This window comes from Oryx dammah, unplaced genomic scaffold, assembly GCF_014754425.2.
Source record: "Oryx dammah isolate SB20612 unplaced genomic scaffold, SCBI_Odam_1.1 HiC_scaffold_19, whole genome shotgun sequence".
Taxonomy (NCBI): Eukaryota; Metazoa; Chordata; class Mammalia; order Artiodactyla; family Bovidae; genus Oryx; species Oryx dammah.
The window spans coordinates 35,091,113-35,163,043 of NW_024070203.1; the positions used below are offsets into that span (position 1 = coordinate 35,091,113).

The following is a 71,931-nucleotide window of genomic DNA, read 5'->3' on the forward strand; positions in this document are numbered from 1 at the left end:
AAAAATGTATTTTAAAAATAGTAATCATATATACAAAACACACCCAACTTATCCCCGTAAACATCTATTATTTCAATGGTTCATAAATGTCATTAACTTCAGAGGGTCTCATATTTAGATCTATTATTATCATGCAATAATGTTAGCAATAGTAGTATTACTTGTCTATATTTCGTCACATTCCTTCAATCTTCTAGTGAAAGTGACAGTTCAGTTGTGCCTCTGCAATCCCACAGAATGTAGCTCACCAGACTCCTCTGCCCATGAGCTTCTCCAGGCAAGAATACTGGAGTCGGGAGCCATTCCCTTCTCTAGGGCATCTCCCTGACTCAGAGATCGGACTTGGGTCTCCTGTATTGCAAGCGGATTCTTTACCACCAGGGTAGCCACCAGGGAAGCCCCCTCATTCTTCTAAATGGCACTTAAATTCAAATAGCATAGATAAAGACTTTGTATTAAATGAGACAGCCTTCTTGTTAATACTTCTCTGAGTATCAATTCAGTTCAGTCGCTCAGTCGTGTCCGACTCTTTGCGACCCCATGAATAGCAACACGCCAGGCCTCCCTGTCCATCACCATCTCCCAGAGTTCACTCAGACTCACGTCCATCGAGTCCGTGATGCCATCCAGCCATCTCATCCTCGGTCGTCCCCTTCTTCTCCTGCCCCCAATCCTTCCCAGCATCAGAGTCTTTTCCAATGAGTCAACTCTTTGCATGAGGTGGCCAAAGTACTGGAGCTTCAGCATCATTCCTTCCAAAGAAATCCCAGGGCTGATCTCCTTCAGAATGGACTGGTTGGATCTCCTTGCAGTCCAAGGGACTCTCAAGAGGCTTCTCCAACACCACACTTCAAAAGCATCAATTCTTTGGCGCTCAGCCTTCTTCACAGTCCAACTCTCACATCCACACATGACCACAGGAAAAACCATAGCCTTGACTAGACGGACCTTAGTCAGCAAAGTAACGTCTCCACTTTTGAATATGCTATCTAGGTTGGTCATAACTTTTCTTCCAAGGAGTAAGCATCTTTTAATTTCATGGCTGCAGTCACCATCTGCAGTGATTTTGGAGCCCCCAAATATAAAGTCTGACACTGTTTCCACTGTTTCCCCGTCTATTTGCCATGAAGTGATGGGACCAGATGCCATGATCTTCGTTTTCTGAATGTTGAGCTTTAAGCCAACTTTTTCACTCTCCTCTTTCACTTTCATCAAGAGGCTTTTTAGCTCCTCTTCACTTTCTGCCATAAGGGTGGTGTCATCTGCATATCTGAGGTTATTGATATTTCTCCCGGCAATCTTGATTCCAGCTTGTGTTTCTTCCAGTCCAGCGTTTCTCATGATGTACTCTGCATATAAGTATCAGAGAAGAAAAAAGTTTTAAGGCAGTAAAACTTTAATACTGTAAAAAAAAAAAATGGCTTTTGCTACATTAGCAATGAATGTTGTTCTTTCTTCAGTTTTTAAAACCCAATAGTTGCCAAAAAACCATTATTCTCATTCATATTATTACCCTTTATTCCTTTATTCTGGAAATATTGATGAATTTTTTAAAAGACACTGCTCACTACTCGAGAGGGGAAAAAAGCTGCAAATTAGTTGATATTTTTCACTGAAATTAAAATATACTTATTACATGGAAAAGTCAGTTTTATTCATTATGGCTGAAATTGATGAAGATGACTATAGGTGAGAAAAGCATAAATAGTAAAACAAAAAATCAGTTTAAATTTAAAAAAATGTCACATATGTAATCTCACAAGAACAGGAACTGCATTTCAGCTTTACTTATTTTTATTTTTCTTAATTTTACATACATTACACATATCATACATACATACTTGTTATACAAAAGTTTATACAAAAATCCAAGTAATTTAATATCTTAAAAAGGGAGAGGGACATACTGCATTTGATTCCTAGTAGTATTCTGTTTAAATACTTTTAAATTCAGATTTCAAAGAGACAACAAATCAAAACCCATTAATTTTTCAGAAAGCCCTATGTTCACATAAATTCATCATTCAAGTATATTTTTATTGAAACAGTAAACCATCCGTCTGGATGCAGAGTCAAGCTGAATGAGCCAGGATGTTGAGAAAAGCAGAGCTTTCTCCCGGGGCTGTCATCAGCCTAGAATCAGCTTCTAAAGTACAAGATGCAGGGCATGACTGTGATTTCTAACCTGACACTATTAGATGCCATATTACAGGGCGGACAACGCAGAGCATACCTTTTATGGCTTGTCTACAGATTCTCATTAAAAATATAATACTAAAAAGAATAATCACAATGATTAGAAATTTTACTTTCCCTAATTTCTGTTTTACTCAGTTTGAAAAACAATACAACTTTTTCATTGTTGCTTGGCAACTTGACATCATACCTGAAGGAATAATTTAAACATCCTATGGACAAAATAAATACACAAACTTCTAAAAGATCTTGGTATTGTTTAGTTTATACAGTCATAATTTCCATTCTATGGATATCAATCACAGCAAATATAAAGAGTTAAAACAATATTCCTCACCAAAGGATTAACATGTTTTTAAAAAGTGAATTGTTGAGGCACAAAAATATGTGATTTGCTGAAGGTCATGAAAGGAATGAGAGGCAGAGGAAAGAGCTTGTTTTTCTCTAACTTAAGCATCTGTACTAAAACCCTAGGTTATGCCATCTTGCAAAACTAGCTCAATGCAAGAGATGCAGAAACTTAGATGCATTATTTAGGAATGTTTGTTTAACCTCCACTGCTATTATTGATAAACTTAACTTTAAGGATTTATGTGTAGGATACATGATTAGGCAACTATAAAAAGAACCATGATCATTTTCCAAATTATGAGGCATGTAGTGGGTAGCCATTCCCCTCTCCAGGGGATCTTCCCGACCCAGGGATCAAACCTGGTTTGATCTCCTGCATTACAGGCAAATTCTTTAGCAGATGAGCTACCAGGGAAGCCCATAGATTTAAGGATCTATGTTTATAATACATGATTAGAAAATTATAAAAAGAACCATGATCATTTTCTGAATTATGATGCATGTAGTGAGTTATTGTTTAAATTTGACACAACTGATTGCAGAAACAAAAGTGACAACAGAATTTCAAGCAAACAAGTTCAATGAAAGATGCTTCTTCACGTGATTTAAAAAAAAAAATACTAACTATAAACCTACAAAATTCAGAATACAGTCCTATAGATACAAACAGATTAATATAAATGTATTAAAGAGTCTTCTGGTTGATCTTTTGTTTGTTACGAAAACGTTCTAGCAAAGCACTCATTATGTTTCCAGGTATTCTTTGGTGCTTATCAATCAGAGCTTGAACAGCATCCTTCGTCTATCAAGAAAGCAAAAGAAAAGCCGTTATTCTTTTAGTTTTCAATGTAGATATTTAGTTTGTAAGGATATATACTAGTGCTTTAATATAGTATACTTTAATATAATACTTTATTTATTATTATTATTTAATAATAAATAATTATTTATTATTCATTATATTTATACTTTAATATATTTTTTAATACACTAGTACTTTAAAGAAGTCTTCCCAAACTTAGCATCTATCAATCCTCAGAATGAATGACTTCTTAGTTTTATTTTTTAATGTAATACTGTTAATTTAGCTTCAAAAGCCTTTCAGCATTCTAAGCATACAAAAAATAACAAAATGTTGCAAATTGTGTTTAATACAGAAGGTTCTTGAACTTTCATTCATGCAGTGACTCTTCAAGGTGCATAGCATTTCTTTAATTTTTATTTTATTTTATTTTGGACTATCATTGCTTTACAATGCTGTTTTAGTTTCTGGCTGTATAACAAAGTGAATCACCTATATGTGTACATATAACCCCTCCCTCTCCTCCCCCATGTGACCCAGCAGTCCTACTACTGGGTATATACCCTGAGAAAATCATAAGTCAAAAGGACACATGTACCCCAGTGTTCATTGCAGCACCGTTTTTAATAGCCAGGACATGTGAATAACCTAAATGTCAAACAACAGATGAACGGATAAAGAAGCTGTGGTACATATATATAATGGTATATATTACTCAGCCATATTTCCTACATTCACTTCATTACAGTGGAATTACAGATACTGTCCTCATGGCAACTTTCTATACCTTAAGATACACCTTAGCATTTTTCTAGCATTGTGCACCGCAATGCCCTACACACAGTAAACACTAAAAAGAACCGAAGGGGGGGAAAATCAGAAGGAAAAAAGTAGTAGGAAGTTTTCTGGCGAGCTCATTGAAGTTTCACCCCTTTCTAGCTGCCCACAACAAAATGTCAGTGGTGCTCAGGTTGAGAAGTCAAGCCACACGCACAGCATTGTGCTAACGTGCTCACGCGCATGCTCAGATGCTCAGTCGTGTCCAACTCTGTGTGACCCCATGGACTGTGGCCCACCAGGCTCCTCTGTTATGGGATGTCCCAGGCAAGAATACTAGAGAGGCTTGCCATTTCCTTCTCCAGGGGATCTTCCCAACCCTGGGATTGAACTCATGTCTCCTGCATTGACAGGTGTATTCTTTTACCATTGAACCGCCTGGGAAGCCCCCTTGTGGTAACAAATCACCTTAAAAACATCAATTTAGTTACTTCTACATGGGGCTGTATGTTCCTAGGATAACAACAGTAGCCAGCATCCACGGAGCACTTACTGGGTGGCAGACAGTTTTCAACAATGAACGTGATCAGTCACCTGTGACCCTCTGGGTACATGTGAGTGGGCTCTGTTTCTCTCCCCTAGACTAGAGGAGGGTGGTGGGGCCTGCCTGAGTCACAGAGCACACAAACAGCAGCACTGGGACAACCTGACGTGGAAACTCACAAACAAGGTTCCGTTTTCCTCCCAAGGTACTTCTACCAGACAAAGGCAATTTCTTTCTTTTCATGGAGGTCAAAGCTTTCTTCTTCTAAACATCACTTACAAAACTTTTTAATTATCAGGGCCAAGAACTTCAACCTCAACAGTACTGACATTTTAAAAAGAACAGCTCTTTGCTGTGGGGACTGCCCTGCCCACCACAGAATATCTACCAACGTCCTTGACCTCTACCCACGGGACACCAAGGGCACCACCACCTCCTGAGTTCTGTCCACTGTGACAGTAAAAATGTCCCCAGACACAGGCAGATGTCCCTTGGGGGAAAAGTCACCACTGATCCAGAACACATTTGTGGAATTAATGAGTTCATCTTCAGTAAAAGTAAAAATATGTCCTAAAACTAAAGAAGAAATAATTTACCTTTTCAGCTAGTTCTTCTGCTGTGATCTTTGGGTCGTATGGAATGGGATCACCCAAGTAGGTGCGCAACTTCACAGGAAAACCTCCGTACATGGGGGCAAATGGATAGCGGAATTTTTCATAAAGCCACCTAAACAGCCCTGTTTTAAAGGAAATGAAATCATTTTAATTGTTACATATTCTAAGCATATAATTGTAATCTTTCAAATGAATTATGTAAGACTTCAAGGAAGGTGGCAACCAGTATCATCTCCTGGCAATTAACACAACAATTTTTTTAAAGGGGAGCTTTTCACTGATGGTAACAAATGTGCCACATTAATGCAAGATGCCAGTAACAGAAGAAACTGGGGGGTGGTGAGGTGTGTGGGCCCCTCTGTGCCTTCTGCTCTATTTTTCTGTCAACCTAAAAATGCTCAATAAATAAGGTCTATTAATGAGGGGTAGGAGTGGAGATGAGCTTTCAAAAAATAAGAATTTTAAAAGACAAACCAATTACTATTATTGCAAAATAGGATAAAGACTGCAACAAAACGTTAGAGGCTAAACAGTCCAGAAGCTCAGAAATACGTGACTTACATGAATAAAAGCAAAAATGGAGCCATAAAATAAATTCAAATAAACATGAGACCAAAATACACTGAAAACCTAAGACTAAAAATACTATAAATTAGGCAAAAGAATTATTAGTGCTAAGGACCAAGTGTGAAATTTAGCAAGATTAAAAGTGGTAGTAATGTAAAATAAACTGATGGGCTAAGACTACAAAACAATTCACAAAAGGCAAGGAACATGGACTATACAATTATGAATTGTACTGAAAGTTTAAAACACTGTTTATATGTGGAAACACAGAATATACCATAAGACCCAGAGTAGTACTCAAAATAATACATTACTACACATCAATTTTTGAGATATTCAACTTTTAAGTAAAAAAGGCAGTCAAAAAATTTTAAAACCACTTTATAGTTAAAGGAACAAAATTAGGAATGATTTCTGGTATGCAAAGTTAGGAATGATTTCTGGTATGTAACTTAAATTTTAAAGAAATGACCTGAAAGAAAATTAGAAGGAACAATTATACAACAAAGGTTAAACATCACATCAACCTGCCTTCCTATTTCACATTTGAAAAAAAAAAGACCTAAGAAAACATGATATAATATCAACTATACACCAACATTAGACATAAAAGCGACAACAGAAGTTCAGGGTTTTCAGGATGAGATTTATATATGGATAGGAACTAACAATACAGTGCTAAGGGTACAAAACATAATCAAATACAGAAACCACAGGGTACAAAACAAACCATAAAAATTTCATAAAAATAAATAAGCCAACAACAAACTCCAAACAGAAAGCACATCTAATTGCTACCCTTCCTATGCTGCTGCTGCTGCTGCTGCTAAGTCGCTTCAGTCGTGTCCGACTCTGTGAGACCCCACAGACGGCAGCCCACTAGGCTCCCCTGTCCCTGGGATTCCTCAGTCAAGAACACTGGAGTGGGTTGCCATTTCCTTCTCCAATGCATGAAAGTGAAAAGGGAAAGTGAAGTCACTCAGTCTTAGTGACCTCATGGACTGCAGCCTACCAGGCTCCTCTGTCCATGGGATTTTCCAGGCAAGAGTACTGGAGTGGGATGCCATTGCCTTCTCCGATCCTTCCTATAGCTAGGTTCAAAGCTATTTTTATCAAAAATTAAAGGTAGGCAAAAAGAACTCTTTGAGGTAAGTTTATCATGGTTCAAAAAAATAAAAAGAACAAGAAGTAACAGCAATAAATGAAAGCAAATGGTATCTCCTTAGGCTGCTAATCTTAATTCAGTATTTTGTTGTCATCCATTTTTAAAGCTGTAACTTCTTCAGGAATGAGTTAGGAAGGTAGTCTGGGTAATACATAAGTCTGTTCTAAACCTCAACAATATGGTTTAACACAGAATTAGAAAATTCACTGTAAAATTTTTAAAGCCCATGATAAATAATCTTCAGTATATATGAGACTCAACAAAAATTTAACACCTAGAACTGCTATCACTTAGAACCAGTTATCACTTAGATTTAAAAAAGAAAAACACCTAAATAGCATATGCATTTTCTAAAATAAATTCAAAAGGTTTCTTTATAGTTTAAAAGTCCAAATATTTAAAATATTACATTCTAAATATTACAGTTATACTTAAAAAACCATATGAATCAGAACTTACTTGTTCCTCCAAGTGATCTAAATCCTTCTCGAATATTTTGTGTAAACATAGGAATAATGGGCTAAAGAGAGAATTTGAATTAAAAAGTAAATACATTAATCCATTTGATGTCTCTATTAAGTCACTATTGTAAAATTTTAAGGGCCTGTTTAAGTCACAAAACTAAGGTATTTTAAAAAATAAAAACATACTGTTATCACTAGTGTGATTTATAGACTAAAATTAACGTGGTATTTCTAAATATATATATATGCACATATTATATATATGCACATATATATATATATATATATAGGAAACACTACCCTCTAGTGGTAATATGCAATATTTCATTTGCCAACTTTGCTATCATTCTCAAGAACTCCTGAAACTCAAGGATTAAAGTAATCATCAATGTCATTGAGTAAAATGAATGATAATTAAACTGGTTTTAGTGGGGTACTGAATAGTATGCTCACTGAAGAAAAAGTTACAAGACAGAAATCCTCTCTATGGGGAAATTTCTATAATTTTCAATAACAAGTTTTGGCAAGATGCTTTCCTGAAATTAGTGAAACACCATTTTTGGGGGGTGAGCTTATCAAATCTGAAAATGTTCAATATCAACAAAAACTACATAAATTGTTGTTAAGTCGCTAAGCTGTGTCTGACTCTTTTTGCGACCTCATAGACTATAGCCCATCAGGCTCCCCATCCATGGGTTTCTCCAGGTAAGAATACTGGAGTGGGTTGCCATTTCCTTCTCCAGGTGATGTTTCAGACCAGGGATCGAACCCCCGTCTCCTGCACTGGCAGGCATATTCTTTACTGCTGAGCCACCAGGGAAACCCATGTATAAGACTCAACACCAAAAAAACAGGAAAAGCGTATGTATGTATGTGTGTGTGTGTATATAAACTCTTCATGTCATTAATTTTGGAGGATATCTGTTCACAAGTTCATGGTTTTTATTTTTCCGTGAATATCAATGATTAAATATGATTCTCTGGTGGCTCAGATGATAAACAGTCTGCCTGCAACGTGGGAGACCCAGGTTTGATCCCTGGGTCAGGAAGATCCCCTGGAAAAGGAAATGGCAACCCACTCCAGTATTCTTGTCCGGAAAATCCCATGGATGGAGGAGCCTGGCAGGCTACAGTCCACAGGGTTGCAAAGAGCCAGACATGACTGAATGACTTCACTCACTTAAAATGGAGGCCTTATCTAATCATAAAATAATGGATTAAGTAGCAAAGGACCATGTAAGGAGATTATGCCATAGTGAAACTGAAGTAGATAAAAAATTGAATAAAATACTTTAAAATGTACACAAAACATACTGAATTAAATGATGTTTAGAACAGATAAAATTGGTGGGGAAGGGCGAGTGTCACTTCACTTACAGTGTACCATCAGCATTTGCTAAATCAGAGTGACCTGCCTTAGTGAGCAGGGCTTGAAACATTTACATAAGCTGACATTTAAAAAGCTGTTCCTTTTCAGCTTTGGAAAGCAGTAAAAAGTGGTGGGCTGAAGGAAAGAGACTGCAGGCACAGCTTTCTTCATAAAACTTACTCCCTCACATATACCTAACTGATCACTTATTTATTATCTCTGTAACCGACAGCAGAGACTTTGTTTCGTTCACAGTTGGATCCCCAGCACCTGGAACACTGCCCAGAAAAAGTAGGTGCTAACAGACAGTATAATGGACAAACCACAGAAGGAATGAATCGACAGAACAGAAAGAAAATTCTGAGGAATTCGCTTGTGTTCTCTGAAAACAAAGGGTAGGAAACAGACAAGCAGGCATTTTAAAAACCAGTTAGGATAGAGAGAAGTCATGTAAAGAAAAGCAGTCAGACGAAGAATTTAAAATCTGATGGAGTTCATTCACAAAACTAACACCTAAGACAAAGTAGACTGACTCTTCTATAAAAAAAATCCAGATTATGATTTTTCTAAAACCACCACTAGTTTTGTAGAATAAAGCAACAGCTGGAATACTAATGTTTTAAATAGTTGCATAATGTCTTCAGAGTTGAGAAGATAAGATGCCCAAAAAGGAACAGAAAACTTCCAGCTCACTTATATACCACTTTGCCTTCTCCAACCAGTTCTGCCAGATTTACATCTACTGACTGGCATTAACCCCAAAGTTTGTATTGAAGGGTGTACTTTACAAAGATTCTTCAGGATGCATTTGTAGTTGTTCAGTCACTAAGTCATGCCTGACTCTTTGTGACCTCATAGACTACAGCACACCAGACTTCTCTGTCCTCCACTATCTCCTGGAGTTTGCTCAAATTCTCATCCATTGAGTTGGTGAAGCTATCCAACCATCTCATCCTCTGTCGCTCCCTTCTCCTCCTATCCTCAATATTTCCCAGCATCAGGGTCTTCTCCAATGAGTGGGCTTTTCGCATCAGGCGGCCAAAGTATTGGAGCTTCAGCTTCAGCATCTGCCCTTCCAAGGAATATTCAGGGTTACTTTCCTTTAGGATGGACTGGTCGGATCTCCTTGCAGTCCAAGGGACTCTCAAGAGTCTTCTCCAGCAACACAATTCAAAATCATCAATTCTTCAGTGTTCACCCATCTTTATGGTCCAAGTCTCACGCTGTACTTGACTACTAGAAAAACCACAGCTTTGACTATACAGACCCTTGTTGGCAAAATGATGTCTCTGCTTCTTAATATACTGTCTATGCTTGTCATGGGGCTTCCCAAATGGTGCTAGTGGTAAAGAACCCATCTGCCAATGCAGGAGACATAAGAGACCTGGATGCAATCCATGTGCCAGAAGATCCCCTGGAGAAGGGAATGGCAACCCACTCCAGTACCCTTGCCTGGAGAATCCCATGGACAGAGGAGGCTTGTGAGGTGCAGTCCATAGGGTCACAAAGAGTCAGACACGACTGAGGCAACTTAGAACACATGCACTAGGCTCGCCATAGCTTTCCTTTCAAGGAACAGGCATCTTTTAATTTCATGGCTGCAGTCACCGTCCGTCATGATTTCAGAGCCAAGAAAATAAAATATGTCACTGCTTCCACTTTTTTCCCTTCTATGAAGTGATGGGACCAGATGCTATGATCTTTGTTTTTTCACGTTGAGTTTCAAGCCAGCATTTTCTCTCTCCTCTTTCACCCTCATCAAAAGGCTCTTTAAGTTGCATTATCATCCTTTAATGGCTAACTCTCCAGAGGCTGGGCATTTCTAGAAGACACTAAACAGGAAAAAGCTTACCCTACAAACTTAGTACTCCAGGCTGTACCCTGGGTCTGTGGTTTCTAAATTCATGGTCAAGCTTGCTGCCTTACAGCTACAAGCATTACCGTTATTACAACTATGTACTGTAGTTCATTCCTTGCTTTGTGACGCTTTGTACAACAAGGTAGTTGCATCAGTAACCTAGAATCAAATTGTTAATGTATGTTAACAATTTGTACATGTATGTGAGAGGGAGAGACTGTGTATTCAGAATACAGTGGTCTTGGAGTCTTTGCCACAAAAATGTAACTGGGCAAGTCACTCACTACACCTCAGTTTCTTCATGTATGAAACAGGGACAATAATAAGAATTATCCCATCTCAAGGTTTTTTATAGATTAAGATAATACACATAAATAATATTACTGAAACAAATGCTATCTTCTTTTACGTCTGTTACCTGTTTTCCAATTAGAGTACACAGCCTCATTTTTATCCCAACTTATTTGGTATAATGTTACCTAAAAATTCTCAACAAAGTCGGAATTCTCAGGAATTCAGAAAATAAGAGTGATTTAGATTATACCAAAAAGCCTATAATTTTCACATGAACCTTAAATACTTGCTATCAATATTCTGTGGACCTCCATTGACAATCTAGATTTTTTTCATTTGAATTTCCATTACTTTGTTATTATACAATTTAAATGCAGCTAACCCTGCAACAACTGTCTTAAATTCTGACTCAAAGTTTATGGTAATTCTGTGAGACCAAGCAAAGGCTTTTCTAAATAAGTTACTGGTGCCATTTACAGCTATGTCCACATGCGACTGAAAGGCTTCCCTCTTGGACCTGGAAGGACCTCTAAGCTCAGGGTGGGTGGACTCACTGTGAAGTGCACTGGCTGCCTGCCGTCCTGAACTGCAAGCTCTGCTTCGGTCCCTCCGTCTCTCTGTGCCTGAGTTTCCTCATCTGCAACACTGGAATAATCACATACGTCACCTACTTACTGTGCAGAGCACCAATGCACAGCCTTTAAAAGTGCTAAGAAAGGTTGGGGGTGATGCAAGACTTATCAACAATACAGTGCTATGATGTAAGCCAGCAACGTTAAAGATTTTTATTGATTAACTTGTAAAGGACTGTTCATTAAATTTTCTCAAGTTTTGTACCAAATCCTTAAATGATCTAGGTTATCTTATTTATCTAGAAACTCAAGGATTGATGAAAGGGTTTCTTTCTCCATGTAATTTCTTTCTATCAAGCCTTCTTCCAGGCAAAGGTCCTTAAAACTGTTACTTAAGGATGAGGAATTAGAGTCCCGTGATCAATGTGGGTGATTCCAAATCTATTTTTGTCAATAGATTTACAGCTGGATTTTGAAGTGTAAAATAAAGCTTTTCTAGCTTTTATCTTATACCTTGGAAGAAATAATTCTCTCAAAATATAAACCTGAAAATTGAGCTAGGCTTTTAGCTTTTATCATTGGCTCAATGTACATTTATACTGATTTGCCTTAATTTCTAAATAACTGTGCATATATCATCTTGTATCCACAGTATTCATAAAGTCTAAAGTTTTGTTTTCTATCTTAATACATAAGATTTTTTGGAAAATAGGCTATAAATTAATTTTCTGTATCAGTAATACTATTAACCTAGACTTAAATTCAAAAGGCTCCTTTCTTACTGTGTTTAATATTGTGTTTACAAAATCAATTCAACAAATACACAGAGTGCTAATCATTGTACTCAGAGCTCAGACTATAAAAAGATGGCTTTGTCCTAAGGAAGTGTATAACCTACTGTAGGACAATAGTGTTTAAATTTTTATGTGGTCCATTATAGAACACTTGGCCAAGTACATTAACTCGCACCAAGATCACACTGATAGAGCACTATCTTCTAGGAGTTACATATACAAATATGTACAGTAGAGAATAGCACACAATGTATTTTATCGTAACTCTGCGATTTAAAAAATAAAGGAAAAATGTCTATTCTTCCTTAAGTGTTGCTTTTGGGTTAGAAGGAGACATCCATAATCCTTTCTTTTTGAATCAAAGGTCTGTATTTGCAAAATAAACAGTCAAGTTAAGGGTCTAAACTGGTGTCTACATGACAGCAATGGAAACACACACACAAAAACAAAAACGTGAAAGTATAGGTAGCAGTCTCTAACTAACTGGCCTGGAAAAAGAAAACCACCTTGGCAAGTGCCACGATTTCTTTTTCTGATAGACAATCTAAAATGAAAATAAAGAAAAAACAAAGAAGAAACATCCCGTAAGTAGCAAGTGTTTCATAGGACAAAGCACAATAAGGAGACCAAAAAGCTGAGAAATACTTTCCAAAGCAAAAGAAAAGGACAAGATGACATTCTGATTCTCCAGTTTACTAAGAACAATTACAGTGACTCCCAGAGGAACCGTCACTTTATTGACAAATTCATTCTTTTCTAAAAGCTCTAAATTATACCAATATCTATTTTCATCTTTATTCCTACTATTAGAGAGCTGATCACATTTGCTGATGAAAATGGTAGGAGTCATGTATTATTTGAGTTCTATTGTTATAAATTGGTCACAGACACAAGGATTATAATGAAACCAACTAACAGCCATCACCGAAATATGTCAACAGAACTGGACTAATTAGACTCATGAAAAAGTATAACTGAAGGAATACAAAAATTTCATAAATCTGAATACAAGAAGCTGGATTTTGAAGTGTAAAATAAAGCTTTTCTAGGTATTCGCAAATTCTCAGACTGAATTTTTGTAAAGATGGCTTCCCATGCACAAGGACTATTTCTCTATTGTTATGAGTTACATACACTACTTTTTAAAGTAGTACAAAGACAAGATTTAAATTCTGATATACTTTGGCAACTTAAGCATTTATTTTAAAGTTGACCTAGCTTTCCTTTAATAATCAGTTTTATACAACTCACCACTTTTGCATCGATTGCAACCTGAGCGAAGCCTTTCCGATTACCCCACACAATGTTGTAGGTCTCGTCACTCATCAGTGCTTCCCGAACGCCACCTGGTGAGATAGCTAGCAAGTGACCACTCCGCAGGATTTCAACACATTTTTCTCTTGGTCCATGAATAGCACAAAATACATCAAGTAATAAGCTAAACCCTGTAAGATATAGTAACATGAAGATACATCTTAAGCACTTCTTGTCCAATTTTTTGAGAACAAAAGTTTTCACAATCTACATAATGTAGTCTCTATACTTAAATCAGTACATTATTTTTTTACTTTTTTTAAACCAACAGGAACTCTTAAGATCAACATTGCTGGTAAATTAATAGCAATGTCTTATTGATCACCTCCTTCATGATCACCTATAACTCTGGCTGCATATTCAAATTCTCAATTAAAACCCCCAAGGACCTAGGAAAATAGGGATTTTTATCCCCATTTTGCAGAGGAGGAACATTGGCTCAGAGGATTGAGAGGCTTGCTCAAAGGCACACATCTGGCAAAGTGCAGGGCAGAGATTCCAGTCCAGGTGTGTCTAGTCTAAAGCTCTTCCAGTGTGTGTCATAGGCAAACACTGTTCACAGTATTTATGAGAGGGGTCAGCAACCACCCATCTAACCTTCCATTAACACCATGAAAGAGTCACTGAGGAGAACATGAATCTAACTGACCTGGACCTACCGAAACTGGCAGGCCGCAGTTAAATCTATCCAAACTAAAAGCAACCCCATGGACTGTAGCCTTCTAGGCTTCTCCGACCATGGAATTTTCCAGGCAAGAGTACTGGAATTGTTTGCCATTTCCTTCTCCAGGGGATCTTCCTAACCTAGGGATCGAAGCTGGGTTTCCTGCGTTGCAGGCAGACACTTTACCATCTGAGCCACCATGGAAGCCCCCAAAATTAAGTTACATACAGCTAATTTCACAGTAAGATTTTTTAAATCAACAATAATAGCAATATCACCAAGAGCTTTTAATAATGTTACTGTTTGACTTGGGAACAATTCATTCCAGTCTTAATATGGTACAGTCTTTCAAATTACAACTACTTATGGATGAAAGAAACAATCCTATCAGTAATTAAATATTTTAACCAACCTAAACTGAAAATTTAGAGGACTGATGTTCATAACATAGTCCTGCGAGACTGGGACATGTGTGGATGGAGAGTGAAAACTGTGCAGAATAGCCAAACTGCTCATAGGTTTAAGGGTCTGAGGCAAGATTATCAGTATTACTGAGAATAAATAATTTTTATCTTCTATTAAAAGCTCACTGATTTCACTCAATGCACTCTCAAGGTAAATGAATAAATAAGGAAGGTTTAATAAAATATTATAAGATCATAAAGATTATAAAGGGGGAAAACTTTAGAGTCAAATGCTAAATAAAAATATTCACATTCTATTGCATGCATGCTAAGTCGCTTTAGTCGTGTCTGACTCTTTGCAGCCCTATGGACTGCAAAGAATACTGGAGTGGGTTGCCATTTCCTCCTCCAGGGGATCTTCCTGACCCAGGGATCAAACCCACAATTTATGCAGCTCCTGTATTGCAGGCGGATTCTTTACTGCTGAGCCACCAGGGAAGCCCCTCACATTCTATTGTATATTTAAAAAAATGGAAGCAATCTAATGTTTCATAAGAGAAAACAAGTAAATATTTTAGTCATATATTAAAAATGTTCTTTATAAAACATGGAAAAATGTTAATGTTGCATTCATTTTTTTTAAAAGAACACAAAATAGTTTACATAAAATGAAAAAGTACAAATTAAAAATGAAGCAAAATACATAAAAATGATAACTGGGTACATGTTAGCATGATAAGACCATGTAATGATGTTATTTCCTCTAGTTTCCAAGTCTATTATAAAGTGATCACGTTACTTTCTAAAGAAATATCTTTTATAGCCAACTTACTTTACACACAAAGTGCTTTGTGTATAAAAAAAGATGGCTTTTTTAGTGACACAGGGATACTGGAAGCATTAACCACGTCTGTGAAAGGCAGTAAGTGAACTGTTATTTCATGCACTGCCTGGGGCTTAGCTGGTTGAGGGCTGGCTTTTGCTTTTATTAATCCAGAAAACATGCTATAAATTTTCTTGGCTTGTTCCCAATAATTTAGTGACAGAAGAAAATCTCAGTGAGTTTACTTTAGAATGATTCTTTTAAAATTCTTATCATGTTTGAAACCATTCAGTTTACTAATTTTTTTTTTCTTTTTTGGCTGTACCATATGGCCTGTGGGTTAGTTCCCCAACCAGGTTTGAACCTATGCCCTCAACAGTGAAAACAGAGTCCTAACTGGTGGACCACCAGGGAATTTCCTATTAATCTTTTTATTTTTATTTTATTGTGTTTTGGGGGGCCACACCACACAGCATGCAAGGTCTTAGTTTCCTGACCAGGGATCAAACCTGTTCCCCCTGCAGTGGAAGCATGGAGTCTTAACCACTGGACCACTAGACAAGTCTCCCTATTAATCTTTTCTAAAAGGCACAAAGCATTTAGGAAGATGAATATTAAAAAGAATGTAGTCCTCAAGCTCAAGAGTTTTAATTCTACCACACAAGTCAAATATGATAAGAGACATAATAGGCTATATAGATTAGGATTTTTGAGACAATATTATGTTACTATGGAAAAACAAAATATATCCTGGCTAGCTTATTTCACTAATTTTCATTTGCTATCCAACTGACAGTAATCAAACCCTGATTACTGTAGAAGTAAACTCTCAAATCAATAGCTCACGGAAAAATTCACCATATGAAAAGTTAACTACGCTCTATACCAAAATATATATTAATTGTTTGGCAAAAGTTATAATTTATTTTAGGATTTAACTTTGAAAAATAATGACTAAATACTTGTTAATAAAGAAAGAAATTAGATAATATTTTTGGCCATAATGTTTTTATATTTAGATATATTACCTAAAACAGATACTCCCAAACTGGAGTTCCAAGTGTGCTACCCTAAAAAGGCAAAAAGATTTTCCATGTAATACTATTAATAGAGAACTCAAAGATACACAGACTGTCACATAATTGGTCGTGTTCATTAAATATTCTTCTATCACCAGCTACAGTGAAAGTTTACCTGGAATTTTAAAGACAAAGTGATCCGCTACTACTCGGCAAGTTCTGCCTTTATGGATAAAAATTTTAGCCATGAAGTAGTAAAAGTCTATGGGAATAGCTCCGTGATAAAAAATGATCAGTGCTGGTCCTTCTTCTGGTATTTTTTCCATCCCATGAACTTCATAACCTGTTAGAAAAACAAAGCACAGACAATTGAAATGTATTTAACATTAGTCTATTTATACTAAGTCTTCCCTGGCGGCTCTGATGGTAAAGAATCTGCTTACAATGCAGGAGACCCAGGTTTGATCCATGAATCAGGAAGATCCCCTGGAGAAGGGCATGGCAACCCACTCCAGTATTCTTACATGGAGAATCCCATGGACAGAGGAGCCTGGCGGGCTACAGTCCATGGGGTCACAAAGTCGGACACAACTTAGTGACTAAACAACAACAAATATATACATATACATCATTCTTCAAAATTCTTCCCATTCTATTCATTCAAAACAAAGATGACTCTATAGGATCTAACTACTGCATGTGGAGAAAAAAAATGTGATGAGAGATTTGAACTGAATGTCAAGAAAATCTCTCTCCTGTAGTATGAGTGGGACTAAAGACATGCCAGCCCTCACCTCTCCTCCCACAATTCTGTGCTGGGAGTGGACTGTGGGAAACACATATAAAAGGTTGAGATAAGCTCCACACATATGTCAGTAAAAACTACCCTGCATGTTTCATCCCAGGAGGTGGGAAATGGCACTGTGCAGGAGAAGGCATGTGATCCCAGCCCTGGTCTAAGACCTGCTTTTGCCTCCCTTCTCCCCACCAGGGGTGGTTGTTATAGACCAGAGCCTCAGCTGGACCTGGCAAAGAGAAAATGGGAGCATCCAGAGGCCAAAGCCAAGGGCAATGAGGCCCAAAGAAAAAGGAAGGAAGTCTTCAGTGACTAAAGGGGAGAAGGAAAAGCAAGTTCCTGTGGCCAGATTCTCCCACACAGAGTTGCTGACCCAAGGTTGCAACTCACACAGGAAAGACACTGTGTCCAGAATACAGAAATCTGAAACTGCCAGTGTGCTTCTTTCCTTCAGTTCATCCCTTATTAGATTTGCTAAGAAACAAACATTTAAACTCTAAATATTTAGGTATAAATTTTAACAGATTCATTTTTAAAGTAGTTTATAATATCTTTGGGCTTCCCAGGTAACTGAGTGGTAAAAAATCCTCCTGCCAATGCAGGAGACTCAGGTTTGATCCTTGAGTCAGGAAGATCCCCTGGAGAAGGGCATGGCAACCCACTCCAATATTCTTGCCTGGGAAATCCCATGGACAGAGGAGCCTGGCAGACAGTCCACGGGATCGCAAAAGAGTCGCACATGACTTAGTGGCTAAACAACAACATAATATCTTCACCAAACAGATTAAGTGTGGCAACTGATTCTAGTATTGAAGAAATAAATTATTTGGTAATATATCAAATAAACTCAACAGAATGGTTTTAAAAATTAAATTTAATGATATTTCAAAATTGTGTTTCTGTACTTTTAACATTTCTTCCCAATTGCCTAATTTTAGTTCAAATAATTCAATTTACTTAGAATCAGTCACTGAAGTTGCCTGTAGTTATCAAAAGGATAGATTGTCCCAGCAGACATTCTAAGAAATAAAGAATACTTCTTTAAGGGAATCTATACAGACTATTCCTTAGCTTCCCCTTTGTTTTCCAGAATAATTTTCTTTTAAAAGAATTGACAATTAATTGAACTGCTTGCATATTACCAAATCACCGGGTTGAAAGCAGAAAAATTCAGTTTACCAGCTTTCCACTAAACCTTAAGCCCCAATATTCAACCGCATTGATCGTGAAGCATGGATGTCGTCATACCGCCCCTGGCTCAGAAAGCACCAGCGGATGGTCACACTGGTCAAACACTGTCAAGGCCTTTCAGACCCCAAAAAGGCCCATCAAGTGATGTCACATTCTTTCCTGTGTCACATGGACCAGGGCGCGTCCCACCTCCACGCTGCCCACGTGACAGCCTCTAATGGAGCACTTTCAGTCCCGCCTTCATAGAAATGCTGGGGCGCTTTACCTGCTCCTCCCTCCCTCGGACTCTATTTTCTGGTCACCACATTCTGTGTGTTTTAGAGAAAGGTAACTCTCCAAGACGGCTGTTGCCACCGTCCATCCCTCCGCTGTTCAGGGAGGAGGCCTGGACATATGCACGTTTGTGCACATTTCCAGTGGTCTGGGTCCCTTCCCCAAGAACAGCCCTGCTCTGTGACGAACGTGGCTCTCTTGTTTTATGCCGTGAAATGCATACTTATTTACCTCTCCTACTCTGCGCCTTGATCTTAAGAACTTCCCAGATTCTTTGGTTTCCCCCAGACCTTCACTCGCAGGGATTTATTTATTATGTAATAAATAACTGCCTACCACCTTGCTTCCCAGGTGGCCTAGTGGTAAAGAATCCCCCTTTCAACGTAAAGACACAGGTTCAATCCCTGGGTGGGGAAGATCCCCTGGAGAAGGAAATGGTAACCGACTCCAACATTCTTGCCTGGAGAATCCCATGGACAGAGGAGCCTGGCGGGCTACTGTCCATGGGGTTGAAAAGAGTGGGACACGACTGAAGCAACTGAGCAGGCAAGCATGCACCATAATTTCAGGTAGGGCTAATCTCCTAAGAGATGATCCCTTCCAAATGTGACACCAAAAACCTGTTTTTAAGGCTGTACACCTACACACTATGGTAAAATGACAATACCATCCTTTTGGGTCTTCCTCAGGAAAGCAAATGGACCTAAAAAGTACCTACAAAATAAAGGCAAACTCCTGGCTGGGCACAGCATTCAACTGCCTCACAACTTAATTTCAGTCTACCTTTCCAGGTTCATCCTTCCACATACTTCTCACCCAACAACAATGACCCCTTTTTGGTCCTGAATACACCCTGCATTTTACTCAGTACCAGGGTGTCTGCATGTTTGAACACAGGTGGTTTTCCTACTGTGATTATAATAATGAATCTTAGTTCTTTTCCCACAACAATGCATCTTGGACATCTACTTGATAAACACATGTAGTGATTTCTTATTGATGATGTTTTAATGGCTATAAAGTATTCCATAATGAATTCCTATCACAGTTCATTGAGCCATTTCCCTATTTAGGGAAACTGGACTGTTTCCAGTTTTTCACAAATAATTGCTGCAATGAACATTCATTTATATGCATCCTGTACACTGTGTGAGTTTACCACTAGACTGGATACTGAGACAACTGGATAGTAAGGGCAACTGACCATATGATACACCCATTTTAAATTATAACAGAAGCTACCGAATAGTCCTCCTGACTGGCTGCACTACAGTACTTTCTTAAAGGCACTGAGAGTCCCTGTCTCTACATTCTTACTCTTTAATTAAAGTCAACAAACTAATTTTTGCCAATATTTTGAGTAAAAATGATATCTTAGCATAAGTTTTAATTTGCACTTTCATAATTACTAGGGGCCTTGTGAATCTGTCATAGTTGTTGACATTTATGTTTAGGTCATTTTCAGACCACATGCTTAGACCATTTAAATTGGATTTTTTAATTTACTATTACTTTGCCAACAAAGGTCCATCTAGTCAAGGCTATGGTTTTTCCAGTGGTCATATATGGATATGAGAGTTGGATTGTAAAGAAAGCTGAGTGCCAAAGAATTGATGCTTTTGAACTGTGGTGTTGGAGAAGACTCTTGAGAGTCCCTTGGACTGCAAGGAGATCCAACCAGTCCATCCTAAAGGAGATCAGTCCTGAATATTCATTGGAAGGACTGATGTTGAAGCTGATACTTTGGCCACCTGACGCGAAGAGCTGACTCACTGGAAAAGACCCTGATGCTGGGAAAGATTGAGGGCAGGAGGAGAAGGGGATGGCAGGGGATGAGATGGTTGGATGACATCACCGACTCAATGGGCATGGGTTTGGGTAGACTCCGGGAGTTGGTGATGGACAGGGAGGCCTGGCGTGCTGTGGTTCATGGGGTCGCAAAGAGTCGGACATGACTGAGCGACTGAACTGAACTGATGTTATGCTGTAAATGACCTACCCTGATCTGCCCCATCTTTTGACACAGTTTGCAGTTATTCTCAATAGCTTTTGTTTTGCATCTTCTTTAAGATCTTCCATACTTGAAGGTCATCAAGTATTTTCCTGTCTTTTCACGCTGACCTCAAACACCACTTTTATCACTTACTACATTCATGCTTTTAACTGTTTAATGTTTGATCTACTTGTGATAATCCCTGTACCAACACTGTAATTTTAATCATGATAAATGTTGATGCTTTTGATATGATAGAGGGAAATGCCCTCTTTTATTTCCAATTTGCCTTGGTTATCCTTTACTTTTCTATATGAATTTTAGAAGTTGATGAAAAATCAGTTATATTGAATTAGTAAATGAACTGGGAGTATGGGCTGTAGAAGGGACATCTATATTACACTGAGACCTTGTATCCACTTCAACGTTTTTGAATTCCATTTGTAAAGCATATAGTTTCTCCTTAAAGTTCTTACATGTTAGATTTAGTCTCAAATAGAATGTTTTATTTCCATTTTAAAAATGATTATTGGTATTATGTGATTTTGTGTTTAAGCAAACTTATCAGTACTAGTAAGTGGATTCGCTTAGTTCTTTCAGGCCTCTTATCTCTTTACTTATTTCCAGGAGCTCCTAGAGAATGTTAAATAGTAAAAGTTGAGAGCAGCCTTGTCCTATTTCCTTCTTATGGGAGTTGCTTTTACCACTTCTCTAATGTGGATCAGTTTTGTTGAATATTTCTGGAACTTTATTAAAGTAGTACCTTTAGTCTTCACCTACTAAGTTTTTTTTTTACCATAAGTACTGAATTTTATAAAATTACTTTGAGACTGACCTACAAATCTCCCTTTTGTGTTCTCCTTAGTTTTGATAGCAAAGTTCTGCTATCCTTGTAAAATAAACTGTTTAACTCCACTTTTTCCTACACTCTCACTTTAAGAGGGGCATTATCTGTTCCTTAAAAGTTTAGTGTAACTTGTGGGCTCTCAGCCCTTTGTGAAGAGAGGAGGGTATAGACTTTGATCACTGTTTCAATATTTATTGTATGATTATTGGTCTGCTCTGTTTCTCTCTCCTTCTTGAACCAATTTTGATCATTTCTCTTTCCCTTCAAAAAAAACTATGTATTTAATTTTTAAATATAATGGTGTGAAGTGAAGTGAGGTGAAGTGAAAGTCGCTCAGTCATGTCTGACTCTTTGCAACCTCATGGACTATACAGTCCACAGAATTCTCCAGGCCAGAATACTGGAGTGGGTAACCTTTCCCTTCTTCAGGGAATCTTCCCAACCCAGGGATCAAACCCAGATCTCCCGCATTGCAGGCAGATTCTTCACCAACTGAGTCACCAGGGAAGCCCAAGAACACTGGAGTGGGTAGCCTATCCCTTCTCCAGTGGATCTTCCCGACCCAGGAATCAAACCAGGGTCTCCTGCATTGCAGGTGGATTCTGTGAAATAGTTACTCAGTTATTTCCCCACTCATTCTTCAAAACCTTGTTTAAGAACTACTTCCTCCATGAATAGTGCTTTCACTTTTGTCTCATAGAAACAGGAATGGACACTTATTGAGTATTCATCTGCCAGGCACTGTATTGGACCCATAGTAATTATGTCATATGGTCCTCACAGAATTCCTGCACTGATGAGGAAACCCAAGGAAGCAAAACCCACATAACCAACTACTCAAGGTCACACAGTAGCGGGGAGGGGAGCAGGGGAGGGCGGCTGTGTCCCTGCCCCTCACCACACCTCCTACCAGAGGTGTGCCCAGGCTAACCTGCACCTGAGATTGTCAAATGCTTGTGGCCATCCACTCACTGAGTTGTGCAATCACTTTAGTGAGTTACTGTCAGCATTTTCTTTTTAAATAAGACAGAGCAGGACAGAAAACAGAGCAGATCATATGAAGACAGTCTCTACACACTTGATGAAGTAGATATACCTGTGTGTAGACACTGGATGGCAGAATGCATTTCTTGCTAGCAACAAGAGTCAAAACCTTGACAGCCTAAAAATGTGCCTTGAAAATACTAGGAATCTTGAACACAGTAGGTGTGTGACGTTGAACTTAATAATGACCAAGAGGCAAGTGATGTATTTTAGTGCTTTCCAAATTATTGGAACAAGATGCTCTATAATTATGACAGCTAACATTTGTTGAATTTTTATTACATAATAGAAATTATTCTAAGTATTTTATATCAAGATTCAATGAATCCTTACACAACCCATTTTATAGAAGAGGAAAATGAAGTTCAGAAAAGTTTAGTATCTTGTTTGAAGAGAAAGGTTATTTACATAGCTTTAAAGGAGCTCTTCCAAGACATTTATCAATTAAAAAGTAAAAACTAGCAACTCTGTGGTGGAGAAACCTAGCAGACACCTCCTCAACCAAGTGATCAAAGTCACCATCACCAGTAATAACACGTGTTAATATCAGGCACCTTGGATACAATGTACTGAGAATGCACCATCAGTGAGAGTCTGGTCAAAAATGCACAACTTCAAATTAATTATGAAAAACATCATACCTAAATTAAGAGACAGTCCACAAAATCACTGAGCAGTACTCTGCAAAAGTGTGAAGGTTGTAAAGACAAAAAATCTGTTTTAAATTGGAGAAGATATGACAACTAAAAGCAGGATGGGATCCTGGTAAAAGGACTCTGGCAGGGAACCTGGTAAGATTTGAATAACACCTGTAGTTTGGTTGATAATGTTGTACCACCGTCAATCTGATAACTGTACAAACGGTTATGTAAGATGCTAACATTAGGGGAAGCTGAGTGAAAAGCAGCAGGAACTCTGGACTATTTTTGCAACTTTTCTGTAATTCTAAAAATTTTTTTAAATGAAGTTTTAAAAAGTCCTAATTGTTGAAAAGAAAGGGAGGAGGAAGAGGGAGAAGGGAGAAACGGCAAAGGAAGCGAGGTAACCTGCCCGAGGTCATCCAGCTGTGACTGGGGAGAGGCTGGTTTGAGCTCCAGCTGGTGGACCCAGGCGTCCTTCCCTGTGTGAGACACAGGAAGTGAAAGGAAACTCTAACCCACCTGAAGGCCACCTGAAGGAGAGTGGGAATGTTCTCTTGAAACCCCAATTTAATTTTCCATTAAAAAAACTCTTCTACAATTCTATAAAGCAGTTATCCTTCAATTTAAAAATAAATTTAAATATATATATATATATGCAAAAAAAAAAGGAAAAAAAACCCTACTACCTGTGGTTTAACTTGGAGGACCCTTTTAGTGAATAAAATATGTCCATGTTTTTAAAAATTATAATAAATGTGAAGTAAAAAAAAGTCAAAATTGCTATAATTTAAAGGCTGTAAACAACTTGAAGGTGGGGACCTCATTGACAGACTACCTAAAAATGCAGGTATTTAAAGAAATATCAGATTCATGTTCCTTGATGTAGTAGAATCAGAGAATGGTTTGCAAAATGCCAGAACACTTACATAATATACAGTAGAGGGTAAAATTTAAGTTCAAAACAGGAAACACTGGATAGATTCTTGTATAAAAATACTTATAGTAAACCAATTACAAACAAACAACAGTGTAACAGGTAACTAACTAAATTAGCTATAGGATTTACAGAGTCTATACAGTTATTACAACTCCTGTAAGAAGGCTTAGTGACATGAAGATACTAGTCTGCCACACAAATAGAAAGCAATAAACACACCAGAATTCAATGGCATGGCAAATTTTAGGTAACTGTTATTTTCTTCTCCATATTTATTTTTACTTTCCACATTTTCTACAGTGAACATTTTTATTAGTTAAAAACTTCTCTGAAGATTCTTTACAAAGCATAAATTAGAACTGATTTGACATCAATACAAAATCTGAATGTGCATACAAATGCCTATTGTGTATGTCACTAAAAGAGTGGAGAAAACCGTTTTAAAAAGCATCACCTATCATAACAGAACATTAAAACAGGGTAGTAATTTATATTTTTACTTCCTCTGAGCCATAGGGGCATATTTAGAATACATCAGAAAAATAAATACTTCAAGATTATATACTCGCTTACAAAATAAGTTCAACACTTGAATTTATAGAAATTAAATGTCTCCTGAAATATAAATAAATTCAAATTCCTTACTATATGCATTATCCTGAAATATGGGGGGTTACAAGTGGGAGGGGGACATAGACTCCCAAGCCCTATAAACCAGGCCACTGCCTCTCTGTCTCACTGCTGTACAGACAATGAACAATAGCCGTCTACACAGATGCTCTGGTCATGGAATGTGGAGACACCATCCCACGGTGGGTGAACAGCACCAGAGGGTGTGAGGGCTGTGCTGACTGGCAAGGGCATTGGTATTAGCAGGTAAATAGTAAATTCCCTGCATCCGTAGCATGTGTTTCCTGTCTGCGTACCCTCTGACGACCACTGCTGGGAGTCTGAGCCCCCAGCCAGGGACAGACCTGCTGCACAGCATGCCTCAGAGATGCACAGGCCGAGACCCGGAAACCAGGGGCTGCGTCCTGGCTCTTCTCCCTGGTGTCCTAGCGGCCTTGCGCAAATGACCACCTCTCTGTTCTTCAGTTTCCTTATGAGAAAACTGTAAAATGGAGATAAGACATGGGCTCCATCTACTGTGTTATAAGAACTGATGCATGTTAAGCATTTGACACCGGATGGCATGGTCAAGTGCTCAAAATGACTTGCAGGCATATGTAAAGTGACAACACATTAGCTGAGTAAGTCACACAGTGACTTTGAAATGAGGCAAACAGAAAATGGGTAAATTCTGGTATATAGATTATATTTACTTTTAAAATATTACTACTTAATATTTCAGTGTTTAAAAATCTCGACACTGGGAAAGTCAAACTTATTTTGAACAAAATGGAAGTAAACATTAAATAATTAAAGCACTTTCAAAACAGTTTTCTATACTGTTTTAATTCATCTCTTACTCTTTTAGATGTTAAATATTCATTTTTTAATTTTAGCTTATTGTCATATTCTACACAGCTATATGGTTCTTTGTTTAATGGAAACAAATGTTTTTAGAAGAAAATCACTTTAATAAAGATATACATGTGCACCACACATGCAAACAGAGAACAGAAAGCAGTAACTCTCCCCTCCATCATATTTTTCAACATCTCTTCAATCAACCACAGGGACGATGACAGGGTATCAGTGCACCCACACCAGCAGGAGCTCAGAGCACAGAGCGATCTGCTTACCATGCCAGACAGCCGCATGTCCGTCCCACAGGGTCGCCACCGTCTTCCTCGCGCCATCCCACAGATTATGGGAGTAGGCTTCTTTTAGCACATTCTTCCTCTTATAAATGTGTAAAAAAATGATAGTAAGGTAGAGCAGAAAGATAGTGAAGTAAGGGAGTATTAAAAGGAGGAGTGGTGTGAAAACCCACAAGAGGTAGTTTGCAAAATTCCAGTAGTCCTCCAAATGCTCCACACCCAGCCACGCTTCAAGTACATGGATGAGACAAGTCATGGAGGGCATGGAGTCCTGTCCCACACCACAACTTTGGTTCTTGTTGGTCATTTTTCTTTAGGTGGAAAAGGCAAACGCGGTCTCTTTCTTCATCGTCATGGCAGGTCTTCAACTTAGCCACTAGAAGGAAGAAATAATCCAGTGTGATTCTCTTCGCAGCTGAGAGGTTAACTGTTTTGGTCTACGTAAAAATATGGTGCAGAGTCATTTCTTAATACCAAAAATGAGTCAGTTGTTAACTGTTAACTTCGTTGAAGATTTACATGTGAAAATGGGTATCCTCTGTCCACTTGTGAAGCGTGCTGGACTTAGCTTCTGAAAATAACTCACAAGCTATGGTTACGAGAGGAAAACAAAGCCGATGAATGAAACTGCAGCTTGATCTGAATAATTTGACTATATCTTAAGTGAATCATACTGAGCATTTGTATCTTAAACTAACTTATGTTGAGATAACTATTCTTCACAGAAGAAAACATCAATATCTGATGCAATAAAAGTAACCCAATTCTTTAGGAAATGACAACATATGTTTTGGGGTATTATCTTTTACAAGCAGGTTTACAGAAAAGCTCTCTGATCCTTTTAAGTTATACAATAATAAAAATTTACCAACATAGTTTTTATCTTATATGTCACTAAAATTTCTCTTGTATCTTAAATGACTGAAGAAACAGAGCATACAATTATTTTATGTCACTCCCTAAAGCATTCACTTAACTTACCAGAAATTAGATAAATATTTTGTCCCAAGTTTCAATGTCTGTATTCTGGAAAACACCATATACAAATCGAAGAAAAATATGATTTTAAAAAAGATAACCATTAATACCTAGAGACAGAATTTCCATAAAATAAATGGCAAGAGACATAAACACAACGTGTGACAAACATGTTTCCTGCCCTACACCAGCGTATCATAATTCAAAATTATACTCATGCTACCAAAGCTTTTAGTGAGGACCTCTATGTACTGTTTTAGCTATTAAACGGTTCCTCTATTCACGGGCTTTCCCAGGCAAGAATACTGGAGTAGGTTGCCATTTCCTCCTCCAGGGGATCTTCCTGAACCAGGGATCAACCCACATCCCCTGCATTGCAGGCAGATTCTTTACCACTGAGCCACCTAGGAAGCCCCTGTACTCTAAACACCCCCACCTAAGACGTTTTTTAATTCATAGTTACAGAAAACTGTGCTTCTTTAGAGAAAAAATATGAAGTTAGGATGTGTAACAGGCAATGTGTCTTTTTAGTAACTGCTGGATAAGCTGATGGTCAAACATGATATTCGATGACACAACTGTATTAGCCCTCATGATTACAATGTCCTACATAAGATATCCTTCTTCCATTCCTATGTTATCTGCTTCTGATTCTATTCTTAGAGATATTTTATCATTATTCCATACCATATAACCTTAATGAAAATCATCTCAAATCCTTTGTGGATGAGATGGGAAAGGAAAAAAATGATAGAGATTGAGGGAGAGGGAGACAAGATGTATAAAAGAGCAATCATGTGATGTCTTGAAGCCAAGATTATCTTGCTAATAAACTAGCGTGTTGGCAGCACACAGAATCGACTTATTCTTCCAGGGATGGAGGTGTGTCCAATTTCCTGGTAACCCATAGCACTTATCTGTGAGAAATCTGGGCCCGTGGTGGTAACAGCAGGTAGACACAGCACACACTGAGCCCACAATCTGTGTTTTATTTACATCACATTTTAAACAACCCATCAAAAGAGTCAACCAGAAGGAAATGGCAACCCACTCCAGTATTCTTGCCTGGATAATTCCACGGACAGAGGAACCTAGCGTGCTACAGTCCATGGGGTCACAGAGAGTTGGACACAGCTGAGTGACTAAACATAAACATACACAGAGTTAAACCACTAAAATTTATCAGTGTTTGAGCATTCAGAGTAAAACAACACAGTAAAACTTCCTACTTTTTAAAATAAGAACTTTCCTCACTGGGTGGCTATCATCAAAAAAAAAAAAAAGAGGAAAATAACAAGTGATATTGATGATATAGCAAAATGAGAACCTTTGTACATTGCCAGTGGGAATATAAAATAGTGCAGTCACTGTGGAAACCAGTTTGGCAGGGCTCAAAAAGTTAGCATAGAGTTACCCCTGGACCCAGTAATTCTTATCCTAGGTATACACCCGAGAGAACTGAAAACAAATTCACAGAAAAATCTGCATGCAGTTGTTGACAGCAGCATTTAGTCATGATAGCCAAAAAAAATGGAAACAACTCAAATGTACATCAGTTGATGGATAAAAATATGCTATAGCCAGAAAAAAGATTACTCAGGCACAAAAAGAAATGAAGTACCAGTTCATACCACAATATAAGTGAACCCTGAAAACATTATACTAGGTAGAAAAAAAAAAAGTCAGATACTGAAGGCCACATCTTACATGATTTCATTTCTATGAAACACCCAGAACAGGTTAATCCACCCAGACACAAAGGTTAGTGGCTGCCAGGGGCTGGCGGCAGGGCAATGACAAGCGACTGCCAATGGAAACAGAGGTGTCTTTGAGAGACAATAAAAACGTCCTGGAACTAGATGGTAGTGATAGCTGTACGACCTTGTGAATATACTAAAAACCACCGACTGGCACATTTTTAAAATGGTGAATATTGTGATGAATTATATCTCAACAGAGAGAGCTTTTGAAAATTGTTAATACATTAAAATTTATGATAGCCTCTCTAATATGTTAAAAGCTTTTCCCAGGCCTGAAAACCAATCATTTTGGTGAGCTGACCCTTACTGCTTAATAGAACTGTCCCAGTAATCTAGTCTCATTTCCAATTTTTAATAGGATTCTAAAATCTCATGATTTTAAAACCTTTAGTACCTCCCTCCACCCAAATTGGTAACAGAACTCTATCTCTTACCCCGGCCACATTCTGATCTATTACACATGCTTCACACACACAGTAGAGTGGAGAGGGACAGTGCACAGGTTGACTCCCAGGGACAGAGGCTGCGAGGACCCATCACAAGATCCAGCCACCTGGTAACAGCACCCCATGTACCACACACAAGAACCTCCTCCACAAATGGTCAACCCTTCGATTTAAAACATTCCAGAACAGAAAACTCAAAAGGTGTCCATTCCACCTTCAAAGGTCTGTGTCTGTGCTCAGTCATGTCCAGCTCTTTGTGAACCCATGAACTGCAGCCCTCCAGGCAAGAATACTGGAGTGGGTTGCCATTTCCTACTCCAAGGAATATTCCTGACCCAGGGATTGAACTGAACCTGTGTCTCCTATATCTCCTGCATTAGCAGGCAGGTTCTTTACCATTGTGTCACCTGTTTGAGCAAAGACCTGAGGATGTGAGGAATCAAACCACGTGCGCCTTTGGAAGAGAATTCCTGGCTGAAAGAATGGTAAGCACAAGCGATGTGTACTTTGGGGTGGAGTGAGGAGCAGAAAAGCAGGCAGGCGGAGGAAGAGGGGTGGGGTGGGCAGTTGGAAACAGAGACTACTGTAGAATTTTGTGGGCTAGCTTTTACCTAAGTGAGAGGGAAGAGGTGTCAGAAGGATGAGATTCCCAACTTCAGTTCTCAATGACGGCTGTGTCGAGAATACGCTGTACAGGGGGCAATAGGAAGTTACTGTGGTCACCAAGATGAGTCATGAAGGTGGCAGGACAAGTGTGCAGAGGGAAGGCTATAAGAGACGGTAAACTTCTGGATATATTTTGAGGATAAAGCCAACAGGATGCACTGGTAAATGAATGTAGAACATGAATAAGAGGAGAAGTCTGGATGGCCACATGTTTTCAGGCAACATGGGTGGGTACACGGCAGAGTTTGCCCCTTATTGTGGAACCCAAGACAAGTTACAGAATATCTCTTTGCCTCAGTTTCTGCATCTACAAATGAGGATAACAGTATCAACCGAATAAAACTGTCTTGAAGTCCAAGACGGCAGAGTAGAACGTGCACGCATCTTCTCATTCTTCAGTGCAAAGAAATAGAGGAAAAGAACAGAATGGGAAAGACTAGAGATTGCTTTAAGAAAATTAGAGCTACCAAGAGAACATTTCATGCAAAGATGGGCTTGATAAAGGACAGAAATGGTATGGACCTAACAGAAACAGAAGACATTAAGAAGAGGTGGCAAGGATACACAGAACTATACAAAAAAGATCTTAATGACCCAGATAACCACGATAGTATGATCACACTCAGGTAGAGCCAGATATCCTGGAATGCAACGTCAACTGGGCCTTAGGAAGCATGACTATGAACAAAGCCAGTGGGGGTGATGGAATTCCAGCTAAGCTATTTCAAATCCTAAAAGGATGACAGTGTGTAAGTGCTGCACTCAATATGCCAGCAAATTTGGGAAACTCAGCAGTGGCCACATGATTGGAAAAGGTCAGTTTTCATTCCAATCCCAAAGAAAAGCAATTCCAAAGAATGTTCAAACTATAGCACAATTGCAGTCATCTCACATGCTAGGAAAATAATGCTCAAAATTCTCCACACTAGGCTTCAACAGTATGTGAACAGAGAACTTCCAGATGTTCAAGCTAGATTTAGAAAAGGCAGAGGAAACAGACCAAATTGCCAACATCCACTGGACCAAGAGAGTGCCAGAAAAACATCTACTTCTGCTTTGACTATGCCAAAGCCTTTGACTGTGCGGATCACAATAAACTGTGGAAAATTTTTCAAGAGAGGGGAATACCAGACCACCTTACCTGCCTCCAGAGAAATCTATACGCAAATCAAGAAGCAACAGTTAGAACCTGACATGGAACAAAGGACTGGTTCGAAATCAGGAAAGGAGTACGTCAAGGATATATATTGTCACCCTACTTATTTAACTTATATGCAGAGTACATCATGCAAAATGCAGGGCTGGATGAATCACAAGCTGGAATCAAAATTGCCAGGAGAAATATCAATAACCTCAGATATGCAGATGACACCACCCTTATGGCAGAAAGCAAAAAGGAAGCCTCTTGATGAAAGTGAAAGAGGAGAGTGGAAAAGTTGGCTTAAAACTCAATATTCATGGGAGCCAGTCCCATCACTTCATGGCAAACAGATGGGGAAACAATGGAAACAGGAACAGACTTTTATTTTCTTGGGCTCCAAAATCACTGCATGGTGACTACAACAATGAAATTAAAAGATGCTTGCTCCTTGGAAGAAAAGCTATTACAAACCTAGAGAGCAGAGACATTACTTTGTGACAAAGGTCCTTCCAGTCAAATCTATGGTTTATCCAGTAGTCATGTATAGATATGAGAGTTGGACCATAAAGAAAGCTGACCACCGAAGAATTGATTCTTTTGAATTGTGACGTTGGAGAAGACTCTTGAGAGTTCCTTGGACTGCAAGGAGATCCAACCAGTCCATCCTAAAGGAAATCAGTCCTGAATATTAACTGGAAGGACTGATGCTGAAACTGATGCTCCAATACTTTGGCCACCTGATGAGAAGAACTGACTTACTGGAAAAGACCCTGATGCTGGGAAAGATTGAAGGCAGGAGGAGAAGGGGACGACAGAGGATGAGAAGGTTCGATGGCATCACTGACTCAATGGACATAAGTCTGAGCAAGCTCCAGGAGCTGGCAATGGACAGGGAAGCCTGGCATGCTGCAGTCTGTGGGGTCCAAAGAGTCAGACACGACTGAGCAACTGAACAGAATAAGACTGTGTGAACAAAGCTTAGAAGAGTGCCTTCCATCAGAAAAGCACTAAACAAGCATGACCATCATCAGCTTGCTTGTAAAAAGAGGGAGCTGCTGGAAGAACAGGTTTAGGCATCCCAGGAAATCCTGGCCATCAGGAATTCAGGTTTGAACAAACACATCCAGGTTGTACTGGAAATCCAAGTGAAGATGTTCAACAGACAGCTAGACATAGCAGAGTTTCACAGGAAGGTCAGAGCTAGAGTAATACATCTGGGAGTCAACAACATACAGCCCAGTACTGAAAACTGGAAAACTAAAGAATATCCTTCTAGGGAGTGAACATAAAATAAAAAAGCTTCCATGACTGAGCCTTGCGGCCCTGAATATTTTAGAAGCTGGGAAGCCAATGAGCAACTAACACCCTCCTTCCAGAAGTGGCATCGTGGACATCAGAGTAAGAAAGGAGGAGTCCTCAATGGTGCTGGGAGGTCTAGTAAGATGAGGAATGATAAGTGATCCTTGGATTTCAGAGGCACTGGCCAGCCCTGCAACAACAGTTTTGATTCAGTGGGAGATAAAAGGTGAAGTAGGTTCAAGAAAGAATGGGAGGGAATGAACTGGAAATAGCAAATATTCAGTGGAATGTTGTTGCATAAAGGCACAGAAAAACAGGTTGGTGGGGAATGTGGGTCAAGTTTGTTGTTGTCTCACCATGAACGAAACTAGTGCAGTTTTTAATACCAATGATGATGTGTCAATGGGTGAATGAGAAACGGATGATCAAGAGAGAAGATAATTGCCAGGGCCCGGGCCAGAGGGGATAGAATACAGCGTACAAGAAAGAGGATGGCACGAAGAAGACTTACATCACTGATTATGAATTCATGTATTCAATAGTCATCAAGCAAGTATGCAGTTTGTGCTGGGCACTATTCTAAACACAGGAATGTATCAGTAAACAAAATAGATGGTTATATGTGAAAACATGCAAAAGTACTTAGGATAATATGCCCAGGACATGTTAGTCACCTAAGCAATGTTGGCTAACTAAATACAGATAGAGGTGAATTTGTTCATCCAAATCTTCGACAAAAATATGGGCCAAGATAGAGTCCTAAAACCTTTCACAAGAGAACTATCCAAGGAATTTAAATAACAAGCTTTTGAGTTGATAGAATACTCATAAGAAAATGAGAAAATAGCTTTAGATCTCAGTGAATACCACCTCTTAATTGTGCAGAAAAGTTAAAAACAGAAAGCCAAGTAGACTTACCCAGTTACTAAATTAATTTAGGGAAAAACTGAGTCAAAATTAAAACCCAGTCCTACTTTCTACTTTGATTTTCATTATACTTTTTAAGTCTCACTCCCTCTCTGAAAGAAAGGCTAAAAATATTAACATTGCAATTTCTCTTCCCTCTACTTCTGCCTGGCCCTTTGCCCCCTCCAATTTACCACAGGCTGTACATGACTCCCTACCACTTTATTTTCATCCAGTAAAAACTATCACTGTTTAAAAGATGTTCTGGAGGAGATTTATTTTAGTTATTAAGATTCCAGAGTATTTCCTAAGCCCCACCCCCCAAAAAAACTCTCCAATGACACACAGTTCTATGCATCATATACTTTCCCATCTGGAATTCACGTAACTTGTGAGGAAAAGCTGCCAAGTTGAAATATCAGCATGTCGATGCTGCTGCTGAGGAACATTTACAGTAACTGACTTTGTAGATGTTAAAATGAGAATATTTTAAAAACCAGTAAAACAGAGGGCTATTTTGTTTTCTATAAAACCTTGAGGAAATAAATCTATTCTTTTTTTTAATCATTACCAGTATTTTCACCACCATGGATGGTAGCAGATTCATTTCTTATTTTTAGTATAGGAGCCAAATTGCAGATATGTTGAAAATGCCAGTTACAAGAACTACTCACTGAAACACTAATTAATTTTTCCTTTTTCTTTTTGTGTATTTCATAATGGTTTAACAGGGTTCTTATACTCAGTTTCAGTGAATAAGCATTCTACTTCAAACCATTAATAAAGCAGAAGTTTGTTTATCTAATATTTCAGTTATGCTATCTGACAAAATCAACCATCTTATCTTTTGGCTTTCAAGCTTCAGACTCTTAAGTTCTGATCCGAATTCCCTTTCAAGATGTTTTTTCTTTTTCAATCCTAGAATGTCCCTCGATTCCTAGTTAAAATCTTCCACTCTGTTTGATAATTGCTGTTCTACCCTTATTTTTTTAACTGACCTTTTCCCCCAAATGTTACACATCCGTACTAGTGTATCTATAATTGTGCAGCACTCTTATCTTCTTGAGTCACTAACATGAGTAAGAAAGCAGTAAGGAAGCATGGGCATGAATTTGAGCAAACTCGGGGAGACACTGGAGGACAGAGGTGCCTGGCATTCTGCAACCATGGGGTCGCAAAGAGGCGGACTCAACTGAACCACAACAAACGATCCGGGAATAAACACTTCATTTGAATATTAAACTTCTATTTCCACCGACCAGTAAAAGCGGCCAGAACATGAGGGGCCATTCTAAACCTCTGGATTTTATTTCAGCTGTTACTTATTCTGGGCTTCCCTGGTGGCTCAGTGATAAAGAATTCGCTTACCAATGCAGGAGACTCAAGAGATGGGGGGTCGATACCTGGGTTGGGAAGATCCCCTGGAGTAGGAAGGAATACCAAACGAACTTCAGGACCCACAGCACAAACCAAGTCCTAAGTGCTCCACAAGCTTCAAGTATGAAAGTGTTTCCTGGAGGAAGTTGTCTGGGCGATCTCAACCAATGCCAAGCACTGCTTTTTTCAAATCCAGCAGAGCTGATCCAGTTTTCCACATCCTGGTTTGGACAGACGTATCTTTAAGTACTGATCAGCAGTCCTGTTTTACAGGCTGCAAAACTCGGAGACCGAGACAGACCCAGGCGCCTCCAGAGTAGGTACCCATCCAGACTATTAACAGCACTGGTGAGAAGTCTGATGCTCATGGTTCTCTTCCATCCTTCCCAGCCGCCCTACGAAGCAGGTGCTACTCATCACCCTTATTTACAGACTCTTACAGCCAGGTTCGGGGGGTCAAGTGGCCAGCCCTGGTCACGAAGGTGGTATGAAGGGCATCGACCAGGACTCCCTCCGAGCCGGACGCGGCCCCCTCCCCAACACCACACAAGGGGGTGCCACTCGCATCCCCATCAGAGCGGCCCCGGAGGCAGGCAGGGAGCGGAGACACCTCGCCCCCAACCCAAGTGGAGGCCACACCCGCCGAACTGCAGCGTTGGGGCGCAGTGGGGAGATGCAGGCCAAGGTGAACTGGCTCGTTGTCCCCCAGGCAGGGCCTCCCCTGCCGGCCACTCCGGGGCCCGAGCCGAACCCCGAGTCCAGGGGGAGCCTGGGGACTCCGCGGGGCCCCGATGAGACCAGACGCGCGGCCTTGGAGCCGCGGCCCGGGAGACTGGCCGGGGGCCGAGGAGCGCAGGGTTCGAGGAAGCCTAGACGGGGACGACGCACCTAGAGCGAAAAGCAGAGGCAGCTCTGCTCGCTCTCACCCTGGAGCAGCGGCGGGAGCTCCTCAGTGGCTCACCCGGGGAAGCGGAGACACTCGAGCAGCCGTTCTCCCCGAGCGACGCGGGAGGGAAAAGCCAAGCGCCGGCTGCATCCCGGACAGTGTTGTGTGCTACACTGCTCGTCGTCCCGCCCCTTCCTGTACCGCCCTCCAGAACCACTTCCGGCGGCAGCTACTGGTTTGCCTCCCGCTTGAGCCGTCCCGGGCCGGTTCGTACCCTGCAGCCAGGGGTTTTTCCTCCGTCCGCCCCTCGGCCCCCGGCAGCCGAACCGCGGCGGGGTGGCTGGCCGGCGCTGTTTGCAGCGTGGCCGCCTCCTCTGAGGCGCTGTGATGTACTGCGAGAAGTGGAGGCCTGTGGCGGAGATGTGTCTCTTCCTCGAAGACCTGCGGGAGGGCTCGCGCATCCTCTGCCTCTGCTCGCGGGCGTTTGTGGAGTAAGTCGGACACGGGCCGCTCGGTCCCCGACCTGTGGGGGCTGCAAACCAGTGGTGATGGAGCCCTAGAACCGCGGCCAGCGCGTCCGACCCTCGGGTACCGTAATGCTTACGAAAAAGGGGAAAACGTCCTCGGGCTTCAGGGGGTGGTCGCCTGCGGCCCTGAAGTGAAGGAGGAAATCTGCTTTGTGCGCTGTTAGGGGAAAACGTGGTGGCCGGTGGGTGTTATTTTACACTCGCCATCTGAGAGGACGGTTACAAGCAAGGGAAGTGAATTGCGAATGAGATGGATCTGGGATGTGACATCACACGGTGAAGGTTTGAAGATGACTGACTTTGGGTTACCATCTTTTTTAAAAATGTTGGGCTTCCCTGGTGGCTCGTATGGTAAAGGATCCGCCTACAATGCAGGTAGCCCGGGTTCGATCCCTGGGTCTGGAACATCCCCTGGAGAAGGAAATGGCAACCCACTCCAGAATTCCATGGGTGGAGGAGTCTGGCGGGCTACAGTCTGTGAGGTCGCAGAGTCAGACACGACTGAGCGACTAACACTTTCACTGGAAACTGAAGAAAGTGAAATATACTTTCTGGTATTACAGTCATGTGATGTTGTCTAGTGGTGACTTCTAAGATTTCATACAAAGCATAACAAACTCATTGCCCGTGGGCATTTTTCCCCCACAACACATTCTCAAGCCAGAATTTAAGAGCATTGTCCTGAGAGACAGAATATCTGGTTTCACATCCCAGCTCTGCGGTAGATGAGCTGTGTGGGCAGTGGGCGAGTCAAAACATCTCCGTGCTCCCCTTTCAGCCGTTTCAGAAAGGATTCCCTTTCCTTTTGACTGCTTTCATGAATGCATGGTCCCTTTACAGTAGAGAAATGGCTACTTCCACTTCAGAGATTTCCAAGAGTCATTTACTCAGCGTGTATTTTGACCACCACCTGTCTGGTGCTGTGAGAAAAAGCCGACTTAGAAACGGTAGTGATGGTAGTTGCATTCAAGGTATGATGATGAACTGCTTGGCCAGGCCTCATAGAGGGCGGTGTCTTCGTGGTGTCCCTCCACTCCAGGTCTGGTCTCCAGCCTTACAGTTCAGTTCAGCGGTTCCAGGTCAGTTGGTCTTTATCATGTCCCAGGTCCAGCTGTACGTGTGTATGTGCTTACTTGCTCAGTCGTGTCCCATTGTGATCCTATGGACTACAGCCCGCCAGGCTCCTCTGTCCATGGGATTCTCCAGGCAAGAATACTGGAGTGGGTTGCCGTTCTCTTCTCCAGGGGATCTTCCCGACCCAGGGATCAACCCTGCCTCTCCTGCATGGCAGGCGGATTCTTTACCAGCTGGGTCACCAGGGAAGCCCACCAGGTCCAGATAACACATTCCAAATCACTCTGTTTTGTGAACTGAGTTACACTTAGCAAACTCAAAGATTGCTCTATAGAGATCTCTTAGCAGGTGTAACAGGAAATTCTTCGAATACTCAGCATCAGAAATGCACCTTCCTTGGTGATGAGTGCTCTTAGAGATGTTTGAAAGTTGCTCTAAGTGGGAAAAAGAATTTCCATAGAAATGTGCATGGGTGTTGGCGGGCACACCACTGATGCCCTTTTGTGGCTGCCCTCCCACCCACTGGGGCACCAAGTTGTTGGGGGTCAGAGGGCATATTGCCAATTGCATTTCATCCCCTCCCCATTCACTGTCCTTCTAAGTCACCATCTACATTATATTTCATGAAGTACAAAAAATAAATAAACGGGGAATATGAAATACATCAAGTGTACAGAAAAGTTGTATTAGCTCTTCTTGCAGATGGCCTTGTCATGGCAGATACAATGGAATGTATTACAGCTTAATTTGCTGGTAGAAAGATAATAATAAAATAATAAAATCCCCCCCTTTATTTTAAGTATCCTGCTAGGTTTATTTTGGTTATGAAATTCTTCTCTTAGTAAAGAAAAAATTTAAAAGGAGATATGTAAAGAAAAGTTTTATCTATTCACTGTTTTTAAAACTCACTGAGACCAAATTGTTTAATCTTGATTTATGTTTCAGTTTAGTAAGAACTTCATTTTAAGTTAGTCTCCAAAACAAGCTCAGACCATGACTGTCTTGTCTACTAGTCCTATTTGCAAATGGAGTAGTGTCTGCACATGGATTTGTAAATCTGTAAGATAAATCTTCTGACATTTATGCTGACTTCTTACTGCAAATTTATAGAATATTTCCCTGTTTGTATATCACAAGGAGGATCAGATTCCTCCCCCAATATCCAGAGCTGCCACTTTAATAATTAGTAGTTATCATTATAGTGTGCCTTGTATAGGATTATACCAAGTGTTTTGCACGTACAGTCAATCCTTGTTAAAACCCTATAGCTATGTGTTATCACCTCTGTATTACAGATAAGAATAATGTGTTAGCAGAGGGCTTTTCTGTTTTTTAACCTTTTTATTAATCTGTGCTGCCTAAACCTTGTTTTTTCTCTAGTTTAATTTTGTCAGTATTGACTCTTTAATTTGCTTCACAGAGATCGGAAATTGTACAATTTGGGACTAAAAGGCTACTACGTTAAAGACGATGACAGCAGTGCAGGTAATACGGTATGAAGCTGAATAGCCCCCTTTTTTTTTTTTACTAAAATTAGCCATAATACTGTATAGAGAAGATGCAGAAGTGAAGCAGGGAGGTTATTTGACTGGTCATAGTTTAAGCACTTGCCTTATTTGGGAAAGCTTACTTGGCTGCTCATTCATGGTGTGCTTAATTTTCATGTTCTCGGATCCCAGTGTCCTGGCTCTGGCTTGGGTTTTGGTTTGCTGGATTAGGCTACCCAGGCACTGGAGCCTCCTCACTCTCACGGCCTCCTTGTTTCAGTCCTTTAGGAGTTTTATAGGTAAATGGTTCGGGGTCAACTCCAAGTGAACGTCCAGTCTAGCCTGAAGTAAGGGACCTACCATCTGTATTAACTCTCCCACATAACAAATAGAATCTCGTCTACACTTTGAGCCTTACCTGAAAACCACCTGGGTCTCCGTCAGACTTCCCTGTCAGGACCCCATTTGTCCCTTCCATGTGGATCTTTATGTTCCTCCAGACACAGAGGGAAGACTGCAGCCCAAGGTGTAGGTAAAACCAGCACAAGTGGCGTGTCATGTGACCTGAGAAATTCCCCAGCTCTCACGTGACGGAGCCATCATTGCATCATCACTTACCCACACGGTAGAATGTTTGGTTGTGTTTCAGTTTGACGCCATGCAAGTAAGATTCCTCTAGAGCCTAGGGTCCTACTGAACATGAGGGAATGTGCATAGCCCGAGGGGAGCATACGGCATATGTAGCTGATCCATCCTCCCTGTTTGCTCTCCTGAGCCTCCATGAGTTCATTACGTGGGCTGGCGAGTGGAGTCTGCTTTATTACCTAAATTGGTATCTTTCCCCCTTTGGCTTTTAGTAGAATTTCTGCCCATAGGATCTCTTTTTTCAGGCTTCATCTGTACAGTGTTAAGGTTCCCATTCTGTTGCCTAAGATTATTTAGCTGCAGTGCAGCTCAGCCCTAATTGAGTATGCTCATATAGAGTGTTTTGTCTCACATTTTTTAAATAGAGCATTTGAGTGGCTTTTGTCCAATTAGTGCTATGATCTACTTTTGGATAACCGTAATAGGATAAAGTAAAACTTGTTTTGTTGTAATAAAACAGGTTTTCTCTAATCAGGGAGCTTGAAAGCATCTTCCAGTTCAGTGGATTTCAGACCTTTTTAATAGTGAAACCTTTCATTAAATGAACTTTCCCACAGAGTCCCAGGCTGTAAATGCCAGTTGCGATTGAAGTACCCATGAAGGGCCTAAAGACCTGCCTCTCACTTCTCTTGTTACCAACTCCTAAAATAACTCCCCAAGTCATCATGTTAAACCCACTGCGTGCTGCAGATGGGAATGTGGAAATGGGGCTGTTTTCCCCAGGGCCTCCCTGCTGTGTTCCCTCATACATCCTCAGTCCCAGCACAGCACCAAGCAAGAGGAGGCACTCTGTGCAGTGAGCTGAGTGGGCAGCTGGGTGGACAACGGGAGGCGGAGCCAGACTAGAAGCTGTCTCTTGGCTCTAGGAGGCTGTTTTCTCACTAGTCCACATTCCTATCAATTCCTTTTTTCCTTCCTTTTATTTTTCTTCCCCTTAAAAATTGTCATATTTGCACACCTTTACTTTGAGCAAGTCATGTAGTAATTCTGGATCTCAAGTTCTTTTTCATGAAAATGAGGATGATAAAACCTGCATTTAAATCTTCTCTGAAACTAAGCTAACATAACAACCGCTGTGTGTAGGAGAACAAGCCACGGAAGAGGAGGAAGGAGGCCACTCCCAGGGCCCTGCAGAGCCCCACGGCAACAAATGCCCAGACCCAGATGAGAGTGAATTGGATTCCGAGGCTGAACTCATGAGGAGTATGGGATTGCCCCTTCAATTCGGTAGGATGTCCGCACATAAGAATTTTGAGGTAAGTATTAGTTTAATTGTTTGTTTCTTAATTTTCTTCATAAAATATCACATGGAATTTTTTTATCCCGAATCTAATGCTTTCTTGAATTAGGACACTTCCCAGGTGGCGCTAGTGGTAAGGAATCAGCCTGCCAACGCAGGAGACATGAGAGACACTGATTTGATCCCTGGGTTGGGAAGATCCCCTGGAGAAGGGCATGGCAACCCACTCCAGTATTGTTGCCTGGAGAATCCCATGGACAGAGGAGCCTGGTGGGCTACAGTACATACGGTCACAGAGTTGGACACGACTGAAGCGACTTAGCACATATGCATACACCTGTTTTTAAATGTATGTACGTATTTATGAGATAACTAGAATTTATGGTTCTGGTTTTGATATGTCTCGTGTGTGATGATTCCTCTTTTTAGAAACGTAGATAGTACCATTCACTTGTTTGTGTCACTAAAACCCAGGTTGGGAGGTTAAGGGTATTTTGTTTAATGTCAAGATAGATTTAGATTCTACCTATTATTATAGCTTCTGAAGTGCAGTTTATATTCAAGTTATTTCTCTTTGTAGGAATCTATGAATACTAGAAAAAAAGTTAAAATAATGAAAAAGAAAAAGAAAAAACATCAAAAGAAGTACTTAGATGAGATTAAGAGAGAATCCGGGAGACAACGTGAAGAAGATGACATTTCGGCTTCGGACGATCCTTCTTCATCTGAGAATGAGAACACTAGAAAGTACAAAGTTCAAAGCCAAAAAGACATTGAGGCTGAAAGTTTTACCGCTGAAAACACAGTAGGTCCAAAGCTGGAAATTACAGAGATGTGGGAAAAGTACTGGAATGAATACGGTGGAGGACTGCTGTGGCAAAGCTGGCAAGAGAAACATGCAGATCCGACCCTGTGTCCAGAACCATGGAATGTTCCAGACACAAAGGAGGAGTGGGAGCAGCACTACAGCCAGATGTATTGGTACTATCTGGAACAGTTTCAGTACTGGGAAGCTCAGGGCTGGACTTTTGATGCCTCACAAAGCCGAGATACAGACCCTGGTGGGTCTAAAACAGAAGCTGACAACAAGAAAGACGAAAATCATATGAAAGCAGATGAACTTTTCCCCCCATCTTTATCCGTTGGCAGCGAAAGCTCTAGTTCAAGTGATAAAGATCATAGTGAAATTCTCAATGGAATTAGTAACATAAGTCTGAATTCAGAGAAAGTAGAACAGAGACAACTAGATCCCTCCCTAAGTTGTGATGGACGTCAGTGTTTGAGTGAAGTTCCCAGCAGAAGAGAATGCCCTGCTTCTGGCCACAGTGAACGGAGTCATGGAGGAACCACAGAAAACAGCTCGTCTGGGAGCAGAAGCACAGACCAGCCGGCTCAGGGTAAGACTGGCCTAGATTTTTGATGCTTGTCTTTTTGTCATTTCCGTTTTTAATTTAAGAGCTCTGTTAGAGACCATTAGATGTATTTGCTTCTTAAGAAAGAGAAGTTGTTTTTAATTAAATGTGACTATGCCATCTTTAGAGTTACTTAGGTTAGGATTTCATCAAAGTGTGATAGCTAACAGATGTCACAGAGGTAACTTTGTGGATTAATTTGTATAGATTTGGACAGCCATGAGGAAAAGTAATTTCACAGTTCACTTTTTTTTTTTCACTTTGCCTACCCCCTGGCTTGAGGGATCTTAGTTCCCCAACCAGGGATCAAACCCAGGCCAGAGCAGTGAAGGCATGAAAGCACCAAATCTTAACCTCTGAACCACCATGGAATTTCTTAGAGTTGACATTTCAAGTAGTTAGATCATGGGAACTTTTAGACTTTCATAGACCTAGCTAAGGATTCTGTATGTGGATACACAGAATAAATAGATGTGGTCTGGCATGCAGTTCTTTGCAGGAAAGGCCCTGGAAGATGTTGATTGCGTTTGGAAATGACAGAAGAGTTGTCAAACCAGGGACAGAAACCCACTGTGATATCTCCACCTCTTTAGATTCACAGGAGTCCTCAGAAGCAAACACAGTCAGAGACGGATGCCACCGCAGTGGCACTGATGGGGATGAGAGTGGAGACGATCCGCCTGAAGAGAAGCGAAGCAAACTGAAGAGGAGGCGAGTCACTCACCACCTTTCTCTCCAGCACACACCAGCACGCTTTAGGAACTCGGGAGCTTACTGCAGGAGAGCACATCTCTACCTGCTCTTTCTAAACAGCACATGTTCTTGCTAACTCCTCAGTTTCTACTGGTCCTTAGAGGCAGAGACTATGTGTATACTGGTGTATACTTATATTCTTGGGACCTCATAGGTTCTACATACACACAGTGAGCTTAACTTAATTTACAAGAGTTATTTCTCATCATTTTCATTTGTTACTGTCACCCACGTAATAGAGGTCACTAGAAGATTTCCACAAAAGGTGGTGATGGTGGCTCAGTGCTAAAGAAGCCACCTTCAACACAGGAGACATGGGTTCCATTCCTAGGTCAAGAAGATCCCTGGAGAAGGCAGTGGCAACCCACTTGCTGGGAAATCCCATGGACAGAGGAGCCTGCTGGGCAATAGTCCGTGTGGTCAAAAAGAGTGGGCCACTGAGTTACTTAATGTCACTTTCATTAATGTCAATGTCATTAGAACCTTCGTAACATTTTTTCTTCTGTAACTTTTTTGGTTGGGTTGATACCTTTCAAATATTTCCTTTTTTGCTTTTAAGGAAAACCTCTAGAGATATCACCTAGGAGATTAGTTAAGGCTACAGGTTAACGGGTATTTTTCCAAAACAAAATGGAGAAATCTATATTTGTACCATGTTCAGGAATAGAGATAATTACTTGACTTAAGATTTGAGTGCTTGTTACTGTGTCCCAGATACTACTAGGTAATTGATCTCATTTGGTAAATCCTGATTGAACTGCGCTTCTTCCTGTTTTTCTGTGTTTGTGAACTGTGGTTGACTGATGCGATGGGAAAGTTTACATGGGTTGACTTTTAATATTTGCCTGAACTAATGGGCTCTATAGTTAATGGCTTATCACTGTTTGCTTTGTTTGTTTAGTCATGAGCTGGACCTTGATGAAAACCCGGACTCAGACTTTGACAACGATGGTTCTCTTCTAGGATTCAAGCACGGCTCAGGGCAAAAGTAATGTTCCATCAACGCTGTTTCTTCTAGAAATCTTAACCACTCAGCAGTCCTCAAGTTCTCTTGATATTCAGATAGGGAATGGTGGTTACATATTTCATGGCATTTGAGGTGTTACAGTCAAAGCACTAACCTTTCTTATTAGTAAGAATTGTAGAGCTAACACTGTGCATTTGATATATTCACATTATCAACTCAGTTGCACTTCATAGCAATCCAGTGTTTTTAGTCTACGGAATTGTAATCGTCTCTTTGTACTCCAAGCCATATAATCATTTAAGGCTAGAGTTTATAGAAGTTAATAATATAAAGGGTTTTCCTGATAAATGCCACATTTTAGAATTCCTGGCAGAATTTATTTCTAGCCACATGTAATTTTATTGAGAAATCACTTAGGTAGCTCTTGCTGGTATATATTCACAGAGATTTATTGTTACCTGGAATTTAACTTAAATAGAAGTTAATAATATAAAGGGTTTTCCTGATCACTGCCACATTTTAAAATTCCTGGCAGAATTTATTTTTAGCCACATGTAATTTTATTGAGAAATCACTTAGGTAGCTCTTGCTGGTATATATTCACAGAGATTTATTCTGTTACCTGGAATTTAACTTCACTGCTCTTCTATTTGGAGCACATAATCTCAGTAAAAGAGAAGGGTAAGATACACTTTTTATTAAGTTTATAATATGGGTGAAAGATACACTTGACATTTAAAGCCAGACTCTTCAGAGTTTAAGTGCTGAATTGTATGTTACACTGTAGGTCCCTAATAGTCTGTAGGAGAGGCAGTTAGTGAGGCTTCAGAGAGTCAACGAAGGCTTCACAACGGACATTTGTCTTCTAGGACTGGAAAACTTCATATGGTTAGATCAGCAGATGTTTTCTAGTTACTTTAGTAACGGGGGTTCACTTCTTAGGTAAGTTCAGATTGGTTTAAGAATCTAGTGGCCACTTTAAAGATAATTGAACGTATCCAGAACAGGGTTAGAAGAGCTTTGGCATCACCTTACTGTGAGAAAAATTGTATTTTTCCCAACGAACACTGGGATTATAGTTTCCTGCTGTTTCTTTGTTACATTTTACAATATAATTTCTCCTTTCTGTTTTAGGTAAGATGTGTTGATATTCCCACCGTTGGTGTTTCACATTTCCTTGAGAATTAAACTACAAGCTAGACCTTAAAAAGTCCTCTGCAGTCCTCTGCATGTTTAACTTTATTTTGTAATTTCCATAATTTAAAAAAATGAAATAAAAGTATTGACTGCTAATAGGAAATAGTGAAAATTGTTAGTTTCTTCTCTTTTTGAATAAAGAAATCCAAAGACCCTTATGTCTGAGTCCACTCCTTCTGCTTTGGTCACAGATATGGAGGAATTTCAAACTTCAGTCGCCGGCGGGTGAGGTATCTGCAGAAGAACATGAAGCAAAAGTCAAAGTCCTTGGACATGAGACGACAAATCAACATGAAAAACAAGCACATCTTCTTCACTGAAGAGTCAGAGAAAACTGGTTTTAAGAAAAGCAGAACTTTGAGTAAGGTGTGTGTAACATTTGCTCTATATTTACAAACCTAGTCTGAGTTTATGACCCTGGCTGCTTAATTGTTGTTTTTGAATGAGAACCCTGCTTCTTCTGGTCAGGGCACCAAAAATTCTGTTCCATTTGCTTCTTCAAGGCTTTTATTGTGTGAATGAAATTTGCAGAATAGGTAATTTGGGGGTGGTCTGATGGGGATGTTTGAAATCTGCAAAGTAGTAACATGTGGAACAGTAAATAGGTGATGGTGTCTGACATGTGCAGTCATCTCATCTGTTTCAGGCTAAGCACCATCCTGGAGGCCTGATTTCTGACAGCTGCTATTGTAAGCCTTAATTTTGAGGTCATCTAGAGGTGATCAATCTTAACTTTGCACTGACAAATTCACCCTGCTGTCCTGAGCCCCAAGGCTAATTTAGTGACTCACATTGTTAACTGGAGCACGCACATCCCCTCTCTCGGATTTTGCTTACCAGCCTTCTGAGTACCTAGGAAACAAAAATAATTAGAGTTGCTTTTGCTTCGTTTCTTGAGTGATTCTTCTCTGTTATAGAAAAAGATCACCATCCAGTGAGCAGTTTTGTGTTTGCCACCTCTGGGGCAGCTCTGTAGAGCGATGAAACAAAGTCTCACGCCCCGTGATGACTTTGTTTTACCCTTAGGGTACATTATCTTTCCTTAACTTCACCATCCTTCCAAAACATGCTACAGATTTATTGCTGGTTTTATTTTTATTGTATTTCAGACTGCTTGGTTTGTGGTGTTATTTTACTATGTGAGTGGCCCTGGCTATATCTGGAACAAATTTCCTAGTACCAGTTTGATCAGTCTAACAGGTCTTTCTACACTGCGTTGGATGTCATAGTCCCGTACATTCGTCCATAGCCGAAGAGCTGAAACATAACTGCTGTGTGTGGCTGAGGAAGTAAAATCAGTGTGACTGTTGTGCCCTTAGTATCCTATTGGTGCCCCCAAAAGAAGGTTCTAGGTCGTGGTCTCTGCCCATTGCCTGTCTGTCACTCTTACTCTCATCTCCTGACTCTTAGGAAGATCAGGAAGATCTGTTATGAAGGATATTCATGTTAGAAAATTACATGGAATTGTGCGTCATCTGACCTTGAGCCTTGTTCGCATTTCAAAGAAGAAACCTGTTTCTTAGGAATCACTTTACTGACTCTGCTGCTTCATTAGAAGGCAGCTCACATTTTCTTTAGATGGATTGACACTAAATCTTTGTAGAGTTCATCTCTGATGCTGAGTACCATTTAACATAGATCAAATAGCCTGGGCCATTGCAGAAAATTCTGTATAGTTGGAAAAACTAAAAGTTATGGCTCAACAATAGATGAATGCATTTGTAATGGTAATGTATAGTACGGTTATATTGTTAGAAGACCTAATGGAAAGTTACTGAAACAGAGACCTTTATCCTCTTGGTGTTGATTGCATGTAGGAACATCATCGTCTTGTGTTTAAGTGAGGTCATGGTATGTCCAGGTAACATTTAGGTTGGAATTACTTATTATTAACTTGTATGATGTAGTGTACATATCTGAGCTAATACTGTGACACAGCTCGTCAAGTCACAAATGGTAAAGCAAAAAAACAAAAAGAAAAAACAAATGGTAAAGCAGGTAGACATGTTCTTTGTAACAAACAGAGAATTAATTCATGCTTATAACATGTTAACATTTCAGGTAGAAAAATTTCTAAAGTGGGTTAAGGAACCAATGGATGAAGAAGCAACGCCAGAGTCGATTTCTCATAACAACGTGCAAGACACTTGCACGAGCAGTGGCTCAGAGGAACCAGAAGTGTCTGTTGAGAAGGGGGATGACCCAGTGGAAAGGAGTGAGGCAGAACCTGGACAGCATCCTGCTGTGTGTCCAGCCGGGGAAGTGGGGGCAGAGAAGTATAACGGGACCAGCCCAGAAGCCGCTGGGACAGATACAGAGGGCTGCGTGCCCCAGGCTGCTTCGGACCCTCGCCAGGAAGAGGCTGAAGGTGAGCATGTGGTCCCACTGTCACGGGCGGAAGGTCATTGTTCTCAGTGTGCCTTTTCCTCGTTATCATTTACAATCATCTTCACACTCAGAGCCCCCTCGGCTGAACAAGCACAGTAAAATAAAAAGTTCACTCACATAGGGAGCTATTTGAGTACCTCCATCAATGCCACTAGACTGGCATCTGCCACCACGCTGCTCTGTAGGCTGCGTGTTCTGGAGCGCAGCCCCAAACTCTAGTTATTGGATGTAACCACACTTTAGATGTAACCACACATTTCACCTATGATTTCCTCTTTCTGTAGTCAGCATCTGTATTGGTTCTGTTCTTTTGTTCTAGCTGAAAGTCAGAAGAAGAAGAAAAAGAAAAAGAAGAACAAAAAGGGGCTGAGTCTGCCCCCTGAGATTGCTGCCGTGCCTGAGCTTGTGAAGTACTGGGCTCAGAGGTACAGGCTCTTCTCCCGTTTCGATGATGGGATTAAATTAGACAGAGGTAATGTGGATGTGTAATTTTTAACTTCGTTTTGAAATAATTTCAGATTTATAGAAAAGTTACAAGAATTGTAAGAAACTTTCATATCCCATCTACTCAGATTGAGCTCTTTCTACCGTTTTGCCACATTTGCTTTGTCATTCTGTGTATGTGTGTTTTCTGATCCAAGTACTCCTACCCCTGAATACTTTGGTGTGTATTTTCTAAGAACAATGATCAATTTATGTAACAATGAAAAGGTTAGAAATTTAACATTATTACCATGTTAAAATCAACAAAGTAGTGCTCTCCTTTCATCAGTTATCCTAATCATGTCCTTTGCAGCATTTTTTTCCTTCCAGTGTAGGATTGTTTATTACATTTATTTTCATGTTTCTTTAGTTTCCTTTAATCTAAGACAGTTCCTCAACCTTTTTGCCTTTCATGTCTAACATTTTCTAGAGAAGAGCTGCCAGTCATCTTCCACAGTGTCTCTCAATTTGGATATATACATGTTTTTTAAACTCACACTCAGGTTTATTCTGTATTTTTAGCACAATTGATAGATGATTAAACAGAACATCTGATGTGCAGAAAGCTGTAAGTTAATCAGTTAATACTGGAAAGTTTGAATTCGTTCTCCAGCTTTCCTACCATGACCTTAAACAGCTAGCTTACACTCGGTTGCACAAACATGCTTATTTTCGTGTTGGGGCTACTTAAATATTGGTCTTTATTAACTGTCAAAATCAGGAGGTACCGATCTGTGGTGGAGTTTCCAGGGTTCCTTGAACCTCTTAAAATTATTTGTAAAATGTTGTATATCAGGGAGCATACATAGAGTTTGTTGGGGAAATAAGACTGGATAAAAGCTGATAATTCTATAGTAGGAATTTATGTGTTTATTCTTCTGGCAGTGAGGAGCCATTTAAAGTTTTGGTTTAAAAAAGGAGGGGGAGGGAATAGGAAAATTGGTGCATCGTTTTGTTCAGAGAAATATCATTCTGAAAAACGTAAATCCCTTCTGTTGGACAAGCAGGGGGAGGGCAATGTCCTTGTCCTGTGGAGTGGACACAGGACTTCATTACTGAAGACGAAGACAACCCTACGGTCGTGCTGTCACATCCTTGCTTTCTGCACATTTTGCCAAGTGTCTGGTACAAATCTGGTTCATTGCTTCCCCTCTAGGAATGAATTAATTGGGAGCCTCAGTGAAGTTTGGGGAGTTGGTCAGCTAGAACAGCTACCTTTCTATTTTCCATGATAGGCAGTCAGACAGAAAAATCAGTATTGCTTTCAGTTATTGGAGGCGTTTTGTAAAAGAATCAGGCAAGAATAGAGGTGGTTGTTTATGTGGAAATTGCGACTGGGGATAGTACTGCTCCGTTTATAACAAAATTTGTAGACCTTTCTTTCAAACTGGATAATATATGATTTTTTGAAAAGAGAAACTGCGTTGTTTTTTAGGTATTTATTCAGTAGTATACATCAGTGTTTGCTGTGTCTGTGTCTGGCTTGACTTCTTGACACTGAATGTCCTAACAGAAGCCTCTCCCTTTGCAGAGGGCTGGTTTTCAGTTACTCCTGAGAAGATCGCCGAGCATATCGCGGGCAGAGTCAGCCAGTCCTTGGAGAGTGGCACCGTTGTGGACGCCTTCTGTGGAGTTGGAGGAAATACCATTCAGTTTGCCCTAACAGGGAAGAGAGGTAATTGGTCATCAGTGGTTTACTCATTAATTAATTTCAGTTTTATTCATCAGATGCTTCATTTTCCTTCAGCCCTATCTTTACTGAGATATAATCATTGATAATTTAATGCCGAATATTTAACAAAAATAGCATATATTAAGACTACACTTTGTGTACTGTTGTGTTTAATATGTATCACTGTATTTAGTCAACAGTCTTGTGATATGTATCTTTTATACTTTCTGTGTTTAACAAATAAACTGAGAAATAAAACATGCAATAATTTACCCAAGATCACACAGACCCAGCTCAGCAGCAGCAAGATTATAACATGATATAAAAGTAAAACTATTAAAATGGGAGAGACTGTTCTCTGGAAGAAGAGAAGTGTAGATGGTGCAGTGGGGTCCAGCTTTGCCCTCACCCGCTGTATGATTTTGGACTTCCTTTAATCTTAATGGAAAGGAGACATTAAATTGAGAGAACCCTGTGGTACCTTTCAGCTTTGACATCCTAAGACACTAAGAACCTTTTAAATATTAGACCGTCCTCATGGTTGTTTGACTCAGAAAAGAAAACCTGTTACTATATATCTGCCAGGAACTGGGTCAAGTAGGTAATACGTGTGCTATTTCCCGGGATGGGCTGGGAGGAGGCTTTACAAGACTGGACAAGGTGGCCAGTGGCTGCCATTCCTGGACATTGCAGTTCCCTGCATTATCCTCCAGCACCTATCAGCACTTCATTCACCTGCCAGATTGAATTGCTCACACTCTGTTAGGCCTGAAAACAAAAATGTCTTCCAGGAGGGCACAGATGAAAACAGGGCCATTAGCCAAATACAGTTGTTGTTGAAAGTCACTTTTTTCTGTTGAATTTTTGCTGTTGACAGTGTATCTCTGCATCTGTCTCCGTGCTATCAATTCAGCAGATTAAGCAGCTAAAAAGGACCTTGTCCCTTTTATAAATATGAATGTTATTTAGAAGAATAGTGTTGTGGATGCATGATTTTGCAACATAGGGTTGGTGCCTGTATTCATTGTTCCAGTGATTTACTTAGTGCATTATTTCCCTAAAGCATTAACAAACCTTGAAACCAGCATTTTCTGTAATACAGCTGTTTCCTTGTCAACCATGGTGTATGCATCAGGATTGCACTCCGCCCTTGCAGACATAAAATATTGCCACTAACATCCTGTTGCACACACAGGTGCGCATGAGTAATTTATTGTAAGACATGAGTGAGTTGGAATTAACTTACGTTTGTGTTGCTAATTATGAAACTGAAGTAAATTAAATGAGAGCCCCTGCAGTAAAAACATGACATCTGTTCCCTCTACCTAAAATGTCTCATTAAACATCATCAGCAAGTGTTTTTGCATCTCTTCTTCTTAAGTTGGCTATATAGGTTTGTCAAAAAGTGTTTTATTTGCCTTTCTGTAGACATTGTCAAATCTGTCTACTTTTGGACATTGCCTCATCTTAAGGAAATTGGTCTTATCTAAAGTCTTAGCATTTCTAAACTGTCTGTGCAGCCATCACCTTCCTGTGTCTACCGTCCAGCTCTGACCACAGACCAGGCTTGGGATGATGGGTAACCACCTCACTGCTTGCGTTGGCCAAGCGGCCTAAGTGAGACAGCTCTGCAGGCCACATCCTTGGTCTCATTTTCTTGATACAACACAAGTGAATCTTCCTAGGTTAGGTGAAATTTTTAAATTCTTTCGTTTATGTGGCCAAATCTCCCTTTAAAAATTCTTTTTAAAAGGGACTTAAACACACAGAAAATAAAGACTGCTCAGAAGATGAACTCGTCCATATAACTCACAATCAGTATCATTGAACTCCTCTTTCTTGTTCCTATTTTTAGTGATTGCCATCGATATTGATCCCGTTAAGATCGATCTTGCTCGCAATAATGCAGAAATTTACGGCGTAGTGGACAAGATCGAGTTCATCTGTGGAGATTTCCTGCAACTGGCTCCTAGTCTAAAGGCTGACATCGTGTTTCTCAGCCCACCGTGGGGAGGACCGGACTACGCCACTGCTGAGATCTTCGACATCAGCACCATGATGTCTCCTGACGGATATCCTTTGAAAGTTTTAGAGTTCACTCAGATGATGGTTGTGGAGAGGAGACGTGTGTGTGTGTGTGTGTGTGTGTGTGTGAAATTAGTGAACAGGAGAGATGTTACTAATAGCACTTGAAAGATTCCATGTGTTATTTTTCCTTTTATCTCAGTTCCCCAGAGGAGTCATTTATGGCTCTTAACAGGAATTGTTTTAAATCGCTAATTAAAATTTAGAAAAAATAGGGTGGACAGAGTTACTTGTCTTTATTCTTTACTAGAAAGATGTGGTTATTGTGCTTTCCTATTCATCCTGTTTTCACAAAAACTAGGAAATAGCAGAAAGAAAGAGTGTGTGTTTCTAGCTGTTGGTTTCCTACCCTAGGATAATCTAATACATAGATTAAACTTCTAATCCCTGACCTGTTGGAGACAGTTCAGTCAGTTCAGTCAGTCAGTCGTGTCTGACCCTTTGTGACCCCATGGACTGCAGCACGCCAGGCATCCCTATCCATCACCAACTCCCAGAGTTTACTCAAACTCGTCTCCATTGAGTTGGTGATGCCATCCAACCATCTGATCCTCTGTCGTCCCCTTTTCCTCCTGCCTTTAATCTTTCCCAGCATCAGGGTCTTTTCCAATGAGTCAGCTCTTCACATCAAGTTACCAAAGTATTGGAGTTTCAGCTTCATCATCAGTCCTTCCAATGACTATTCAGGACTGATTTCCTTTAGGATGGATGGACTGGTTGGATCTCCTTGCAGTCCAAGGGACTCTGAAGAGTCTTCTCCAACACCACAGTTCAAAAGCATCAGTTCTTCGGCTCTCAACTTTCTTTACAGTCCAACTCTCACATCTGTACATGACTACTGGGAAAACCATAGCTTTGACAAGACAGACCTTTGCTCTCTTTTAGGTCCCATTAGAGGTACTGTTGGGCTTCTCAGGTGGCTCAGTGGTAAAGAATCTGCCTGTAATGCAGGAGACCCCGGTTCGATCCTGGGTCTGGGAGAACCCCTGGAGAAGGGAATAGCAACCCACTCCAGTTTTCTTGCCTGGAAAATTCCATGGATAGAGGAACCTGGAGGGCTACAGTCCATGGGGTCTCAGAGTTGGACATGAGTGAGCAACTAACACACATAGAGCACTGTTCCATATCAGAATACATTTGGGTTATGATACAACAGTTGAAGAACATATCTCTGATTAGAAATCAACTGCTGTTTTTGTTACTTTTCCTTAACTATTGTATACCTTTGAAATTTTCAGACTTTCCCAGAAGATCACTAATAATATCGTTTTTTTTCTTCCAAGAAATGCTGATATCGACCAGGTAAGCCATTACTGAAGATCTTCTATGAACCTCTGGTGTGACTGTTACAGAGACTGGACAGGAAAAGATACAGGGTATTATTTACTTGAGAGCATATTTATGAGAAGTACCTGGCTTTTTTCTTTTTCTATTATTAGAAAATTAGAAGTGCTCAGCAGTTAAGTCTACCCACGCCCATTTCATCCTGTTCCTCTCCTTGGCTCCTGGCGCACATGACCATAAACAGAACACTCAGGGCTTTTCATTCCATGTCCTGAAAGGATGAATGTGTTGTGTTCCAATCCTGCACACCTGACATAGCTGAGACGTCTTTACTGAAGCCTGCCTTGAGAATAGGTGTTAGGTGTTCCTAAAAATGACAGCCTCGATGGAAATACACAGACAGATGAAACCTTAATGTGACCATCGGTTTTTTCTATGGCCTTGAGGTATAGGGCACTTGACTCACATTCCCATGTCCTTGTTCTGTTCATATCACAAACATTTATTGTAAACATGTTGGGTTTTTCCCTGGAATAATAACTGCTTCACAGAGATCTAAGGATGTCTTGGTTTCATGCCTTCGTTGATGTGTTTTGTAAGCACTTATCACTCCAATATTCTGGCCTGGAGGATTCCATGGACTATGTAGTCCATGGGGTTGCAAAGAGTTGGATGAGAAACTTTCACTTTCATCACATATCTGCTTTGTGCCAAGTATGCTGTTGAGAATCTCTGGTCTTTCATCTTTAAGTTTTACTCCAGCATTGCTGGGTGTTGGTTTTTCCTTTCTCTCCTGTTTGGCACTCTCAGAGCTGACTCTCACTGAGCTTTGTTCATCATATTTTACTCTGAAATTATCTCCATTATTTATTCAGCTATGTTCTCACCATCTTTTTCCCTTTATCAGGACATCTATTACAGGAAAGTTAGTGTCCCATAACTGTATTTTCTGGTGTTTTGTCTCCTTTTTCCTTCTGGGAGATTACTTCTGTCTGTTCTTCATTCCTCGCATATATAAATTCTTTCTATCCCATCTAATGTGTTTTTTTTGAAGAATAAATGAAATAAGAGGTAAACCATTTTTCACAGTCCCTTCAGCCCAAAAATGTTCAGAAATTCTTGTGTCTATTACTCAGAAGATCCTGTCTTAAAGTAATTGTGGAAAGAATGTAAACATTACTAAGATTTGGAAGAAGAACAATAGATAAAGATGTCATGATTTCCCTAGAGGGCAGAGTGGACATCTTTAATATTTGTAAAACGGGGACTTCCCTAGTGGTCCAGTGGCTAAGACTGCTGACACTGCAGAGGGCACGGGTTCCATCCCTGATCAGGGAACTAAGATCCCACAAGCCGTGAGGTGCAAACACCACACCCCCCCAAATTGTAAAATGACAGAATCTAGTTTATAAACACACATTCCAGATTGCAGATTTTTCTCTTCTCCTCTACTAACCAGTAACACTTATGTACTGAACATGTTCTTGTGTTTGTTTGTTACGCTTTCCCGTCTTTGCTTCATCTGCTTAATCTTTGGAATGTTGGGTTTCAGGTCTGGCTGCAAATTAAATCACCTGAATAGCTTTTTTTTTTTTAATTGTGGTAGAACATTCATGACAAAATTCACCCAAATCTCTCTGAAGCAGACGATCCAGGAGCGTTAAATGCATTCGTGTTGTGGTACAGCCGTCAGCACCATGTGCCTCAGGACTTTTCTGTTTTCTGACACTGCAGCTCTGTACCCATCACAGACTAACTCCACATCCGTCCACCACTGCCCCCAACGCCCACCTTCTACCCTCTGTGTCTGTAAACCTGACTAATATATACCTCAGTAAGTGGAGTCATACGATATTTGTCCTTCTGTGTCTGGCTGTTTTCACTTGCTATAATGTCCTTAGGGTTCATCCATGTTGTAGCATGTGTCAGAATCTTCCTTTATTTTTAAGGCTGAATGACACTCCGTTGTATGCACACACGTTTTGTTCGTCCTGTCACCTGTCTGCGGACATTCAGAGTTGTTTCCACCTTTTGACTGCTGTGGATAATGCTGCTGTGAACACAGGTGTACACACGTCTAGTGTACACACATCTGGTCAAGTCCTTGCTTTCTGCTTTCTTGGTTATGTATCCACAAATGGAACAGCTGGATCACATGGTGATTCTATTTTTAGATTTTGGACTGTTCTCCACAGCAACAGAATGATTTTACATTCCCAACAGTAGTTCACAAGAGTTCTGACTTGCCCCCAGTCTCAGTAACATTTGTTATTTTGTTTGGTAATAACTATGCTTTTAACTTGTGCTTTCCTAAGTGATGCTGAGCGTCTTTTCATGTGCGTGTCTTCTGGGTTACTGGGTATTAACCCTTTATTGGATATATGCTTTCCCAGTTTTTTCTCTTATCCCATGGGTTGCCTCTGAAGTGTTTTTTGTTACTCTTGTTGCTCTGGCCACACCGCACAGTCTGGGGGATCTTTGTTCCCCAGCCAGGGCCTGAACCTGAGCTCTCTGCGGTGAGGGTGCAGGGTCCTAGGGTCTGGCTCACCAGGGAAGTCCCTCTTTACTCTCTCAGTAGTGCCTTCTAATGCACAAAATGTTTTCATTTTGATGAAGTTCAACTTAGCTAATTTTTTTGTTTGTTGCCTGTGCTTTTGATGTCATCTCCAGAAACGATTGCTAAATCCAGTGTCTTGAAGATTTTCTCGGGTTTTCTTCTTTGTATAGTTGTCACTGAATAGCTTTTTTAAACTACTGATACTCAAGTCTACTGGGGAAGATTCTCTCCAATTTATTTTCTGGGGTGAGGCCCACACATGAATTTTTAAAACACTCCAAGTGATTGTCATGTGCCGCCAGAAGTGAGATTCTCTGGGTTAAAAGACGAGGAAACAGAATGAACAAGTCTGAGCTCTTCCTCTGAGTTTTAAGGGGATAATCTTAGATCTTGGTGCTTGTCATCTACTGGTGAGCCTTTGTGTCTAAACATCAGTTCTCTCAGGAAGTGTGTGCTATGACAGGAGAAAGAAAAAGCACTCTCTCCTGGCTTTATGTATTTTTATATCAGATTGAATATTAAACCTAACATCTGCTACTCATGTGACTCAGTTCTAGATTCCAAGATAAGGCTGAGCCTATTCCATAATTCTGTTTTTCTCACATGTATATCACACATCAAGAAAAAGAAAAAAATTTTAAGAAAAAGTAATTGTACATCATAACTAGTCTCACAGGAGGCTAAATGATCCTTCTATTAAACATTAGATGGGATATTTGGGTACTTGAATGACAATAGGAAATTCACTATCACGAAAGTTTGAGTGAGTACATTTTTTCTAGCTAAATGAACGCTTGCCCAAGGAGAAAGTGAACTTTTTTTTCTTGCATTTTGGTTTACTTCACACATCTGCCAGAATTGCAGTTGGTAGCTAGCTCATTCACATATTCTACCTCTAGAGGGAGTAATGATACTAGAGAATAATAAAAGTAAAAAAAAAAACAACTTGAAATTGCTAATGCATTATACCGGTATTGAATTTGGATCAAAATACTGTGGAAAATCAGCTTTTCCTTTTAAAATGAAAATCTATCCACATATAGGATTTTTTCTCCCAATTTTAATCTGTTTGATATATTTTAATAACTTTTGTTTTGAATTTATTTTTAATTGGAAGATGCTTGTTTGACATTGTTGTATTGGTTTCTGCCGTCCATCCACATGAATCAGCCACAGGTAGACCACATGTAGGATTTTTTAAATGAGAGAAGAGATGGTACGGCAAGGTTTAGAAAGAGCAGAGTGGCATGCTTGACATGAAGTCGAGTTCATGAGAGTCCAGTTCTTAGTTGTACTACCCGTCCAAACAGACTGGCGTTTCTTTTGGTAAACGTAGTATATTAAGGTCCAATACCAAAAATATACCCTGTAATTGGGAACTGCTGATTTTTATCTATTTACTTCTTTCCTTCCCTTCCCCTCCCTCCTTCCTCTTCCTCTTCTTCTCCATCTCCTTCCCCCACCCCTCTCAATTTATTAAACTTAAAAAAGGGGAAGGAACCAGATGACATTTTGTCAGTTAAACCTACTAGTGAAAAATAAAGACAGCTGTAAATTGATGGCAGTAACATACTAATTTTGTTTTAAGTTTCTTTCTAAACACTGGATGGGTGTTTTCAATACTTGCTTTAGTTGTCCATCGTCTGAGTCTCCTGGCTGGAATGAGAGATTCACAAATGCATCCTTTGGTTTTGTTTTGGTTTTGGTGCACTCCACTGCCTAGAAGAAAAACCCTTAAGCCATTTACTCAGTAGTTGTTGAATAAAATAATCTGTCATAGACCTCAAAAACTCCCATGTAAGACATCGTCATTCCTTTTTCTACCCAAAACCCCCAAGTGCAGGAAACCCTACCTTCTCAGATTCATTTTAATGTAATTCTGTATATGAATTACAGGGTGCTCTTTTCAGGGAGATTGGTAATATTCCTCCTTTTTAGATTTAGGAAGCCAAACCTCATCTTAATGGCTTTCTGCATTGATGAGCAAGTTACGGGTAGAACTGAGATGTTGCCGCTTGCCTCTGGTTGCTCTGCTGTCCCTGTTCCAGCAGATTTTTTGCTGCTGTTTCAGCTCAGCGCCGCTTCTCTTCACCCACCTCGTCTCTCCTCCTTTCCTTCCTCTTCCTCTCAGTCCCCACCCCATACCCAGAGAAGACTTCTGCTTTGCCAGTCTCAACTTTCTTTATGTAAATCATTATTTAAAGGAATGGGAGAAATACTGGCTTAAGTTATATCTTAATTCATAGATAAATTACTGTGAAGCAATTATATTTTAAATATACTAGTCGATATGCCTTTCATTGGTTAAAGACAAAATTCTTCATTTACCCTTCCTTGTGAAAAATCAGACTAGCACAAAGATTGCTGTTGGTTAGTCGCTCAGTCATGTCCAGCTGTTTGTGACCCCATGGACTGCAGCATACCAGGCTTCCCTGTCCTTCACCATCTTCCACAATCTCCCACAATTTGCTCGAACCCAAGTCCATTGCGTCTGCAATGCCATCCAACCATTTCACCCTCTGTTGTCCCCTTCTCCTCCTGCCTTCAGTCTTTCCCAGCATCAGGGTCCTTTCTAATGAATTGGCTCTTTGCAACAGGTGGCCAAAGTATTGAAGCTTCAGCTTTAGCATCAACCCTTCCAGTGAATATTCAGGGTTGATTTCCTTTAGGATTGACTGGTTGGATCTCCTTGCAGTCCAAGGGACTCTCAAGAGCCTTCTCCAACACCATAGTTCAAAGGCATCAGTTCTTTGGCGCTCAGTCTTTTTTATTGTCCAGCTCGCACATCCATACATGACTACTGAAAAAACCATGTTTTTGACAATGCACACTTTTGTCAGCAAAGTGATGTCTCTGCTTTTTAATACACTGCCTAGGCACAAAGATATCAGAATAGAAAATGAAACACTTCTTTCTTCCTAATAATTGCTGCTCTGAGATGACTTCACTGTTTTTCACTTCTGCTGCTGCTGCTGCTAAGTCGCGTCAGTCGTGTCCAACTCTGTGTGACCCCATAGACGGCAGCCCACCAGGCTCCCACGTCCCTGGGATTCTCCAGGCAAGAACACTGGAGTGGGTTGCCATTTCCTTCTCCAGTGCATGAAAGTGAAAGTGAAGTCGCTCAGTCGTGTCCGACTCTTCAAGACCCTTTACTTTAATTATTTTATGCCTTTTTAGTTAATAGTGGGATGTATACACGCATCTTTTCATTGTAACAGGTACTGTTTGGCTTCTGCTATGATCTATCCCTATTGATAAAAACACGGCCATCTCTTTGCATCTCTGTGGAAGAAGTTGATATCGACATTGTTACTTTCCTAGTGGAACAACCTCTTTTTTTTCTTTCAGCATGTATTGTGGAATGACCTTTGCTTCTTCCCTATTTCTGTGTCTGTGACGTTTTTCTAAGGAGAAGTTGAAGTACTGTAGAATACATGCTCTTTGATGATACACAGTAAATCTTACTTCCTGCTAGAAGCTGGTGGAGCACGTGTAATACTACTGAGATTAGATGTCTCACCTCCAAACCAGTCCCTGGTACTCTGGGAGCCCTCTCTCCCCCATTCCCTGTCTCCAGGTCTCTGAATTCCAGGCTTCCACTGCATCCCCCTTTCCCTTCACCCTCCTGCCACCCTCAACAAACTGGTCTCTGGTGATGGTTAGAAGGGAGTATATTTGCTAGTAATAGACCTGAGAGGTTAGACAAAAGATGCTGGACTAAAATGAAACTTTGTAAAGACTTAGGGTAGTAAAGCATTGCTCTTGTGAAGCATCCTTTTGAGCTTAACTCTTCGGAGGTGGAGAGATGGTGGTGCTTTTAGCTTCTTAATAACAGGGCCAGTCACTGTATACGAGTAGACCTCAAAAAGAGCAGTATATTTAATCACAATAAAGTGGGGGAGGGGGGAGACTTAAAAATACACATGCAAGAGCAGCAGGTGGAGGAGGTGATTCAAGCTGGGAGAACAGCTCAGAGCCCACCCAGGAAGCAAGAGTCAGGTCACAGAAGCTGGAGCTCCCGTGAGAGATGGACAGGTCTGTCTCGCTCTCTGAGGCGTTCTATCTTAATAAATAAACCTGATATCTGGGAAGGATATGTTGGTTTTCTGTTCCTCTGTAACTTCTGGCTTTGGAGAGATTAAGCTCAACATTCAGAAAACGAAGATCATGGCATCTGGTCCCATCACTTCATGGGAAATAGATGGGGAAACAGTGGAAACAGTGTCAGACTTTTATTTTGGGGGGCTCCAAAATCACTGCAGATGGTGACTGCAGCCGTGAAATTAAAAGACGCTTACTTCTTGGAAGAAAAGTTATGACCATCCTAGATAGTATATTCAAAAGCAGAGACATTACTTTGCCGACTAAGGTCAGTCTAGTCAAATTGATGGTTTTGAACTGTGGTGTTGGAGAAGACTCTTGAGAGTCCCTTGGACTGCAAGGAGATCCAACCAGTTCATTCTGAAGGAGATCAACCCTGGGATTTCTTTGGAAGGAATGATGCTAAAGCTGAAGCTCCAGTACTTTGGCCACCTCATGCGAAGAGTTGACTTATTGGAAAAGACTCTGATGCTGGAAGGGATTGGGGGCAGGAGGAGAAGGGGACGACAGAGGATGAGATGGCTGGATGGCATCATGGACTCGATGGACGTGAGTCTGAGTGAACTCCGGGAGTTGGTGATGGACAGGGAGGCCTGGCGTGCTGCAACGCGTAGGGTCGCAAAGAGTCGGACACGACTGAGTGACTGAACTGAACTGAAGTCTTATACAATAACATAGCACTGTGGTCCTACCCGTAATGTCAAAAGTGTCTAAAACAACAAGTATTTCTGCCACCAAACAGTTCACTAATACCCACCTGGAAAGTGACAGTGAACATTTGAGATGCCTCATTATTTGAAAGTCTTGGTGTTGTCTTGATAAAGCATCTGAATGGAAGGTTTATTTTGAAATCATGCTTATGTATGTATGACTTTCTTCTGTTCCATTTTCAGGTAGCATCCTTGGCTGGGCCTGGAGGGCAAGTGGAAATAGAACAAAACTTTCTTAATAATAGATTGAAGACAATCACTGCTTATTTTGGGGACCTGATCCGAAGATCAACCTCTGAATCATAAGTGAGGTGGGACAGAGAGACCAGAAGATCATGTAGCATTCAGATTATCATTCACTGAAATTACTCTCTGTGCTCACTGATGTTTTGTGCCCAGAGTCTAGTGGGTATTTGTGCCCAAATACACATTTTCCCTCACTGGTGTAGTACTATGTGAAATTTGCTTTTAAGCATCCATTTATTTTATAGTTAGTGTTTTTTAAGTTTCTATGGGAAAAAATGAAATATATTTTATAGTGTAAAAGTTTATATTCTTTTTCTATTAAAATGGCAGTCAACAGAGGAAGAAAATGTGTTTCTTAATTATTCATCTAAAAAGTGTGTTCAGTCATTTTTACAAGTAGGTCAGAATTCATGGACATGGGGCTCTCTGGCCACTGGGGATGTGGGACCTTTATCTTCCAATAATACAGGCATATTAAACATTAAACAAAACATGGCTTTGGCTGGGATGGAGCCAGGGGGTTGAAATAAAGTAGAGAATTTCCAGTAAATATTAGAAAAAAAAAACTTAAAAAGCAACTGGGTTGGAGAATAGAGCAATGCTAACTTTAGTTCTCTTGAACCTTCACAAAGTTTGCCTGTTTGCCTTGCAGTACGGTAGCAGTAGAACTGATCATTAAGGATTAAATTAATTTCTTTTTAATCTGCAACATCAAAATCTGTCAGCGTTCTAGGTTTTTATACTTTTTCATCAGGTAGCATTAGTGTCTATACCTTAAACTTCTCACCATTTTTTAAACAATGGCAGCATTGGTCATCCACAGCTCTATACATGGCCCTTAGCCCTAGAATATGCTTACTGGCCTCTTGGGGTGGGAGACAGGAGGGGTAAAAGCAGATATCCAAAATTACCAATTATTTTTTAGTTTTTGTCACTTAACCTTTCATGCATATACTTTGTCCACAGTGCATTTCCATGCTTGCATGTTGTTAATATTAAAACTGATTTGTCTTACTGAACATACATGACTGTGTGCAGATAGAACAGGAAGCCTAACCAGGGTTAAAATACGCCTACCCGCTGATGGCACAGATATAGCTGAGTTATAAAATGACTCACTGATAGATTACCAGTGGTCCAAAGAACTTATCAAGCAACCCCATTGTTCAAACAAAATCTTCCTTAGGAGCCAAATCATGTTCTAGTCCAACTCGTTTTGGTTTTTCTTCTTACTTCACTCACTTACTTCACTTTTAAAAAGTGAAACTTTTTAAAAACACTTTTATAAAAGTGAATATTCCAGCAATTTAAATACAAAGTTAACACACCTACCCTACCATCCTCCCCTGCCTTGACTCTTCCTCTGCATCTCCATTGCTTACGTTTCCACTCCTCTTCCCAAAGGCAACCACTGTTGACACTTCGGTGTGTATCCTTTAAGACACTTCTCTGTTCAGTGTGACCTTGTCCTCACACAGTAGGGTGGGGTGGGATTGGATTGATTTTTGTTTTGAATGTCTTACAAGTTTGTCCACATAAATACATATATGTCTTCTAACCGTCACATAATACAAATCTATGAGAATTTCTTTAACCTTACCCAACTATGAACTTGTATTGTTTCCAGTTTTTGCAGTTGCAGATAGTACTAACAGTGTATATTTTTAAGTAGCGTAGTTTCCTAGAAGTGGAATTTTTAAGTCAAAGGTCATGGTTATTTTTTTATTTAGTGTATCATGTTAGGTTGCCCTACAGATATGTATATTTTTATTAGCTATGCATGAAACAGACTGGTTTTCCCTACATATATTTTCACTTCTTACTGTCACCAGTCTGAACAAAGTTATTTTAATTTGCATGTTCTGATGACTAGTAAGTGTGAGCAGTTTTTCATTTCTTTATTACCTAAAATACATGTGTTAGGCATCTAATGTTTTCACCAAATGAGTAGCTAATTGCTACATCATTTACTATCAAATGAACTAACATTTCTCCATCAATTTGAAGTTTGACCTTCGTGTATGTATAATATTCTGTTTGTGAAAACTTCTTTTTCCATTGATCACTCATCCATTCTGGTGCCATATGTTTTTGTGTGTGTATGTTGTATGTTTTTGATTACTGTAGTCTTTGTTATATGTGTTGATAGTTTTGGCTTCTATTATTAGTGTCTTAAATTTTTCTTGGCTCTTCTTGAGCATTTTTACTTTTTTAGATAAGCATGGATTTATCAAGGTCTATTTTAAAAACCCCAACCTTTGGGATTTTTAATTTTCAGTTTAGAAAGACTGATATCTTCACAGCATTGAATCTTCCTCTCCAGAAACTTATGAAATGTCCTTCCATTATTCTGATCTTCTTTGTCTTCCAATAACGTGTCATTTTAATTGTATAAACCTTCTGTATTTTTTGCCATGTTTATTGCTTGATGCTTCACACTTTTTGTTTGATTTTGAATAGGACCTTTTTTGTTGTTACATTTTCTAACAAGTGTATTTTGTGTGTGAAACAGTGCTTTTGAGTTCTTCCTTACATCCAGTCAGAACTCTGATAGTTCTGATAGCTTTTCCGTCATTTCACTTTGATTTTCTAAATAGGGGTCATGACATCTACATGAGTTGTTCTCTTTGCTGACACGTATGCCTCCTAGTATTCTTTTCCTATTGCGTTGGTTAGGACACCAGGGATGTCATGATAATGGCGGTTTTTTCCCTTGCTTTTTATTTTACAATGAAAGGTTAGAAGCATTTTTTTTTAATATTATTGCAGTGGCATTAAAATTAAAGATACTGTTTTTCTTTCCTAGAGTTTTTTGTTCATATTTAATAAAATACTAAATTACTTTTGAAATTTCCAATTATTAAACCACATCTGCATTTTGTCTTTAAATCCTGCTTCATCATATTGTATTATCTTAGTTCACTGCTGGATTTCACTTGAAGAGTACTTTGTTCTGTTTTGTTGATGTTTTTCATGTATGTGTGTGCCTTGTTTAGTTTTGGTATCAGAGTTAGACTGTTCTGGCAGAATACTCTGGAAAGTATTTTATTTTTTTCTGTGTCCTAAATAACACTAATCTTTTTATTCCAGTTTTTTTAAGTGTCTTGATAGTTTATTTTTTAATTTTAATTCCCTGAAAAATACACATTCACTTAGATGTTGGTTTATTGATATAAAGTTAGTACATTAGCTCATATTTGCTTTCATTCTTTAACTTTTTATTTTTTAATAATTTCTGTCATAAAAATGTTGAAAAACAAGCACAAAAACTTTTCATACAGTGTTTATTCTCTTCCCAAATGTTAATGTCTTATCTCAGGCTCTTTATAAGAAGACCCAGACAATTCTGGATGAAATAGTACAAGAATACAAGGGGTTGCATGAATGAAATGCCCCCATAACCCTCTCCAGTCAAGGTCACAACCTAACCAGCCCCAGGCCAGACTTAAGCCCAGCCAGTGCTTCCCCACCTTCTGGGAGTTGTCTGCTACCATCATAATGCTGCCATGTCGTGACAATATGTACTGTTAGCTTTTTTATTAGCTAATTTTAAAAAAGCAAAATTTTTGAAAAATAAATTCAAACATTGCCAAAAATGAAAAATCACTATCACTTTTAAATTTATATGTTAATATTTTTAAAGTGCGTCCATTTACTTCTGAAATGGTATGCATACACTCAGAAACAGCAGAATGATGCGTGGCAAAGATGATACAGGGGCTTTCTTGTTGGCTCAGTAGTAAAGAGTCTGTCTATCAGAGCAGGAGACATCGGTTCAATCCTTGAGCCAGAAAGATCCCCTGGAGAAGGAAATGGCAACCCACTGCAGCATTCCTGCCTAGGAAATCGCACGGACAGAGGAGTCTGGCTGGGTACAGTCCGTGGGGTCACAAAAGAGTAGGACACAACTTAGCAACTAAATTACACACAACAGAGTCCTGTGGTCCCCAAGGAGCTGGCAAGTGTGACCTGGCCTGTTTGCTGTGCCTTGAAAGGCTGCTCTAGGGACAGCAGGAGGATACACATGGTTTTCCAGGTTAACAAGTTGGGACAAGACATTCTAGGAAAGGAATCAGCATTTAGAAGACACAAAGACAAAAGAATGCCAAGTATGTTTAGGCTTCGGTGAATGTCAGACTCCCTGAGGAGCTGCAGAAGCGTGAGCTGGTCTGCTGGTCTCCTGGGCGGCGCAAGGGAGCCCCAGCTGCACCCCAGAAACTGGGGAGCCTTATCCACACAGTGGCTCCCAGCTATCGCAGCTTCCGAGCAGCAATCCATGTAAACGGTATCAAGAAGCCGCAGCAACTACACCATGACATGAGATCACCTAAATTTCTGTTGGCCACTGAGCATAGGAACTGCCAAAAGCTTGTTTTTGTTTGATGTTTGCTGTTCACATTCACAGACCACCCGAATGCTCTCTGTTGTCCCTGGAGGAAGCTGCCACCCACGGTCAAGGGATGTCCACCTGGCCTGGCAGCGAGAGGGCCCAGAGGAGAGGCAGAGCCAGGAGGTGCAGGAGACGCAGCCCGCTGGGCCATCAGCTGCTTACTGCCTCTACCCAACGGGCGCTCAGCATCTAGAGTCCCTATAGACACAAAACCATCTTTTCTGCAACAGGAGAGTAGGTCAATCCCCAGCTTTAAATGGAGAAGGTGGGACTGATGTTGCAGTGCCTGACTCTCTGTTCCCAATGCAGGGAGCTCAGGTTCAGTCCCTGGTCAGGGAACTAGATTGCACATGCTGCAGCCACAAGTTTGTACGCCGTAGCTAAAGATCCCATATGCTGCAACTAACACCTGTCACAGTGAAATATTTTTTTTTTTAATGGAGGAGGCACTCTGAGACTAAACAGGATGGCTAGTGGAAATACTGAAGAATGTTGGTGGGATTTCTATACTGTTTGACAGAAAAATAATATGAACCACAAGTGTAATTGTAAAATTTTCTAGTAGCCACTTTAAAGGTGGGAACAAACAGGTGAAATTAACTTTATTGAAAATATTATATGAACTTGTAAATGATATTTAAAAAATTAGTAATGGAACATTTTAACTTTTTTCTTACTAGGTTTTCAACATCCAGTGTGTATTTTAAACTTACAGTGCATCTCAATTTGTATCCGCTACAGCCACTTGAGGCTGATTACTACTGGCTCCGTTTAAATAGTGCTGATCTAGACTTCTGGAGAACAAAAAAGAACACTTGTTTTTCATTTTGAGGCTTTTGGTCCCTTATAATTAAATCTAAAATGCTTAGGAATTTAGATTTCTTTCTTAGGTGATAGGCAGTCATAGGACTTCAAGCTGGAAAGTGAAATGACCAGATTTACATTTTACAACACAGGATGAAACACTGTAAAAATTCTTCCTTCTCCTTCCAACTGGAAATACAGAGATTGGTCTTTCACAGTATTTCAGATAAGCCAGTACTCAGCAAATCCAAATTAAGGTTGTTCTAGCTCAATTGGCCCAACTGCAATATATTTAAAATATTTTAATCCTTTAAAAATTAAGAATTATATAATTGAGATTTAAAATAGTAAATATATATGCTGGAGATTTCTATTTTAACTATTACAGCCGCTTGTTCCTCAGCCTAGACTTCCTGTGGAGCTTGGATGGATTTGCATTCTTCCAGGCCTGGCAGCCTCTCCCTGGGAGGTAATAAAGAGCTCAGATTCCAGGAGGGATGAACTTGCGTTCTGGGAAACCCCTTCTAAGGGAAAGCAGAACCACTAACTGTTTTAAGACAGGCTTTCTTCGTTCAATTTCATTTTCTTCAAATGATTTTCTAGTAAATTTAAAAATAAAAGCATCTAGACATTAATTTACATGAGGAAATACAAATAGTATGCAGACAGAAGAAATACATTTATTCTTATTATCATTTATTAAATGTGGCAAGTACTGCAGGACTTTGGAGATCATCACACCAATAAATACGGCCTTAAGATGACAGTTTATAGCTCGTCAGTTAACAATTTAAAAATAGTAACATCCATGCCAGGCTGTTAGGGTAAAACAGTTCACTCCTTCGCTGGCTGTTCATCATTCCTGCCTCCTGCAGAAGCAGTAGAATGCAATCTGAGAAACTGCAATCTGGGTCTTTTAAACCCATATCCAACAGTCGGTTCCTGAAGTGCAGTCAAGGGTCTAGAGACAGTACTTGAATTAAGACCCCTCCCCAAGTCAATCAGTGCTAAGGGCAAGGTGGACTTGGAGTGTTTCAATTTAAACTCTGCCTTGATGCTACCTAAACTGCCCTGTGAAGTACAGTATCACATGGTTTGGGGTCAATAATCTATGCTCCATCACAGAGGATATGATCAGTGGTTGCCAACCTACCAGTCATTCCTAAAGGGTCTGAGTTTCTCTGCTATGATTTGTGCTAATGATTCCTCATCCCTGTCCTCAGAGTGGGCCCCAAGTAGTCAAAAAGCCAACCAGTATAGTCCCATCTGCCCTGTTACAGGGCTTCTCAGGTGGCTCAGGGGTAAAGAATCTGCCTGCCAATGCAGGAGACACAGGTTCAATCCCTGGGTCGGGAAGATCCCCTGGAGGAGGAAATGGCAACCCACTCCAGTATTCTTGCCTGGGAAATCCCATAGACAGAGAAGCCTGTGGGCTATAGTCCACAGGGTCTCAAAGAGTTGGACATGACTTAGAGACTGAAGAACAACAACGTTTAACATGGTCTTACCTGCATCACTTCCTGGATACAGGAAGAGCCATTTGCCAGCCTGGCCCTAGATCATCACAGGCAGCCAAGCAGAGAAAACGTTTGCCATCAGCACAAGGTATCGTCTCCGCAGGGACACAGCCCCACATGGCTGACTCCAACCATGGGAAGACGGAATACTGTGGGGCTCACATGGGTGGAAAGGGCTCTCAGTGCTGTATTTGGACAAACTCATCTAACACACACTGTGATCTCTACAAAGAAGACACTGGAAGATGTAATGTGCCAGTTTGAATCCGGTTGGAGGGCTTGGGGCCAGGGCCTCCCCTGGCTGTCTGGTTCTTGGCCCTGGTGATTAGGGCAGGTGGCAAGGGCCTGAGCGTCAGAGCTGTGAGTGTGGACTCTGGGTTGGTTGGTCTGCACTGAAAAGCCTCTCCTTGGCAAGCTGTTACCTCTAGGAACTGGCTACCCTGGGTGGACAGACTCTCTAGGGTGAGCAAAGCCTCAGATACCCCAGAATGTAAAAACATGGTTATTACAGAAGGGACAACAGGTCAGCAACTTGGCTTAAACTGATTCAGTTCAGTCACTCAGCTGTGTCCAACTCTTTGTGACCCCATGGACTACAGCACACCAGGCTTCCCTGTCCATCACCAATTCCCAGAGCCTACTCAAACTCATGTCCATTGCATCAGCAATGCCATCCAACCATCTCATCCTCTGTCTTCCCCTTCTCCTCCTGCCCTCAATCTTTCCCAGCATTCTTCTCCAGTGAGTCAGTTCTTCATATCAGGTGGCCAAAATATTGCAGTTTCAGCTTCAGCATTAGTCCTTCCAATGAACACCCAGGACTGGTCTCCTTTAGGATGGACTGGTTGGCTCTCCTTGCAGTCCAAGGGACTCTCAAGAGTCCATCTCCACAGTCAAAAGCATCAGTTCTTTGGCGCTCAACTCTCTTTATAGTCCAACTCTCACATCCATACATGACTATTGGGAAAACCATGGCTTTCACTAGATGGACCTTTGTTGGCAAAGTAATGTCTCTGCTTTTTAATATGCTATCTAGGTTGGCAATAGCTTTTCTTCCAAGGAGCAAGCTTCTTTTAATTTCATGGATGCAGTCACCATCTGCTGTGATTTTGGAGCCCCCAAAAATAGTCTCTCACTGTTTCCATTCCCCATCTACTTGCCATGAAGTGATGGGACTGGATGCCATGATCTTAGTTTTCTGAATGTTGAGTTTTAAGCCAACTGTTTCACCCTCCTCTTAAACTGATTAGATGAGAGGAAAAATGTCTTTGTATAATACCTGTGGGGCTTCCCAGGTGGCACTAGTAGTAAAGCCTGCCAATACAGAAGACAGAAGAGACTCAGGTTTGATTCCTGGGTTGGGAAGATCCCCTGGAGAAAGAAATGGCAACCCATCCCACTATTCTTGCCTGGGAAATCCCATGGACTGAAGAGCCTGATGGGCTATAGTCCATGGAGTCGCACAGAGTCGGACACAACTGAAGCAAATCAGCATGCACTCACACATGGAACCTGCAACTTTTCTATATGTGTAAGCTTACTTTAAAATTTAGGAATTTCCCCAGCTGCCCTGATAGCTCAGTTGGTAAAGAATCTGCCTGCAATGCAGGAGACCCCAGTTCAATTCCTGGGTTGGGAAGATCCCCTGGAGAAGGGATAGGCTACCCATTCCAGTATTCTTGGGCTTCCCTTGTGGCTGAGCTGGTAAAGAATCCACCTGCAGTGTGAGAGACCTGGGTTCAATCCCTGGGTTGGGAAGATCCCCTGGAGAAGAGAAAGTCTACCCACTCCAATATTCTGGCCTAGAGAATTCCATGGACAGTCCATGGGGTCTCAAAGAGTCAGACACGACTGAGTGACTTTTACTTCACTCACTAGCTGCCCAGCGGGTAAGACTTGACCTCTCGATGCGGGGTTTATGTTCAATCCCTGCTAGGGGAGCTAAGATCCCACGTGGCTCATAGCCAAAAAATCATAAACACAACATGGGTGGATCTCAAAATTGTTATACTGAATAAAATAAGTCAGACAGAGAAGCAGAAACATTGTGTGATATCCCTTTTATTTGGAATCTAGAAAGTCATGGTACAAACGAACTTATTTACAAAACGGGAACAGACCCACAGACTTAGAGAACAAATTTATGGTTGCCGGAGGAAAGGATGGGGTGAAGGGATAGTTAGGGAGTTTGGGATGGGCATGTACACACTGCTATATTTAAAATGGATAACCAACAAGGGCTTACTGCACAGGCAACTCTGTTCAAGGTTATGTGGCAGCCTGGATGGAGGGGGAGTTTGGAGGAGAATGGATACATGTATATGTATGACAGAGCCCCTTCACTGTCCACCTGAAACTATCACAACATTGTTAATTTACTATTTTCCAGTACAAAATTTAAAAGTTTAATAATAATAATAATAGTAAAAACAATAAGATAGAAACAATTCAATGAATTCAATAAAGACTTTAAAAATGCTCCAAAAAAAACTTCTAAAAAAGAGGATTTACAGGTGTGCCCACTTTCATTGCACTGGACTTCTGGGGGGCAGGGGTGTCTTAACGTTGCATCCACCAAGGCTCCCAGACATTCGGCCTCTAGCATGTGTTGAACCCAAGAGCAAATGTAACAAGCACACAGAAAGGTCTTGCGTTTCCCTTTGTGAAACGACCTTGTCCAGTGCTTCGGATGACAGTTTCAGCTGGGGTGCTACATGACCTCTGGCGTGCTCCACAGCCAGGCTCAAGTTCTGCCTAGTCTACTGTGCTCTCTGTGTGTGACCCAGTGAAGCCTCTCCCCAAACCTCAGCAGATGGTTTGCTCTGTGCTGTGTCCAGGAAATGACACTTTTGGTCACCTGGAAAAGAGACAGTCAGTTGTCAGGAGCCATCTGTGTTAGGGTGTAGCTGCCCACTTCCTGTGCCTCTGGGGCCAGGAGCTTCCCCCAGACTGCCCACACCATCCAAGCTTGACATAAATCTAGTAACCTATAGCATTTTCCAATAAATACATCACTTTCATCAGTCTAGAGCTGTCTTTACAACAGGCCCAAACATTTGCATGAAGAGTTCAAACATTTAATCTGTCCTTCAGATTTTTTTTAAGTGAATTAATTAATGAATTAGTCTGGGCTGTGCTGGGTCTTCGCTGTTGCTGCTCAGGCTTTCCTCTGCCTATGGCAAGGAGGGGCTGCTCTCTAGTTGCAGTGCTCAGGTTTCTCACTGCAGTGGTTTCTCTTGTTGCAGAGCGCAGGTTCTAGGCACGCAGGCTTTGGTAGCTGTGGCTCCCGGGCTCTAGAGCACAGGCTTAGTAGTGCTCAGGGTGCACAGACTTAGTTGCTCTGCAGCATGTGGGGTCCTCCCAGACCAGGGATTGAACCCGTGTCTCCAGCACTAGCAGGTGGATTCTTTACCACCGAGTCACTAGGGAACCCCTATTCTTCAGATTTTTTCAGTATAGATGAAACAGACCATTTGGATGTCCCAGCTGTTGAGAATCACGTAGACAGGTCTTTTCTATCTTGTTATTTATCTGTCTCTCGTCACTTACCAGGATTCTATCCCCTAAAAGGTGGCGGGGGAGGGGGGGATCTTATTCTACTGGAAAGTCATTGCAAAAGGATTTATCTTTGTAGGCACTGTAAGAATGTGAAGTCAATTTTCCTCCTTTCTAGGCACCAAAGGAATGCAATCTAGGTGAGTTTAGGCCCCGGTGTTGCTCTTGGGGTCAGCGCTGCTTTCTCTGAGCTCCGTGGTGCTGGAGAAGCCTCAACCTGTCTGTAGGTGAAACAACTGGGCTACGTGACCTATGACGCTGTCATATAGGTACGGCCAGATGCACGGACTCTCTCGGTAGGCTGGAGCTCTTAACTGGTCAGCAGTAAGCTGTCTTTCTGGATGCTATACATTTTCTTTAGGAAAGATCTGAGGTTGCTGAGGGTTTATGGTGCGGCCAGATATTAGAATCACCACCCCATAGCTTTCTGGAGATTGGCTTTGGTGGCAATGCGAGGCTGTGCACTGGGGACCCAGAGACCACCTCTCACTCCCCACCCAGCTCTACCTTGAAAGAAGTCAGCTTTTCATGAAAATGAGGTGTCCTCAAGTTAAAGAGCCAATGTGCCTGCAAGGCAGAAGATCAGGTTGGAGAGTTGCCATGTTCCACACTCACCTGCAGAGGAGTGCAGAGCATTTTTGTGAGTCTTTTTGGATGTCTTAGGACAATAAGGTGTGAATTCTGCTTCGGGAATATCATGGAAGCTTTTAGCTAGGAACTGAAGGGCAGTTCTAGAGTTTTGTTTTTAAGAAACTTTCACGGTCCCTCCTATCAGATCCTGGAAGTTGAACTCGGCATCCTGAAGGTAATTTTAAAGATAACCTAAGTGCACCACAGTTTCTTTATCCGTTCCTCTGTCAGTGGACATCTAGGCTGCTTCCATGTCCTAGCTATTGTAAATAGTACTACAATGAACTTGTACTTCCCTGGTGGCTCAGATGGTAAAAAATGCAGGAGACCTGGGTTCAGAAGATCTCCTGGAGAAGGGAACGGCTACCCACTCCAGTATTCTGGCCTGGAGAATTCCATGGACAGAGGAGCCTTTCAGGCTACAGTCCACGGGGTCACAAAAAATTGGACATGACTGAGCAACTTTCACTTTCACTGCAATGAACACCAGGATACATGTGTCTTTTTCAATTATGCTTTTCTCAGGTTATATGCCCAGTAGTGGGATTGTTGGATCATCTGGTCTGCTCTGCTCTGCTAAGGTACTTCAGTCGTGTCCAACTCTGTGTGACCCCATAGACAGCAGCCCATCAGACTACCCCATCCCTGGGGTTCTCCAGGCAAGAACACTGG

At 40.5% G+C, this 71,931-nt stretch overlaps 2 protein-coding genes across 16 annotated transcripts; one reads left to right on the forward strand and one right to left on the reverse strand.

The window, feature by feature from the left end:
• Positions 1-1,751: 1,751 nt before the first annotated feature.
• TMEM68 (transmembrane protein 68) lies at positions 1,752-35,710 on the reverse strand. Of its 11 annotated transcripts, none has more exons than XM_040261241.1 (8): positions 35,538-35,676; positions 26,551-26,665; positions 26,059-26,452; positions 16,767-16,934; positions 13,619-13,812; positions 7,476-7,536; positions 5,267-5,406; positions 1,752-3,349 (listed from the first exon to the last, which is right to left on the reverse strand). In XM_040261241.1, the coding sequence occupies exons 3-8, from the start codon at positions 26,381-26,383 to the stop codon at positions 3,233-3,235; spliced, it is 1,005 nt and encodes a 334-aa protein (XP_040117175.1). In that variant the 5' UTR covers positions 26,384-26,452; positions 26,551-26,665; positions 35,538-35,676; the 3' UTR covers positions 1,752-3,232. The 11 variants fall into 11 exon arrangements, with proteins under 11 accessions (XP_040117175.1, XP_040117176.1, XP_040117170.1 ...); XM_040261242.1 differs by lacking the exon at positions 26,551-26,665 and adding an exon at positions 27,058-27,102; XM_040261236.1 differs by adding an exon at positions 27,058-27,102 and having other exon boundaries at positions 26,059-26,647.
• A 40-nt stretch (positions 35,711-35,750) lies between these two features.
• On the forward strand, positions 35,751-60,557 carry TGS1 (trimethylguanosine synthase 1). Of its 5 annotated transcripts, none has more exons than XM_040261243.1 (13): positions 35,751-36,026; positions 38,557-38,621; positions 40,352-40,524; positions 41,089-41,905; positions 42,514-42,631; positions 43,575-43,661; positions 45,029-45,203; positions 46,899-47,205; positions 47,545-47,697; positions 49,240-49,383; positions 51,236-51,452; positions 52,689-52,767; positions 60,301-60,557. In XM_040261243.1, the coding sequence occupies exons 1-13, from the start codon at positions 35,923-35,925 to the stop codon at positions 60,421-60,423; spliced, it is 2,562 nt and encodes an 853-aa protein (XP_040117177.1). In that variant the 5' UTR covers positions 35,751-35,922; the 3' UTR covers positions 60,424-60,557. The 5 variants fall into 5 exon arrangements, with proteins under 5 accessions (XP_040117177.1, XP_040117179.1, XP_040117181.1 ...); XM_040261245.1 differs by having other exon boundaries at positions 35,824-36,123; XM_040261247.1 differs by having other exon boundaries at positions 35,912-36,026; positions 38,557-38,629.
• The last annotated feature ends 11,374 nt before the right edge of the window (positions 60,558-71,931 follow it).

Bases quoted from the DNA above. Each gene is read 5' to 3' on its own strand.
- TMEM68 (XM_040261238.1), bottom strand. From the start codon at position 26,383: ATGACCAACAAGAACCAAAGTTGTGGTGTGGGACAGGACTCCATGCCC. The intron at 5,407-7,475 runs GTAAGTTCTGAT...CCTTTAAAACAG, and splicing joins TAGATCACTTGGAGGAACAA to GGCTGTTTAGGTGGCTTTAT. The intron at 3,350-5,266 runs GTAAATTATTTC...CTTTCTTGATAG, and splicing joins CAGAAGAACTAGCTGAAAAG to ACGAAGGATGCTGTTCAAGC.
- TGS1 (XM_040261243.1), top strand. From the start codon at position 35,923: ATGTACTGCGAGAAGTGGAGGCCTGTGGCGGAGATGTGTCTCTTCCTC. The intron at 40,525-41,088 runs GTAAGTATTAGT...TTCTCTTTGTAG, and splicing joins CCGCACATAAGAATTTTGAG to GAATCTATGAATACTAGAAA. The intron at 47,206-47,544 runs GTGAGCATGTGG...CTTTTGTTCTAG, and splicing joins TCGCCAGGAAGAGGCTGAAG to CTGAAAGTCAGAAGAAGAAG.